Genomic DNA, 72,089 nt, shown 5'->3' with positions numbered 1-72,089 from the left:
TCCACAGGTTTGCAAATATGTTTCCAGGCCACCCATTTCTTTTTATCTCGCCCATCGGAGTCTCCCCAAAAGAAAGAACTCATCAACCTATGGATCTTGGAGATAGTAATTTGAGGTACCTGTAAAACAACAAAGAGGTGAATTGTCATGTTGGATATAACATGCTGCAACAGAATGAGTTTTCTACCAGTAGATAGTAGTCTTATCTTCCAGTCACAGATTTTTTGCCTCACTTTATTCACCATGTCTTCTAAGTGAAATTGCTTAAGTCTCCCCAAAATTATCGGCACTCCCAAGTATTTGAAAGGAAAATCCGCTCCATAAACTCATACTACGTAAATGTCTCTGCTTTAGCCTAGAGGAAATTTTGTTCGAACAATATAATGTCGATTTTTGTATATTAATGGTCTGTCCCAACCACCTTTCATATTGGCCCAAAATTTGCTGTAGAACTCGAACCAACCTCTGACTTCCATTGGAAAATATCATTACATCATCAGCATACATCAAATGAGAAACAATAGGTGTACCTCGGGCCTGAGAAAAAGGCCCAAACTTGTGCTCTTGCACACTACCATGGATCAATCGGGATAGTACCTCTTGCTGAATGATGAACAAAGATGGTGACAACGGATCACCTTAACGAAGACCTCAACCTCCCAGGAAGAAACCCTTGACCGTACCATTCATCATAACCGAATAGCAAGGGTTAGAAATACAGAAATGCACCAAATCACATAATTGAGTAGAAAAGCCAAACCTGCGCAAGACCGTAGTTAGAAAGCCCAATCCATGTGATCATATGCTTTCGCCATATCCACTTTCAACATAAGATTGCCCCCATGAATGCTTTTATTAATGGATTGAACCATTTCCTGGGTGAGACTAATGTTCTCAAAGATACTTCTTCTAGGAATAAAGGCACCTTGCTTAGGAGAAATCAGATGAGGCAATAGACCTGTTAATCGAGTAACAATAATCTTGGAGCAATTTTTATAAAAAACAGAACAAAGGCTAACGTGATGAAACTTATCAAAACCTGTAGGCGCCTCCACCTTTGGTATTAACACCAAATATGAGGCTGTAAAGAACTTAGGAAGGAAAGAACTTAGGAAGGTGCTTGAATATAAAGAATTCCAATACTGCATTCCACACATCAGCTTTAACCACCTCCCAACATGTTTTATAGAAACCCAAATCAAACTCGTTGGGACCCGATGCACTATGAGATGGAATGGAGGACAAAGCCTAAAAAACTTCCTCGAGACTGGGAGGCCGAATGAGAGAGGCATTTTCCTCCTCTGAAATGATTGGCTCAATGTACTCGTCCAGGCTAGGTTGCTCTACCGATGGGTCCCCTTGAAGGAAAGAAGAGAAAAATTCTACTACCCTTTGGTGAATACTTTCCGGTGTCTTATAACTCACCGTATTCGATCACATTTCCAACACTCTTTTTCTTCTTTTGTTGGCAAGACAAGCATGAAAAAATTGGTATTACGATCACCATCCACCTGCCATTTTAGCTTGGCCATTTGTGCCAATCTCAATTCTTCCCGTCGCCTTCAATTGGCCAGATCCAAAACTGCCTCATGTAGTTCCCTCTCCAAGTTATCCTCCCAATTTAATTGAAGTCGTTGCTCAATCTCCTCAACCTATTTTTCAAGAGCATCAATACGACCCAAAGTATGACCAAAGACCCTTTTATTCCATTCTTGAAGTGCCACCTTTGTCTACTTTAGTTTTCTAGTCAAGATCTGAATAATTGACCTATCCACCCGAACATTCCAAGTTGTCCGAACACATTCCAAAAAATCATGGTGCTCCACCCACATTTGTTGGAAATGAAATGGGGCCAGGCCATAAGAGAAAGGATCTTTCTTGAATTCAATGAACATGGGAGCATGATTGAGTAGAATGCGACAAATATGAACAAAAAGCATTAGGAAACAAAGCAATAAAAGAACTGTCCATGAGATCATGATCAAGCCACGCCCATGAACGAGCAAGCCCTGATTGCCCATTACACCAAGAAAAAAACACTCTCTTTCGTAGTCATTTCCATAAGCCCCTTTGATGGATCCAATTATTAAAATCCTCCATAGCCATACTAGGCCGAGGCCTACCTCTCCTGATTTCTGAGTTATTCCGTATAATATTAAAATCACCCACAAAGACACAAGGGTCTGACCCCAAATTATTAATGCTGAGATCATCCCAAAGGAAGCGTCTCTCCGCTAAGGTACATTTGGCATATATTACTGTAAGCAAGAATTTTGTGTTTCCTTCACCAACTATAATATAAATAAATTGCATACCATCCAAACAAATTGCACCTCATAAGTACTATTATGAGTACTATTCTAGAAAATCCAGATTTTGCCCCCTTCAACCTCATTAGAAATAACATTATCAAAATTCAACCATCTTGCCAATTGACGAGCACCCTCTAAATTTTGAAAAGGCTCTACAAGAGCAACAATTTTTGGCTTCAATTTTCCAATCAATTTCTTTAATCTACTTTTAGAGGTTCCAACCCCTCTAATATTCCATACAAAAAGGGAATCAATCATTGAGCAAGGTTAGAAAGTCGGGCATGAACCTAAGAAGAGCTTCGCATTTTAACAAACATTTTTTTATTATACTTTTTTTTTTACCTTCATTGCCTCGGACTCCGTAAGATATTCTTTCTCCTATGGGAATACCTTTGATTGAATTTTTGGCTCTGGCTTTGAAACGATATTTTCCAGCACAAACATCTCCCCCCTAGTTCATCTGCATTTTCCTCTGCCACCATTGTCTTAGAGCATTGACATTGGATTGGCTATCCCAATCTTCAAAATTTGAAAAATATGTAAGTTTTTAACTTTTAGCTAATCACTCAACACTTAAAATCTATATTGGATTAGCCATTACATTCTCTATAATAATAAAATATTACTATTTTTTATTATTTGTATTTCTTTAATAAATTTTTATTTTTTAATTAATTTTTTATTTTATTTTCCTAATCTTCAATAACCTCCAACAATCATATTCATTTTCATTTTCACAATCTAACAATTTATAATATAATAATCTCATATATACATAGATGATAAAATCTCATATGTAAATAAAAATTCCATATGTACAATCCATAAAAATCTCACACGTACTATAATATAATAATCTCACATATACATAGATGATAAAATGTCATACGTAAAATAAAAATTCCATATGTACAATCTATAAAAATTCCACATCTATAATATAATAATCCCAAAATATAACAAAATAACATAAGAGAAAAAGATGAAATTAATAAACAATTGATATAGACTTGCTATAGGACTTTTCATCTTTGAAGAAAAAGATGAAATTACTGTAGCTCATATTTGGGATGAAAAGGGGTTGACTAATTCAATGTGGGCCAACTTTTGATAAAATGAGTTAAATTTAAAGATGAAAAGCAATTTAAAGAAGCCAATGTGGATGCTCTTAGATTGCACCTCAAATAGTTCCACTCCTGCACTGGCCATCGAAACAGCAAACGATTCCAAATTCTGAATCAGATTCGAGCAGCCAATCATTGATAGCCCCCCCTGAAAAATACCTGTAGCACTCCCATCGCACTTAGGAGCATTATAGTCCAACACTATATCCTTTGCACCCTTTGTTTCCGTAACTTTCACCAAGTCACCAACATGATCAAGCACCGATGGATTTTCCTTCTCAGGTATTAACAACGGTTCCACTAGCACCATTGGGTCTTCCACAGGTACTAGAACATCACCCATCGGCTCAGACAGAGGATTTAATTCATACGTGACCAGCACCAAATCCTCCACTGCCCCCTTTGTTTCCTTACCATTCATCATATTATTTTCTACACCAACAGCAGGCGTTAGATTTTCCGCAGTCTCATTTATACTTGGCTCTTCCCCATTGTCAACTACAGGTTTCCCAGTGTTAGTATTGCCTTTCTTCCCTTTCCGTCCATTCCCAACCTGCCCAGATTTTTCAGTTCTACATGTCCGAGAATAATGACCCTACATTTACACGCAGAGCAATATGCAGGGAGCCCTAGCGCCCCAATCCAGAAGTGGATCAGCGAAGGTTTTATAGCATCAACCTCCACACATAATCATGCTCCATTCGTTCTCATAGCACATCGAGTTGGATCATCACGTCGGATGAATGTCCCAATCGGTGCCATAAGGATATTCAGAAAAGCTTCAAGATAAAAGTTTAGAGGGAGACTCGGTAGAGAAATCCAGACCGGTACCCTCAAGGGCTCTTCTTCTTCGTTAAATTCTGAAGTCCAACAAAGCCCCTATCAGTTGTGAATGAACACACACACGGCGTCTAGAGAAGAACGCTGCTTCAGAAACTTAAGCACAACAGAGTAGTGGAATGGCTCCGCTGACTGTGCAATCTCCTCTTTGGAAAACTGGAAATAGACCTCACCTTCAACCATATTTGGAAGTTTGGGCGCTGGCACCATCTCAGGGATGGGCTAAGGGACATCAGCCACCAAGTCAGCAAAGGAGGGCTAACTGGTGACACCATTTGCCTCACTTAAATTCCAGTCCATGTGGCAGAATGCAAACCCTATTCACTAGAAAGAAAAAGGGTAGAAACGGAAAAATCCTCCAAAAATAGGAACCTTATCTCCTTTAATTGGTAATATATATGTTTCATAAATCCATCGGTGCTGCAAGATAATCCGCATTATCACTTGAAGTTTGAATTTCTTATTAAGTATTATATGTGTGTTTTCACGTCATGATTCATAACTGGTGAAATTGTATGAAGCATTATGTATGCATTCCAGTGTCAGCTTCACTTGCACGATAACGAAAAGTGTAGAGCAGTATCCAATGCAATTATGGATTGCACATGATGGCTTATATAGATCATGTTAATTTGTACCATCTAGGATGTCCTTTTGATGCTGCATGCACATTTTGCAAATTAGGATTTGAAAAAAAAGCATAATGGGCATAGGTTCACTAAGACTTGGATAGGAGAAAGACAGTACAATCCTTCTTCCTCCTTCATACATTTTATTCTACCAAAATTACTTTGAATGGGCCATGTAAAGTGGCTTTTATTAGAACCAAGAAATGTTATGGAATTTGTATAGAACTACAACTAATCCACGCAACTTCTTACTAGAAAGTTTATGCCTGCTCGAAGTAGTTGATGTGTTTCAAATAGAATCACCAACCTGTTGGTGTGGCTTGAAAGCGCTATTAAAGACCTCCCAAATTAGCAAAAATTCTAGAAGAAAATTTATGCCTGCCCGAAGTATAACACGATATAGCATATTTTTTTGTCATATTTTTGTATTAATTTTTAACTTTTCATATTTAACGCTTGAAATTGTCAAATTGCATGCAGGGAGAAGCAAGATGCCAATTCTTCATATGGGCTAATATATTTCAATTGGTAGAGGAGAAAATTGTAACAAGAGAGAATGCAGTTTGGAAAAGAGAGGATGGTTTATTGTTGCGCAGGTATAAAGTTAAGAAAAAGAAAGATAAACTAATTGAGAGAGAGAATGCTATTCATAAGCAAGATGATAAAATTAGAAAGAGGATTGTAGAGAATAGATGTGCATGTATATTATTGTGTATTTTCTTGGTGTTATTGATTGTAATAGTTTTTGGTTGGTTTTGATTGTAGATGTATTTATTACTGTTAATTGTAAATGGATGGTTCGGACTAAGTATCTTACGGATATTGCTAATTTGATTATGTGGTTGGTTTGGACTATAGATGTATTTCTCAGGTCATTATTTTTATATTGTTTTTCTTTTGTTTACTTGCAGAATCTATGTAAGAAAGTTTCTTATTCTGACCTTGTAAAAAGAAAAAATTCATTCTTATTCTGATCTCCCAATTAGCCAACTAATCCACACAACTTCTTGGTAGAAAGTTTCTTATTCGTTTCATGACATAATGACTAAGCTTTGGCAGATTTCCTTTAAAGATCAATAGACCCAAAAAGTATAAAAGAAAGTACAACCACAATTCTTCTCTTGAAGTTGCTAATCCGAAACACCAACATTTCTGAAAAGTCATTTCCCAACTATTTTCTCATTATAGACTTAAAAAATCCTGCATATTACACCAACATAAATTATAAGCTGTACGTTAAACAGTCTCACACTTACAACATATTTCATCACAACACTAAAAAATACTACAAACTATAACTTCGCAACAACATTCTTTACAACATTTCATCACAACAAGCAAAAACAAGTTACTAAATAAAAACCACGGCCTCACATGTCCTCATTGCCCAGTGGCATTAATGGTTCTATGATAGTATTACATTGTGTTCCAACAACATTAGCACCAAGTTGATCGATGTTAACACCAAGTTGAGCTTTCAATACCTCACCATGATGTGATTCATTATCAAATATTTTTTTGCAAGTCTAAATTTCAAACAAAGCATGATACACATATATTAGAAAGAAATATGAATGCAGTCCAATAAATATAGAATTAATATGAAAAAATATTTATTATCTATTTCTTCTTTCCCTTCATCATAGCCTTCTCCATAGGCGAAACTTTCCTTTTCACTAGAGGCCTCCCTTTCCCTCAGACAACTTGCGGGCTTAATATTTTCTTACCCTTGTCCACGACCACATTCTCTTTTACCTTGGTTGAACTAGACTCAAGTGTTAATCTTTTAAATTTATTCTCAAAGTCATCCAAATGAAGCATGAATGCATTAACATGGTCATCACTTGGGGATACACGAGTCGCTAATTTTAGATATCGTTTCACCACAAGCTCATACCTCCATGAGTCCACATTGCTTTGCAAGTCATCGTAGCTACTTTTGACCAGTGTGTATCTCCTCTTTAAGTCCTTCTTCCATCAATCCAAGACATACTTCTCTGGTAACACATGTCCGTTCTTCATTTGACAAACTTTCAATGCATGCCTACAGAGAATTCCCCTCATCTCAAACAACGCACATGTGCATTTCACTTCACACTCCTCCTCGTTATAGTAAACTGAGTACTGGACGCGTTTGACATGGTCATCATCCATGATAATTTCATCCAAGACATCAAAAGTGGAAATGCAAACTTGCTTGCTGATGGGTATGCAATTACATAAAATCATCCCTCACACCTCTTTTTGGACCTATTAAAACTTCGCATTTGTATACAACGCTTGAAACTGCTTCTCAATGCAGAATGAGAATGAACAAGGAATGGTTTTGTTGCATGAATTGAAATCAGCTGTGGTCTTGACCTCCACCTTTTTCCTCAAGCATTGTCCGACTGATCGATGAATTCTTTCAATGTCGTACCAGAATGCACAAACCCATTGAAGAAAGCGTCCATGCTCTCAGATAGTTGTGTAGTGCTTATACTAGCCCAAAATACATCCTTTAAGTAAGTTGGTACCCAGAACGACGTCTCGTTGTACAACACTTGCAACTATGCATTATCACCAAGGTCAAGCTTCTGAATAAGTTGCCTCCACTTCTCCTCAAATTCTTCGCATGTCTGTGAATCATATAGGGCACTCTGGATGGAAGCCTTCATTCTTACGTTGAATTGGGAGTGGGATCCTAATTTCTCAGGCAATTTTCGCATTATATGCCATAAACAATATCTATGTCGATTGTTTGGGAATACCAATGCAATAACACTCTTCATTGCTCGGTCTTGGTTTGTTATGATCGATTTTGAAGCCTGACCATCCATGCACTGCAACCACGCACAAAACAATCACACAAAAGTTCTTGTATCCTCGCTTGAAATCAAGTCAACCCCTAACAGTATAGACTGCCCATGATGGTTTACACTAACAAAGGAACAAATGGCATACTGTATCTATTTGTTAAGTATCTCATATCGAAAGTGATAATATCTCCGAAATACTCATTCGGTGCTCGACTTCATGCATTAGCCCAGAACACATTTCTGAGTCTCAACTCCTCATCCACATCAACCTCATAAACAAAATCACCATTCATCAACCTCATCCTCTTAAAGTACTAGGTAAGTGCTTCGCCACCTTCTTTATTCAACCTTAAGTGTCTAGTTTTATCAATAAAATTTCCACAATCTTTTTCTTGAAAATCAAGATTCTCAAACCCTCCCACATCAACAACAAGTGTGCCGAAATTCCTGTTTATTCGAATACCTGCTTTATCATTCAAATCAAGCATCCTTTGACTATATTCATCTAAACACTTGTGCAATCTAAAAAATCTAGACTTTTTGGGGCTGACAGTACTATGATTATGGCTATTCTCAACAGTGGTCACCACCCATACACCTTTCACCAAGTGAGCATTTATTCTTGCCTTACAATCCGTTTTAATTGTTGGTCGTGGCCTTGAGATATTACTATGGCTAGGATGGTACTTGCCACCTCACGCACACCCAATTGTCAAATACTTCACACTCTCATCTACCTCTCTCTTCGTCCTTAGTGTTATAACACCAGAACCTTGTTGCTTGGCATATCGCTTGTAATATGCCATAAGCTCTTGATCAGTGGCAAACTCCATACCGGGGGCTTCTCAACTTTGTCATCATTATCTGACACTTCATTAATCTCCTCGGCCTTTACCTCTACGTCCAATGAAGTTTCTGATAATGAAAATGTACTCTTAGGATTAGCATTTATATTATATACATATACTAGATGTTAAACTGATTGGGTTAAAAGTTAAATACTGGTACTCATATGAAAACTTTGATTAGTCATGCGTGAATTACCTCCAAAATTGTTTTCACTTTTAGATCTAAATGATGCAGAAAACTAAGTACTTGCAAGCTTAGGGGTCTTTTCAGATCTTATCAACTCCTCTAGAATACTTGATGGAGGGCACGACATTGATGGGGGCTGTAATTAGGCACAGTGTTAGAACGGCTCAAATGCACGTAAAGAAAAAAAATTTAAAAAGTTAGAAAATAATCTACTGGGATCGTTTGTTGAACTCGGCTCGACTCCTCCGTATTACTCTACGGAGGGTAAATGATTGTTGTTTCAAAAGGTGGCATTGATGGGGGTTGTAATTATGCACTATGTTAGAATGGCTCAAATGCATGTAAGAAAAGAAAATTTTAAAAGTTAGAAAATAATCTACCAGGATGGTTTGTTGAACTCGACTCGACTCCTCCGCATTACTCGACGGAGGGTATATGATTGTTGTTCCAAAATGTGGCATTGATGGGGGCTCTAATTAGGTATAGTATTAGAATGGCTCAAATGCAGGTAAGGAAAAAAATTTAAAAAGTTATAAAATAACCTATCAGGATGGTTTGTTGAACTCGGCTCGACTCCTTCGCATTACTCGACGGAGGGTATATTTGTTCCAAAAGGTGGCATTGATGGGGGCTGTAAATAGGCACTATGTTAGAATGGCTCAAATGTATGTAAGAATTTTTTTTTTTTTTAAAAGTTAGAAAATAACCTACCATGATGTTTTGTTGAACTTAGCTAAACTCCTCCGCATTACTCGACAGAGGGTATATGATCGTTGTTCCAAAATGTGGCATTGATGGGGGTTGTAATTAGGCACTATGTTAGAACGGCTCAAATGCACGTAAGAAAAAAAAATTTAAAAAGTTAGAAACTAACCTACTTGGCTACCTCATCTGTATGTATATGACTTTGGATATGGCTAGTACAAATTTTCTGGACTATAATATCCCTATAATATACAAATAAAAATACATTAACTAATTGAAAATTTCAGACACAACGACATTTATATTATTATTATTATTATTATTATTATTATTATTATTATTATTATTATTATTATTATTATTATGACCAATGTTTATTGTACATGAGTCATTGGAATTGATGTAGAAGGCCTGGGTGGCCTTTCATCTCCCTCTTTGTCCATCACGCTATTTCAATTGAGTTCACAAAATGAAGTTACTAAACAGAAATGCGTAAATCATTTCAACACTTTGCACTTCTAAATTATTGAACTAATTAAATTTTCATGTTTTAATGCAAAAAGAACAACCCCTTTTTTCGGTTCAATGCAATTATAGGCCTCTCTAATTTTGTAAAGTAAGACTCTCAGTTCAGGATACCCTCAATGTAATTATAGTTATAGAGTCCTAGTTTAGGATACCCTCTCTATTTTTGTAAGTTTTATGTAAATGGAGAGGCTGAGGTAGAAAATGTACCATTTATTCCAAAACATATAAACGAATAGTTAGCAAGCAGGTCTGAAACTGGTCTAACATAATCCAGTTCGGCCTGCAAGGTATCACGGTATTGTTTGTGTAGAGGCTTCACATGCAACTGAACATTGTACTACTGAAACTTACTTATTGGGCATGTAGAGATTGCCTGAACTATAGAGCCTTGGGTAAGCAAGAAATAAACACATAAAGTAGGCTTCATTACATATATATATTGGACATTTAATGCTTCTTAGCAAATTCACTCGAACCATAAAAACTGCAAAATCCACTTCATGCTTCCCTTCTTCTCACTTTAGAACCTAAAGTTTGGTCCAAATACTCAGCGGATACCCAAAAGTTTAGCAACTAAGTAGACTTGCAAATTTGCAAAGCAATAAGGTACATGAAACTTTTCTTGAAAATCAAATCCTTCTATATTGCAGAGGAAAAAAAATCAAATCTTTCTATATTGCAGAGGAAAAAAAATTTAATCCTTCTATATTGCAGAGAAAAAAAATCAAATCCTTCTATATTGCTGTGTTTTTTAGTACTGCTGTGGTTTTGGGTACTGCAAAGAAAAAAAAAAATTAAATCCTTCTATCTCAAACATTAACATTTTAATCCACCTCTCTACATTGTAGAGAAAAAAAAAATGATTCTTGGAATAAGTTCATCTGATCCAACAATTTATTCTCTATTATTCATCCCCTCCCAGATGTTCATATAGCTTTCCACCCATAAATTACTGCATGTTCATACAGAAAGTTCTAATTTTTTGATATGCCAAAAGCTCCCCAAGACCTACTTTCATTCTTTTCTAGGTATGCCGAAAGCTTCTAACCCAGTTGCAGTTTTGATGGTTTTGGTTTGATGTACGAAATTCAAGTTGGAGATTATAAAATACCTTTTGAATTGATATTCTGATAGCACACAAGAAAGGAAGTGAATATTGAACTAAAGAAAGAAGCAGAGCTTTATTCGTCCCCTCCAACTTGAAAAGAGAGGACCTTTAGAGAAGAGCTTCACAATAGCTTGCCAGATCCGTTGTTCTTTGATCGATCAGGGGTGGACGTACTGCAGCATGGCGGAAGGTGCGAATCCAAAGCGTGGAGGGAGAACTTGAGAAGGAAAAATTCGAATGGAGGTAAATGGAGAATGAGGAAAACGTGGGGAGGAGTCTAACACATGTTTGGGGGAAAAAAAAAAAACAAAGCCAACATTGCCTGGTGTGTGGTGTTGGAGAAATAAAAGCTTAAGAGTAGAATTCTATTGACAATTGACAATCAAGAATTAAAATATTAATATCCTTTTTATAATTAATTGTTCATTAGCAAGCTTGTAAGCATATAGATATTTTTTTTAATAAGAAAGGACAAGTTTTGAATCTAATTATTACTTGCAATGAAGAAAACAATTAGGTCTTGGATAAGAGAGGAAAGCATGCGAATGATAATTGAATCTGGAAAAAATGCAAATACAATATGTTGGAGAAGAGATGAAAGCACATTGGAAAAGACAGTAAGAAAGTTTGGATTGTGTTGATGTTGGGTTTCGTAGTTTGGGCAGTCTCAAAAAAGGCCCAACACAGCAACCTGCAACAAAGAAGAAGGATGGGCTCAGGTGTGGTCCGGGGTCCCTCCAATGCTAAAGTAAGATGAGTTCTTTTTGTATGCGATGTGGAGAATAAGAGAGTGAAGGAAGAAGAAGAAGAGATTAGAGAGCTCCCCCTTGGTGGGGCTAGGGTATTAATACTTGGCTTGGGTTCTGCCGTTGAGGGAGATCATGGGGTGTCAGGTCGTACTCGAGTTAGACCTTTCACTAGCATCCCTATCAGGCGGCAATGTGTTAGGCCAAGGTTGTGTCGTCCTACATCACCTCAGGCAGCATATCGTCACGTGTAACGCTTCCCTGACACGCATTAAATGCGACGTGGTCTCTGGCGGTGGTGTACCCTCCTCCACATTCCATTTAATGCAGCGTGCTCTAGGCTAGATGCACCCATTCTTGGACATGTCCAGCCACTTGGGCTCTTGGGCAGGTGTCTGTCTCATCCTTTCTCGCAGGACTTTGTTGGCCACTTGGGTCTCAGGTGGTACCCGTCCAGGGTGGGCTTCTCAACTGGGTTGAGCCTGGTGCTCTGGTCTCTCCAAATGGGTTGGCATGTCATGGGCTCAATGCTCGGGCTTCCTAACCTGGGCCTTGTGTGTGATTCGCCTCTGGGTATGCCTAATCGGTAGATTATTGATTTCCACAGGAACTTTGTGATGGCCTGGGTGGTGATGCTTGTCAAGGCCTTTGATTCAACCCATTTTGTGAAGTAGTCGACTGCCACAACTACGAATTTTGCCCTTCCTCTGGTCAATGGGAATGGACTGATCAAGTCCAGTCCCCACTGGGTGAAAGGCCATGGGGGAGGTGATCGAGGTTAGCTCCTTTGGTGGGCAGCGCGACACCAGTCTTTGCTCTTGACACCTCGAGCACTTCCTTGCGAAGTCTTCTATGTCCCTGAGGGAATAGGATTAGTAGTATCCGGCTTGAGTTACTCTTGCGGCCAACTCTCTTCCACCTAAGCAGCTCTAGCAGATTCCTTAGTGGATCTCTGCCAGCATGTATTATGTTTCATTCGGTGAGAGGCATTTGAGGAGTGGTTCACAGAAACTCCTTTTATACAAGACTCCTTCCAGTAAGGTGAACTGAGCCACCCTATTCTTGACATTGTGTGCTTCTTTCGAGTCGCTTGGTAGTTTGCCCTCTTGTACGAACTCCCTGATATCTGCTGCCTCCACATTCCATTTAATGTAGTGTACCCTGGGACAGATGCGCCCATTCTTGGACATGCCTAGTCGCTTGGGCTCTTGGGCAGGTTTTTGTCTCATCCTTTCTCGTAGGACTTTGTTGGTCACTTGGGTCTTAGGTGGTACTCGTCCAGGGCGAGCTTCTCAGTTGGGTTAGGCCTACCACTCGGGTCTCTCCAGATGGGTTGGCGTGTCATGGGCTCAATGCTTGAGCTTCCTGACTTAGGCCTCGGGTGCGATTTCCCTCAGGGTATGCTTAACTGGCAAACTATTGATTTCCATAGAAACTTTGTGATGGCCCGGGCGGTAATTCTTGTCAAGGCCTTTGCTTCAAGCCATTTTGTGAAGTAGTCGATTGCCACAACTAAGCATTTTGCCCTTCCTCTGGTCTCTGGGAACGAGCTGATCAAGTCCAGTCCCTACTGGGTGAAAGGCCATAGGGAGGTGATCGAGGTTAGCTCCTTTGGTGGGCAGTGCGGCACTGGTCCGTGCTCTTGACACCTCGAGAACTTCCTTGCGAAGTCTTCGTCCCAGACGAAATGGGGTTAATGGTATTCGGTTCAGGTTACTCTTGCGGCTAGCGCCCTTCCATTTGAGTGGCTCCAGCAGATTCCCTTATGGATCTTTGCCAGCATGTATTGTGTTTCATCCTGTGAGAGGCATCTAAGGAGTGGCCCTTATACAAGACTCCTTCTAGTAGGGTGAATTGAACCGCCGTATTCCTGACTTTGCGTGCTTCTTTCGAGTCACTCGGTAGTTTTCCCTCTTTCAGGAACTCCCTAATATCCGTTGCCTACTTGAGGGATGCCGGGGCGGTGACAGATACCTCACCATAGATGGATGGGGTGTCAACTATTCTGACCATAGTGTGCATGGGAAGGGGAAGCTCCTTCTATCCTAATGCGACCTTTGCCAGCCAATTTGCTTTCTAGTTCTCTCATTTTGGGACTTGCCTAATGTGAAAATAGTGGAAGAGGTCGCGCTCTTCGTAGAGTAGCTAGAGGTACTTCTTTAGCTTTCCTCCCTTTATGGCGAAATATCCTAACACCTAGTTGATGACTACTTGGGAGTCGGCCCTTAGCTTTACTTCCTTAGCTCCCCAGCAATCGAGCTGACATCCCTGCTAGCAGTGCCTTATACTCGGCCTCATTGTTGGTAGCTTTGAAGGCCAGTTTGACTGCATAGTTGTGCTCCTCTCCTTGTTTGGTCTCTATGTGCACCCTTATACCCCCCCAGCCCGGCAGGATGAGCTCTCTACATAGACCTGCCAGGACTTTCCTTGGGGTGCAATTGGGACTTTCTCTGGGAAGCTGGTGAATTCTGCGACAAAGTCCAACAACACTTGCCTTTTGATCACTATGTAGGGTAGGTACTCTATGTCGAATTCATTGAGCTCAATTTCCCACTTGTTGAGCCCGCTTGAAGTATCTGACTTTTGTAGGATCTTCTTGAGGGGAAGGTCGGTGAGCACTTTCATCGAGTGGGCTTGGAAGTATGACCTTGGTCTTCTTACAACAATGACTAGTGTGAACACCAACATTTTGGTTTGGGGTACTTAGCTTAAGCTCTAAGGATACTTAGCTTCGGCTCCGCGGAAAGCTCAGCTCATGTAGTAGATGGGCCGTTGCCCTTCCTTCGTTTCCCAGACCAGTATTGCCGATACAACGTGTGGGGACATGACTAGGTACACGATCAAATCCTCACTCAGCTTTGTTTGGCTGAGCAACGGGGCTGGGCCAAGTATTTCTTCAGGCCGGTGATGGATTCTTCATAATCTGCATCCATTTGTGGGTCTTCCTCAGAACCTTGAAGAAATGGAGACACCGGTCGATCGATTAAGTGATAAAGCGGTCAAAGCTGCCACCCATCCTGTGAATCTCTAGACCTCGTGAAGGTTATGGGGGGAAAGCATCCCTATTATTACTTCAATTTTTTTTGGGTTGGCCTTGATTCCTTGCTCGGAAACCATAAACCCTAGGAATTTCACCGACTCCACCCTGAATGCATACTTCGATGGGTTGAGCTTCATCTGGTACCGTTGGAGGACTGCGAAGGCTTCGCGAATGTCTGACAGTTGTTACTCAGGCTTTTTGCTCTTGACTAGCAGGTCTTCCAGATACACTTCTATGTTCCGTCCGATCTGTTGCTTGAACATCCGGTTTACCAGCCGCTGGTAAGCGGCGCCAACATTCTTTAGACTAAACAACATAGCCTTGTAGCAGTAGAGCTCTCGGTCCATGATGAAAGCCGTCTTCTCTTCTTCGTTCGGCCTCATCCTGATCTAGTTGTATCCAGAATATGCATCCATAAAGTTGAGGAGGGGGTGCCCTTTTGTCAAATCCATAATTAGGTCGATGCGCATCAACATAAAATTGTCTTTTGGGCAAGCTTTGTTTAGGTCGGTGAAGTTGACGCACATATGCCATTTTCTATTTGCCTTCTTCACCATAATTACATTGGAGAGCTACTCTGGGTAGTGGGCTTCTCAGATGAACCTCGCTGCCAGGAGACAATCTACCTCCTTGGCTATGGCTGCATACTTCTAGGCACTGAAGCTTTGGCCTTTTTGTTTGACTTTTCTGGCCTTCGAATCCACACAGAGTTGGTGCTCGATGATGGAGTTGTCTAACCTTGGCATATTCTCATAACTCCAAGTGAACACGTCCTGGCGATCGATGAGGAGATGATTCAAAGCCTGCCTTAATTCGGGGTCTAGCTTGGTCGTGACTCGAATTGTTCGATCGGGCTTCTGTTAGTCAACTGAAACCAACTCCAAGGGCTCGCTTGGCTCAACTTGCCAAAGGGCCTGTTCGTCTCGCACCTCTTCGTCCCAATCAGCTAGTTCTCATGGCGAAGGTAGCCTAGATGTCTCCCCTGCCTTCCCAATCATTGCGATTACCTTGACCTTATGCCTCCCTCAAATTATTCAAGGTTGGACACCCCAGTATTGCATTGAATGAAGAGGGGGCCTTAACCACCAGGAAATTGGCCATAGTTGTTGTGGTCTTGGGGGCCTTCTCACATAAAATGGACAAGTTGATGTCTTCTATGAAACCTTTGAGCGGCATAAGGGCCGGGTGCAGTCGGTCCGGGCTAATCTCTATTTTGATGAAAGCTTCCCATAATAGAATGTCCACTGAACTGCTGTTGTCGACCAAGATTCTTTGAGTATTAAAGTTCGTAATTTGCATCGTCACCACCAACCCATCATCGTGCGGATGGAGGATACCCTCGTAGCCCTTTTCGCCAAAGGTTACTGTGGTGCTCCGAGACTACCTCAGGGCCTCGGCAGAGACTCTCCCGATCGTGAACACCTCCCCATACCGCACTCTTTGGGTGTGTGCCCTCTGAGTCGATGAGGTGGTTCCTCCTCCTGCGTATCCCCCTGCGATTGTGTGGATCTCCCTGATCAGGCCGTTTGTTTTGGCAAGGCTCCTGCGCAACGGGTTCCTTCGAGCCTCCCTCTCAATTCTTGCCTCATCTGACTCATACCTTGTCGATGCCCTAGTCGGTCGGTCTCGTGCTTCCTTGTCAGTCCTCGACTGTCGCCTCTAGTTCTGTAGGTCTTCTTGGACTTCCCTTCTCCTCTTCAGAGTATAGTAGTCCTCGGTGCTGTGTCGGTCCGTTATATGGCAGTCGCAATATTGGTAGCTCACTTTTCCTCGCCTCGACTCCCCTCATGGGCTTGGTGCTCGGTCCCCCTCTACAACCAAGTTTGAGTGGGCATGAGGCCCGTCAGGTGGCTAGGCTGGCACTTCTCCCTTTCGTTTTGCCTTCGGTGCTCATCGCTTACCTCCTTCGTGGCCAAGCCCTCGTCTTTGGACCATCGCAGAGGTGTCAGGGTCTTGAGGGTGTCCTCCGCATTGATGAACCCGTCTACCCAGTCCATGAACTCCCTCAAAGTCATGGGGGTCCTTCACGCTATCTCAGCCATGATTCCTCCCAACAAGGCTGCCAAGGTGATCTTCTCATCCTGGTTGTCTGTAGTCATGCATTCCTGATTGAATCGGGAGAGGTACGACTTCAAACTCTCCCTGTCTTGTTGTTTCATCATTAGGAGGTAAGCAGCCAAGCGTCTCCTCTTTTGGCTTGCCATAAATTGTGTCATGAAAAGGTGGGCCAATTCATCAAAGTTGTCCATGGTCCCTGGCTGCAGGGACCTGTACCAGGCTTGTGAGGCTCTTTCAGGGTTAGTGGAAAGGCTCGGCAGGCGATCTCTCTCGGGAAGCTGTGCAAGGTCATGTGGGCCTTGAATGTCCCCGGGTGCTCTAGTGGGTCCTTGGATCAGTCATATGCCTCCATCTAAGGGACTTTGAACTTGGGCAGGAGTGGTACTGCCATAACTTCTGAGCTGTACAACAGGTCAGTATTGACAAGTAGTTGATCTATCGTGGATGGTGTACCCATCTACTTAGCCATCTTCGCATACTTGTCCCCGAGCTCTCGGAGCTCAAGGTGCATCTTGCTCCTCTCTTTGTCGGTTGCGGCGTTCTTGGGGGCTCATCGTGACTCGACATGCTCGTTGTCCCTGAGTTCTCCTCCTCCTGTTAGTTCTTCGTTGGTCCACCTGAGTGCGGTGTTCTCCTGGCGAAGCGCTCCCATTTCCTCCATCAGCTTCTTTATTGTATCCATTGCTTCATCCTGCTCCCTTTCTCTCGATGTGGTTTGGGATGGTGTTGCTACCAGCATGCGAAGTACACGCTTCTATAATAAAAACCCCGCAGACGGAGCCACTTCTGATGTCATGTTTCGCAGCTTGGGTAGTCCCACGGATGCCCAACATAGCAGCTTGCAACAAAGAAGAAGGATGGGCTCTGGTGTGGTACGGAGTCCCTCGATGCCAAAGTTAGATGAGTTTTTTCTGTATGTGATGTGGAGAATGAGAGAGTGAAGAAAGAAGAAGAAGAAGAGATAAAAAAAAATTTCCCCTTGGTGGGACTGGGGTATTTATACTTGATTTGGGCTTGATCGTCGAGAGAGATAGTGGGGTGTCAGGTCGTGCTCGGGTTAGACCTGCCACCAGCGTCGCTATCAGGCGGCAATGTGTCAGGCAGAGGTTGTGTCGTCCTACGTCACCTCAGGCAACACATCATTGCTTGTAACACTTCCCTGACACGCATTGAATGCGACATGGTGTTTGGTGGTCGTGTACCCTCCTCCACATTCTATTTAATGCGGCGTGCCCCGGGCCAGGTGTGCCCATTCTTGGATATGCCCAGCCTTTTGGGCTCTTAGGCAGGTGTCTGTCTCATCCTTTCTCGCAGGACTTTGTAGGCCACTTGGGTCTCAGGGGGTCCCTGTCTAGGGTAGGCTTCTCAGCCTGGTTGGGCCTGGCGCTTGGGTCTCCCCATATGGGTTGGCGTGTTAGGGGCTCGGTGCTCGGGCTTCTTGGCCTTCGATGGTGGCCTACCTATATCTCGTACAACATGAGGACTGAGTAATTTTGTTAAGCTCACACTTGTGGGATCTGTGGGATCATTACCTCTAGAAGGTGTGGTCTGAAGTCTTGAAGAAAGATAATTGGCATCCACGACATCTAGCTATTGCAGCATATCATTACAATTTTCCTCCATTTTAGAGGCATTTGTTGCTAGTTTACAACATCTCTTCGTAATTCGATCATATCTCCATGCCTCAGGCTCTTCACTCAAGCCCTTGTAACTACCCTTAAAATGGGTATACATTCGTTTTAAAGTAAATTGAAAATGCAACTAATTTGAAAAATTCATCAGCATTAATTTTATAATCAACCTAATATGTTGAAATTGCACATTATGTTTCCTAGCATTGCAGTAGATTGTTCCCATTATTTCCTGCTGCATTTCCTTAAACCTTGCATTTGTGTACACATGTTAAGATTTCTTCTCAAATGGTAAACGAGATATGCACGGAATTATGCAATTAAAAGAGTAGAAGTTTGCTGCATTCTCATTCTTAACCTTCTTCCTAAAGGCATTGTCAAATTGAGCAACAAACTCTTTTAGAATATTGTCCAAGTGAACAAAACCATAAAAAAAATGCATTGATGCTTTTCACTACGTGTGCGGTGCTCATTTTTTTTTTTTTTTCCAAAATGCATCTTTTAAACACACTGATATCTAATACATCCTCTCATTGTATAGATTTTATAGCTATGCATAATCATGCAAGTTGTAGGTGTCAAGACATAAGTCCCAATGCTTCTTGAACTCCTCTATAGCTTGATAGTCATACACATAATGTTGAAGTGTACTTTTCAGCCCACTATTGTGCTGAGCATTGGAAGCCAACTTCTTTGGCAATTTCTTCATAATGATACAAGAAATATTTATAACAAGTTTGGGAAAAAACAATTGAAATTGCATTTTTCATTGTCCTGTCTTGGTCCGTTATTATAGTTTTTTTAGTTTTTCCATTCATATAATACAACCATGTTTGGAATAACCAAACAAATGTAGTTGTGTCTTCGGATGATATTGATTCTGCCTCTAATAACATTGGTTGGTAAAGATTATTCATACCCACGAATGGTGTGAATGACATACCATACTTATTAGTGAGGTATGTAGTATCAAAAGTCACAATAAATCCAAAATACTCATACTCAAAGCATTGTCTAAATCTATCAAAGTGAAAAACTCATTATTCATGATTTGCATTCTCATAAAATATTCATAGAGTGCCTTAGCACCTCCTTTGCCCAAGCGAATTAGGTGTCTAGCCTTATCAATAAAATTACGATAATCCTTCCTTAGAAATAAATGATAATAATTAAAAATATATGTAGAAAAGAAAGTAAGAACAAATATTCTCTTTCGACAAAAGATTGAATAATAGAAAATGCTTCTTAAAGAAGACTTGAATCGTCGACTTGGAGCCACGGCTGAATAGGAAGGCACATGCACCACAATCACCGGCGGAAATAGAGATTTGGGAATTAGGGGTGAAGTGTGGTGGTCATGTATACATTTTTATATGAACTTTCAATTATATTATAATAATTTTTTAGCATGAATATATATAGATATATATATTTTTATATATAAAGTGACTATCTAACAGAATTTTGTTGGTTTAACGGTTTTTGTTGTTTTACCGTTAAATTAACGCCGTTAGTTGCATGAATAAATTAAAGTAGCTCTCTCTTCTTAAAAGTTCTTATTTTTTTAATTTCTCTCTCCCCAATCACTTATGAATAAATTCATAGTTATCAAAGTTCATGCAGCATGCATCGATCCTAGAATCCATGCATTGATGATCATTTATTTAGGAGGTATATTAGATATATATATATATATATATTCTATTATATATATTTATATATAAATTATATAAATAAATATTATATATTCTTCTGCACTGCACAGTTTTGGTTCAATTTTTTTTTTCACGTATTTGTTATTTCCAGCCGTACCCAAGAGCACATGCAGTAGTAAATAATAAGATTTTAATTCTAAATTCTTTAAAACTGATTTAAGTCTATCTTATTATTTGATGTTAGAAATTATATTTTTTTTTCTAAAAGTATTACATTATTAATCAAAATTTTTTCCTTAATAAAAATAATATTAATTCATAAAAATAATATTTCTATACACTGGGTGAACGTCCCTCGGACGATGCCCAACTACTAGTGTGTGTGTGTATATATATATATATATATATATAGTACAACACAAGGCATGCTTTTGTAAAGGAATCCGGTGATATTAGTGGTATCGATCTCTATATTTTTTTTGGGGTTCATTTTTGTTTAATATAATATTTTAAACCCATCATTAACAATCAGTTTAGCACCATTTTTTTTTTCTTTCATTTCCAATTTATATATTACAATTTTTGCTCAATTTTCTGTGCTTAACCAGCATAAAACAAAGTTGTATCTCATAATATTCTTTCTTTAACTGTTGACTCATTTAAGTTTTTTTTGATAAGTGACCTTTTCTCATTGACTAATTTGCGAGTTCTTAAAAAGAGATAAAAAAATGGACAAAAAATGAGGAGACTGGCGGTGGCCGCCGGCACAGTGGTCGCTGGCATAGTGTTGTATACTACATATATACTGGTGTTTAATATGCGGACGGTTTCTATATATATCAATAATATATAATAAACAAGCTTGCAAATAGATATTTTCTTGCAGTACTAAAACAGTGGGAAATTTTTTGTCTAATGTCCACAAGTGATGCGCATATCCGGGAGAAGATAGGAGAGTATAAGAACTATTACATCACATTTGCATGCTGAGCTGAGTTAAAATATATTGAATTCTTTATAAATGGTAATGAGTTGAGATGGTGAAGTGAATGTTGTGAGATCCACCTAAAATAATTTTAGATGTATTTAGATGTTAAGATGAGTTTAGATGTATTTATAAGAAGTTAAAAAAGATTATGACCGTCTTGCATATAAATAGGTGTTGAGTTAAGATGAGTTTAGTGATTTTAGATTTTGATGTTTGGATATTAGATTCAGTTTAAAATTAGAATCAATTGATCAGTTGATCTCAATTCAGTCTAAATTCCAAACATGACCAAAGAGGATGACAGAAAAATATGTATTCTAATATGCAAATATAATGCACAGTTCGAGAAAGAAGAAATTGTGTGTTGCATAAGAGAATTAACGATTGCATCTAATATACAAATATTATATATTCGCAAATTTGAAAACAAAAATTGATATTTTTAAGAACAATTATTAATAAAAAGTGCACTATATGGACATTAAAAGTTAAATCTAACCACATAAGTTTATAGAGAAACATTAACAAAAAATTTAAATAATTTCTACAAGTCCTTTTATCCAAAGCAATATGCATGACATGTTCTTATCCAACCTTTCTTTCATTATAAATAAAAAATCGTGGTCAACTACACGTAAATAATTGCCTCTTTTTCATCATGAATTATATATGTCAAACTGAATACAAATTATGGTGGAGTTGAATATGGTGTTTTCTTGATCATGAAAGCTTGGAATAAGCTGTAGTGTTTCCTCGTCATCAAAAGGATAAAGAATTTTCTGAGAACATCTTGAGCTTATCTCTTTCAATCTGTCACACAAGCATGTGATCACCCCATGAAAATTACATAGAGAGTGTAATTAGAACTTATTCATGTAACTAAACATGGATGACAATATCCAGTATAGTTTTAGTTGAATTGAGTTGGCCAAAATACTTTCCACTTTGAGGTGGCATGTTAGAGGAGATCAACATCAATAATGCGTCCATCACTAAAAATTTTAGGACGTTCCATGCTAAAAGATTAACTGTTATGAGTTCGAGTCTCCTTATATACAATGTAAAGGAAATGATATTAATGTCCAATATTTATACGTACATGCTTGTATTAGCGTATAGCTCAAATTCAACTTAAAAAATTGAATTGTAAGATGCTAAAAAAATGTACAAAATACAAACCCTAATCTTCTTCACCTTACCGTTTTATCAAAATAGATAAACAATGCATCAAGTCACATGCCCCATAGTTTTTTGGATTCTTATAATAATTGTTTCTTGTTCTTGAGATAGGACTCATGACATTGAGGTGGCAATTTGATGAGTGAGACAATTAAATAAAGGCTTACCAATCTCAGTTGGGTACCAAACTTGTAGTAATTAAATTCTTAATCAAGTTGGACATCTTAGAAGGATTACTTTTTTTAATAAGCCATTTCTATTATTATTTTTATTATTTAATAAAAACTTCTTAAATATGTAATATAAATATAAAATTAAAGGGCCCATGAGTGTCATATTCGATGGATGGGCACCGGAAGAGACGCAAGATGTTGGCCTTTTACCTTGCGTTTGACATTTCTATGGATCTACGAAGGCATGTTCCGTGTTTTGCATTCGCAGCATCGCTGTGTCAAGCTTGCTTGGATGAAATACTTGTCTATGAGAGTGTTTTAGAACTCCACTTTTTATTTTATTTTATTTTATTTTTTAAATAAAAGTTTGTTTCTTTTTTCATTCTCTTCTCAAAAGTATATATATATATATATATATATATATATATATATATTTATCTTTTAACATATTTTAATTTTTAAAAGATTCTATTATTAAGCAAATATGTAGAGCATAAGGCTTTATTTAGATGTTGAACTGAGTTGAGTTCTTTATAAATAGTAAGTAATTGAAATAATGGAGTTGATTTTTTTGGGACCTGTCTAAGATGAGTTTAAATGTGTTTGGATCTTAAAATGAATTTAGATATATTTATGAAAAGTTGAAAAATGTTATGGGTCCCACGTATAAAAAGGTTTTGAGTTGAGATAAGTTTAGTGATTTAAGAGTTGAGTATTTACATGTTAGACTTAACTTAAAATTAAACTGAACTGAGTTAATCTTAATTGAGTCTAAATTCCAAACAGGTGTTTATATATTATAATATGTTTTGAAAAATAAATTTTAAAATTTGAATGTTACAGTATAAATCTTACTATTTAAATAATATAAATTATATACTCTATATACTGGCTTGATAATAGAATAATTTTTTACAAAAAATTCTACATACTACACTCTTATCTCACTTTTATCTGCTTACTTTAATAAGATGGCATTATCCATTAAAATTAAAGATGGATCTAAAAATAATAAAAAATGTATGTAATATGAGAATGTAGCATACAACACTTCTCATTATTTAAACATATTTTTAAAATTGGGCTCACATTTTATTAAACTTTCCTCTCAATTTTGTTTCTTCAATGTTCATAAAAAACTTCGAACCTTTTCCTCTCTCCCTCTCTCATTATTAATACCGACCACCCCCCAATCTCATTCTTAACCGATCAAAGAGTTATTCCAAAACACATCTTCCTTCCCATCTACCATCTTTTCCACACACCTTTCCGCCTATTTGGTTGCTGCTTTTCTTTTGATCTTTACCATTTTACATTAATAATCTTGGGCAACCATGGTGGCCATTGTCGCACTGTTGTTTGTTACTTCTGCTATATTCTTCAACGCTGCCGCCGCAGATCCTGACTTGCTTCAAGATGTCTGTGTTGCCGATCTCGCTTCTGGTACTATTCCTTGCCTAATACTTCTTTTTCATTTTTCTTCTTCCATTTAATGTGCTATCATTTTCTTATTTCTTCTTCTTCCTTTGATTTTTCTGGTATTCCTACTTTATTTTCATCTTCTGATCAAGAGCAGCTCAAAACCAGTCCTAGTTTATCAAGAGGCTAATTCCTCCTTTCTTTTGGCTTCCTCTCTTATTTATTTATTTATTTTTTTAACTTCGGTGCTAATGATAGTGAACTTAGGAAAAACTTCGATGCTAATCGTATAGGTTCCTATGCCACCAACGTGGGCCAACCATGCATATATATATATATATATTCTTGGCGTCTATGATTACTTACGTCATTTCGAAGTAAAACATTATTAGTTCTGAGAATGTGAGACAGTAATTAAAGGTTAAGTAAATGAAACTTGGAAATATTGGTAGAAACAAATCTTGATTCATGAATATGAGCTGTGATATACAAACAGGTGTGAAAGTCAATGGGTTCACGTGCAAGGACATTGCGAACGTATCTGCAGCAGACTTCTTCTTTGAGGGCTTGGCCAAACCAGGCCTAACCAACAACACTTTAGGCTCTCTGGTCACTGCAGCCAATGTTCAAAAAATCCCAGGCCTTAACACCCTCGGTGTCTCGCTCTCCCGCATTGACTATGCCCCCGGCGGCCTTAACCCACCTCACACGCACCCCCGAGCCACCGAAATAGTTTTTGTACTCTACGGTGAACTGGACGTGGGATTCATAACCACAGCAAATGTGCTCATATCCAAGTCCATCAAAAAGGGTGAGGTTTTTACGTTCCCAAAGGGTTTGGTGCATTTTCAGAAGAACAATGGGAAGGTGCCTGCAGCTGTGATAGCTGCGTTTAACAGCCAATTGCCAGGCACACAGTCCATTGCTGCCACCTTGTTTGCAGCCACACCTCCGGTGCCTGACAATGTCTTGACTAAGGCATTCCAGGTGGGTACCAAGGAGGTTGAAAAAATCAAGTCTAGGTTAGCTCCCAAGAAGTAGAGGAGTACTGAACCATATACATGGGCTTTCTTCTATATTGTTGTAACTTAAAATAATTGTTGGGATTTTGATAATTATTGTGGGACATGGTCTTCTAAATTTCTTTTAATTTTGGAATCGAAAGACAATTCGATTGCTGGCTAACCGTTCGTTGTGCATAATCGATTCCTCCCTTGATGGCTCAAACAATTGGACTGATAAAAAGAACCATCAATCTTCATCTGCTTTTGTAGATGTCTTTTATTCAAAACACTTCAATAAGTTGCGCCGCATGCAGTCCAAGAGTTGTCTGCTGCCATTTATGGTCCGTGACAGATATTAGTTGACAGATAAATAGATACAAAACATTAATTCAAGCTGCCATTAATAGACTCCTTTTACAGGTTTTGCTCACTTCTCATTATACATTATTCATGTGCATTTTTCAGTTTGGTTATCAAATTGGTGTAACATCTGAAGCACTTTGAAAATGTACATAGTTATCAAATATTGTTGGAACGCCTTGGTGGTTACAAATGCGAATGAAACAAGTCCCACTGCAATCAAAAAACACAATACATGAAATAACATCAAGGTAAAAATTAAAGACCAGAGAACATGCTTTATTAGCAAAGATTCAAGACAGAAAGTTCTTCAGTTTCAACCACTAAGATAAAAGATGCAAGAGTAGTCCCATAAAAATACAAAATAGAGAGAGAACACCACCAATTCTCATCGAATAAAATTACGTTAAACAGTGATGCTAATGTTGATAAATCCCAGAAAACTGAATAATTCAGATTTATGTGGTTTACTTCAAACCAGTTTGCTGCCTGCCATCTGGAATCGCATACAAAACTATAGGCTTTGAAGGCCTAATAAAGGGAACATCACATCTGAAATATCCTTTCCGCTCCAGCTGCAATATCTCTCCCCGATGCAAATTCCGCAGGTTGGAATCTCCTAAAGCTGCAGTCTCCTTTTTCGTGCATGGGTTGACCACATCAAGGAAATCCTCTCCTTCTTCAAGCTGCAATCATAAGTTACAAACTTACGTGTATCGTACTTTCCCATATGGAAACCATGAGTGGAAACTTTTTTATGGAAAATTATTACTAGATACTCTCAGAATATGCATGAACTCCAACCCTATCACAACTTGCCATATAATTAAAATTGTATATATAACACTAAGTTTGACATAGCATCCCATGATAGGATGATAGTAAGGCATGTCCGTACTCTAGGACTAGCAAACAATTACTCCTTTTTCACATGTTAACCAAGTCAAACATTTAGCATTCTTTAGATACCACACAAAGCCAGTCTAATTTCTAAAACATGGAAGGAATATGTGTATACACAGAACTTATTCAATGGTTCATGATTCAAAATGCACTTTTGCTCAAGACATGTTACACAGCCAATGTTTTTCACCTTTTTTTCTTTTGGGTAAAAAGGGTTATGAAGGGCAAGGGTGGAAACCAAGATTTGCAACTCTATCTATGTGCAACTGTATCAAGCTTTACGCATTGAAAATCTATCAGGAGAAACCTAAACACGCCAGTAACAAGCCCTTTACATGGGGTCAGAGATAAAGAGAGCCATAGGTTGATCTCCTACCAACTTCAGAACGGTTAGAATCTGGTGGCTGGGTATAATAAGCATGAGTTTATTCCCTTAGCATTGAGTCCGTTGGGACTGGATCTCATGACCTCTCATCAGATAAACCCACGGGAGTAAACATTGCAACTAAGGCAACCTTTACGGTGATCAATGTTTATATGAATTAATTATAGTGAAAAAGGCTTTAAATTTTGCCACATGCACATGCCATAAGTGAGGGCTTTTTTAATAAAAATTGAGATTCCGTCCCCTTTTCAAAACCAAAAAAAAAAAAGTTTTAATGAAAACATCCTGAAAACCATGGGACACAAATATGACAGACTGGCATCTTTGTTCAAACAGCATATTAAAACCAAGAAATGTCTCGGTGCAGGATATTGTCAGGAACGAGATTACCAACAATTCAATGGTCAACCAGGTTGTAAACTGAACTTCTCCACCCTACTGTTTAATATTTCAATTGAACATAAAGCATATAATTGACACTAGACAATTTAGCACTGCATGAAATGCACATATCTGATGGAAAAAAGCATACTTTATCAGTTGACTAGCACGTACCTTTTTCTTTGTAATTAAATAGTCGAACTCCACCAGTGTGAGGTTAACTAGTTCACTTGTTTCAGGTAGCCAAGTAAGCTTCAACTTTGTGGTCTTTACAGATCCTTCCAGATGCAAAACTCCTGTCAACTGGGTGATGTTTCCATCTTGGTCCTTCTCTATTCCCTTCACTATGGCATTTCCCCAATCCATTAATGTTATCTCCTCATCTACCGAGATGGATTCAGCATCAGAATGGTCAATCAATATCCTCTTTGAGTAAGTTGTACACTTCTCCCCAGCGCCTTCATATTTCTTATGCCTAGGTATGATGCGAGTAAATGGTTCCTCAGGGCCATCTAACAGAATCAAGAGAACACACCGTTCTTCAACGACAGCAGTATGTCTGGGGCACACAGGATCGATGATCTTCTTATTAATGGTCCAGAGTTTATCCCATTCCATCAGATTGAGATTTTTTGATGCTCCCTGAAGCATAATAAAACAGAGATAATCAAGAACATTTCCATGATGATGACAATCCAAGAATGACTATCTTGTACAATATATGAACAACCAGTTCCACAGCGCAGAACTAATAACAGTTATAAGAAGCGTGGATCAGATAAATGCTTGAAATTACCTGTTCAAGAATAAATTGTACCAATGCTTCAACTTTTAAACCCCTACGAACAATTCCCTGAACAGTAGGAAAACGTGCATCATCCCATCCATCAACCTTTCCATTTTCAACAAACCACAAAAGCTTACGCTTACTGAGAAGCGTATACACCATATTCAGGCGGCTAAATTCATAAATGTGAACCTTTCTTACCCCCATATCCTCTTGAATTCGTTGATACTGAGCATTACGATCATGGTACTCACTAGATCTTAATGCATGTGTTATACCTTCAATTGCATCAACAAACGGACATGCAAAATCATAGGTTGGGTATATCTTATAATTGGAACCAATCCTATGGTGGGGAACTGGATTGCAACGGTAATAGACTGGATCACGAAGTGATTTGTTTGGGTCTTGCATATCCAGCTTCCCACGGAGACAGCACTGTAAACCCCTTTCAGATCCAGCAATCATTTCCTTCCATAATTTCATATTCTCCTCCAAGCTGTTGTTTCTACATCTTGATTCAATGCCATCCATTCTTTCTTTCTGCAATTGCTCACGTGGTGTATCATCAACATATGCTTTACCCTGGCAAATCAACTTCTCAGCCATCTCCATCAATTGGGGGAAGTAATCTGAGGTGTATGTAACAGAATCATGCTCAATACCTAGAGTCTGAATATCCTTCAAAATATTTTCCACAAATTCATTGCTCTCTTTGGCAGGATTTGTGTCATCAAAGCGTATGATAAGTTGACCTTGGTACCGCTGAGCAAAATACCGGTTCAACAGAGCCGCTTTGGAGTGCCCAATGTGAAGATAACCACTAGGTTCGGGTGCGAATCGCAGTCGCACCTTCCCTAACTCAGCATCTGGAAGATCTACTTCAAAGGAGCTTTTTGATTGGTTATTCTCACCCTGTTGCTCTTTTGATTTGGCTGCAACCAGCTTTTTTTTGCCAACATATATTGCTGTGACTTCATTCAAGGCATCACTATATTCCAAGAATATAGAATTGAACCACCGCACAAGATTTTGGTACTTCTTTGACTTCCTCAAACTTTCCCATCTCTGCCCAGTTCCTGAAAAGCATACAATACGAAAGGTCTGTAGAATGCACTCAATGCCAAAGGTTTGACCCTATTAGCTATTATGGAAAAATTAAGATCAAGTAAAGAGTAAAAGTCTAATAAGAATAAACTAGGACCAAAAAAACCCTGACCCTGCATAACAATTCAATCTCATATAATAAATACGAATAACATTATGTTACTAAATGAAAATAAAATCTATGCAATTAAGTTGAAGTTGCTAAACAAAAAAAATAAATTTGTAATACCTAAATGAAAAATAACATATCCAAATGAGTGTTAGAATATAACTAAGATAATTAAATTTACCTCTTTCCATCAATTTAAGCTTTTAAGACAAGTGCGGAATTAACATAGTATCAGAGTAGAAGTCCTAAGTTCAAACTATGACCCTACACTTTTCTTTTTTTGGTATCAAGGAACCTCTCCAAGGCAGTGCCCTTCAGACCTACCCCTATAGAATAAACCTTGGTCCCGTGCACCGCACCCTCGAAAGTTTCCCTACAAGGAATTGGTTAAATCGCTGGCTTTTTACCAGGGGTTTAAATGATTGTTTGCACCCATGAGATGTTGAATCTTGGATCTCGAGGGGAGTGATCCCCCAAGACCAAAGCCTTCACCAAATGGGCCAATCCCTTGCTGTTAACTACGACCCTACACTTCACTCCCTTAATTATATATTCCACTACTTCCCATCAGTTTAGGTTTCTTTAGGCATGTCTTTATAGTTTTTTCAAGTCATATTTCTCTCATTCACTATTAATTTTCACTTAAATTTAGTTGTCTCTTGGCTTGTTTGGATTAAAATATACTCTCATCTCATCTCATCTCATCCAATCATTACAACTTTCCAAACTTTTAAACAAAATATAATAAACAATTTCAACTTTTTCAAATTTAAAAATAAAAATAATATTCTAACAATATTTTATTCAACTTTCATCTCATCTCATCTCAACTCAACTCAAATCAACTCACTATCCAAATCTCCCTTTGTTTTATTTAGCCATGCCTTTTTAGTTTTCTCAACTCATGCTTTCTCCTCTAATAGTAATTCACATTCAAATTTAGTATACTTTTGTTGTTTTCTCAAGTCTTAACTCATGCATTTTGAGTTTTGTAACCAATAGATTCATAAAATTATTAGACTCCAGAAAACTTTTATAGAGGTTGTTTTGATAGCATCTTAAAAAAGTGGTGCGGCCCGTTGAAAATATACTTGAATGTAAAAATCTCTAGAGGACATTTTGATGATAGAATAAATTATTTTTATAAAAAAGCCATCCCAAGCTGCCAATGGTGTCCAAAGACTCTGGACCATGAGGTGGCCAAGAAAAGTGGCCACATAACTTTAGTCACCATGACGGCCAAATTGCGCCACCCATGGTGGCCAAAGGAGCCACCACAGGCTGCCCGATCTGGTCCACCTTGTGGTGGTGGCTGTAGCCTGTTGTCATTTTTTCAATTTCTTAATTTTTTTAAACAATTATTATTTGAAAGATGGTTCTTTGAGCTTTTGGTGTCTTTGAAAAGATTGGAGTTCTACATTATAGATGTTGTATGTTCGAGAATGAAAACATCTTTGACTGAAAAATCATCGCTGACTTTAGAGATGATTTTGGTATAAACATGCCCTTATTGGCCAGAGTTACTTTGACACACTATTCATAGACTACATATACTTTGGTTTGTAGTGTATCCAAGGAGACAACTCCTTGCCTGATGGTTTAGCTAATTTAGGACTAGGAGCAGCTGGTCATGATGCTACCATTTCTAATTCTTCACATGTAACGTTCCAATGGAAGGCCCAAACGACATGACCTATATTCCAAAAGGACTAGTCAATGATACAATTGGAACTCCATTGAAACCTTACAAAGAGCAAGAAACTTTCATTTCCAAGCAATGTGGGAAGGCTTGGATACCATTTGTAACGCTTCAATGGAAGGCCCAAACCACATGGCCTATACTCCAAAAGGACTAGTCAATGATACAATTGAAGCCCCATTAAAACCTTGTAAAGAGTAAGAACTTCTCATTCCCAAGCAATGTGGGATCCCATTCACCACCTACTCTTATCCTTATCATATGGGGTATCACATCACAGCTTCCTAAACACTTGGTTGGAATTTTAGCAATGGATCGAATTGGCCTACCAACATTTAGATAGGTAGATCTTTATATTTTGTTAACTTCTTGTTATACCACAGGTTAGACAGTTTTAATACTCTTAGCTTCCTTTTTCTTCTTGTATTTAATATAGCATTCTTTAGGCTTTTACAAGATTTTTGTAACCCCTAAAACTCTTCATCTTGTATAAGGTATTCATCCACCATAAGTAAGGGTTATTAATAAAATTTGGGGTTTGGCTTTTTTTGATAAGTAATAAGAAACTTTATTCCTATGAATAGACAAAGCCCAAGTACACAAGGCATATACAAAGGAAAAAACTACATCTTTCTAATAACAAAAGAAAATCTAAAAGAAGTTCTGAAAGTTATCTTCCATTTTTGGGGTTTGGCTTCTTTAAAAACAATACACACTACATATAGATCTATGACTAGCTTATAGTATAGTACTGTGGATACTTGGCTACCTAGACAACTTGCAGCTGGCCATTCTTTATCAACACTTGGTTTATTCACATACTATATAGTTTCATTTTCTACTGCAATTTGTAATTTTCATTACTAATCAACATATGCTAGTGTCCAACATTTTCAGAAAGGGATATCAACATTTGTACAGGTGACACTTGGAAAGAAGCGCAGATACCTCTACAATTGGTCCATTTGCACAAAATTCATTGCGTAAAATATAGTACCTTGATAAATGACTCTCTCTATGTATGTGTGCATGCATGTATATCAGGAACTGCTTAGAGTATAAAAGAGTGCCATGCATAAAAAAATCCAATAATGCAATTTTGCCAAAACAGGGTCATCCTAAAAATTACTCCCATATAAGCAATAAGGTGGTCCTTCTAGAGGGATGAGAGAGAAAACTTTTGTTAGGCTGTCCTTAGAAAGGAATTCAAGGAGAATCAGATTCACTTATAAAATATGGGGAACATACACATTTAATTGACCAATTCACAAAGCATAAAACAACATAAGAAGATATAAATAGGTATCCTCAGAAGCTTCTACCTGCAAGACCTGACCAAATTGCTATGTCTGCAATTGATAAATAGTTACCAACCAAAACGGTATGACTCTGCAAAAACTCATCCACATATTTGCATGCATTCTCAAATGCAGAACCCAATGAAAAGACGGGAGCATATTCAAGCCATTGATCAATCTGAGAAGTGCAAGGAAAAACAAAACCATGCAAACCAAGTATTAACCAAACAGCCCAAAACAAAATGTGGAACGACATCAGTAACATTCTTTAATTGCAAAAATCAAATAAATCACCTGGCCAGATTCATATGCGTTCTGCCCATAGAAATTGGGAAGGGCGGCAACCCGACCAATATAACGAAGAAGCACATATGTTCCATGCAATGTCATCCTAGAGTGAATACAGGTTGAGTTTTAGTGTACCGGATCACTTGTACCAATTAAAACAAAATGCTACCGTATCATACAGCAAAATGTAAACATCGATAAAGAGCAGTTTTTTGGTTGTAGCTTCATAAGTGATTGACGGGATCCAAAAAAGGGCTACATGCAAAAAAGAAAAGAACTTCCACATGGGTCTCCCAACATGTAACAATTCCAAGAAGCGGGAATTTACCATAAGATAATAAAGAAAAAATAGGAGACTTAAAAGCCAATATATGAATTCAACGCCCATGGTGACATAATAAAGATAATCGAATAATACCCATTTGAGAAGAGAAGGGTGGGAGCAGAGTCAGGAGGGAGGGACGTGTCCGTTGGAAGAGCAAAGCCGGAAAGCTTGGCGGCTACTATTACCGATAGTGGAGGGCTATCAGCTGGGAACGACAAAACCTTAATCTCCATTTTCAACAGCTAATCAGGAGTCCAGAGATAAAGAGAGCGCGCTTTTATCGAAATCTTCACTCACGGCTGTTTGGGACGCAATCAACACGAGTACCACCGTTCCATACCTTATCGTGTTTTGATGAATAGTGGCCTAAGCTCTTGATGCTTGTCGTCAAGAGCTGCAGAGTCGCAAAAGTAGAACTGCAGAGCAAAAATTTACCTTGGGGAGTCGTGGATATGGACAATGGTCCGGTCTACGGTGGTCCTCTTGTTGAACGACGGTGGCAATAGCGGCTGGATCTTGCAAGGGCGAAGCAGCGACGGTGGTGGGAGCAGCAGCTGGCTGCAAGCAAAGGAACTTAGGGTTTTTTTTTTTTGACCTTTTTTTTTTTTCTTGTTTACTCGATGGAAAATACCCTTTACCCATCATAGCGCTAGACTTTTGGGTGGGTTTTTTTTTTTTTTTTTTTTTTTTTTTTTTTTTTTTTAATCTTAGGTATTTCATTCAAAATTTAATCCCATTATTCAATCATTTAAATCTATTTGGCAATAAAATACTCTTTTTTGAATTCAGGGCATCACCTTCGACCACCATTCAAATAACAGTTAATAATATAATATAATTAATTAAAAGAAATGCTAATTTTATATATTCTCATAATAAAAACTCCCAATCCAAATCTTAAGGCCAATTTAAAATTTAGATTGAGCTGAAATTAATTTAATTTAGTCTAATTGTAAACTTTGTTTAATATTTAAATACTAAACTCTCAAATTATTAAATTTATTTCAATTTAAAATTACCTTTTTATATGCAGGTCCTTTTTTCAACTCAACACTCTTTACGCGCATGATCCAAAACTTTTTTTTAACTTTTTATAAATATATCTAAACTCATCTTAAAATCTAAACTCATTTGAGGTGGGTACCACAAAACTTACTCTACCATCTCAACTCACTACTATTCATAAAGAACTCAATTCTGCTCAACATCTAAACGAAGCCTAACACTATATTTTATCAAACTAGAAGACATACAAAAAGTACTAAAGAATATAATTGAAACAAAATCTCAAATGAATTTGTGAAAAGCAAAAGGTATTATTAACATAAACTCAAGAGAATTTATGCTCGCAATAGGGTTCTTCAAGGATGACATAAAACTATAAAGAGTCAGAGGAGAATCTATTCCTTTTGCTGCTTTCTTTTGACATCAGAATCAAATACTATACCACGTCAGTGGCAGTGCAAGAAATGGACAAACCACATACAAAGCAGTTCATACCAACAAATTGTTCGTTAGGCTTCTTAGTTGTTAGTAGCATGCACGGTAGGACATGTTCAAATTAAAGGTGATAATATATGACAAGATCCGTGACCTTAATATAAACACAACTCCAAATTAATAGGTTTGCATTTGATATTAACGAATTCAGATAAAAGAGAATTAACTTGTCAAGACACTACTTATAAATAGGTCAATAACAAGTTCAAACCCATGCATAGGTTCAATATATATACTTTCTACCTAAACAATGGCAACAAAAACTTAACAATGGCAATGGCAATGCAAACCGATATATACAAATTAACTAAAAAACATTCCAGTGCATTTTTTTTTTTTTTCCTTTAAACTAAACCGTCAAGAGTCATTAATATATTTGGAAGTGTACCATGCGGCCTCTGGTATAGTCTTTCCATGCTAAAAAAAATGATAGGAAAAAGTGTTCAACTCAAAGATGTACCATAGCATGAGCTTACAATTATGAAAACATGGCAGCAGTTAATCTTAACTACAGAGAAGAAGGCAATATTCACATAGCCAAGTGCCAACTACAACTTAATAGGAAATATTAGACCACATAAAAAGCATGTGCCAAAGCTGTTAGAAATATTTTTTAAATAATTATATATTATATAATTTATTATTAACAATATTTTAGAATTTAATTACATAGAGCATTCAAACCTTCGGTAGTGGGCACTTTTTGAAGACTTGTAAACGTAGGCCTTGGTGTCAAATCAAGTAATTCCGTGTGTGTGGAATCTTGAATTGAAGAAGCATGACATTTGTAGTTTTTTTAAGGTCCTAAATGAGATAGTCATGATAAGCCAAAAATTATGTAGGAAATATTGCAAGGAATGAATTAGTCTATTGATTGAAATGAAGTTAAAAAATGAAATAAAGAACACAAAGAACATCAGTCAATACAAAGTATTTACTTATCCTTACAATTCTAATATATATGATCGAGTGATTGAATTAAGTAACCTAATAGAGTATTTACTAATCTTTACAATTCTAATATGAGTGATTGAATTTAGTAACCTAACAGAGGGCGCTTCAGTGATTGAAGTAATGTTGGTTAAGTAGGAAAGGGAATACACACTATGTTCAGTGGCTCTAGTGTCTATAATCGGCCTGCATGAATCAAAATCATGTTTTGTTGGGTTTTGAATAAAATTTGAAAACAACAAGATCTCTTATCAAATCTATGTAGAAATATAATAAAGAAAGCATACTTGTAGCTATTGGATAGAAGAGCATAGTGGTATGATCTTCCACGTCCAATATTCACTCTATAGTAAAAACTCACAGTAATAGGATGTGTGGAGTAGAAAGTGAATCTGGAGTGAGGATTATGACCTTATATAACACTCAGAATTTCAGTTTTGCCCATCATAAAATAATGGAATTACATAGGTTCTTAATGGGTCTCTACACATTAATTGGGCCTGTACCAGTACTTTATGCTTATGACTTGACCAAAATTATGGCCTTCTAGAGATGTGTTTGGCCCGGTTATGTCACTTTATTAATCATAGTTATTGGGCCTTACAAACATTATCTAAATTTTATATCAGGCAATTATACAATATGAAATTTCTAGTCTATGTAAGTTCATTAATTTAAATAATGCTAACATGTTTATGATTCGTTAATTTGTGAGAAAAAAATTAAATGTTCAGCCAGCGCATATTTGCATTGGGTAGTCGAAACTCCAAAGAGTTGTTCTTGCTGAAAATCATGTCATTTGTAAGTCAATTATTTATATTTTCTTTGTGAACTAAACATTTCACTTTAGTAAATATGATGACTATTGCCTTGAGAAAATCTTCCCTTAAGGGCAAGGTTAGGTTTCTGAGTTGAATTCATTTATATCGCTCAGCAATTTAATTCTTTAGACATAGAATTGAGGATCCAAGAAAGGAACATGTTGTTGCACTAATTATCAGGCATTGTAACACTAATGAGTGACAAATTATATGCATGATCATTGATTTGCACCCGAGTTTTGTAATTATCACCTGTGTGAGAGATTAATTGACTGGCAGTGATCCATTACTGTTGTCATTTTGAAGAAAATAGGGATTGGATGAGTCTTCTGGAGAGTGAGAAGAATCAATTGACCCAACAGAAGTAGACGTACGTGATGGACATTGGACACCATTGAAGAGCACGATATGTTTGACAAGATTTAGTACTATCACTCTGATACCATGATAAGAACCAAATACTAAAGAGAATTTTCTAATTCATTCATCTTAAAAAATGTACTGTACTACTTAAACTTTAGGCTTCTTACATACAGAGTTGGCTAATTACTTCTTGATATTAAAATCAACCCAAGTGTGAGTGTGAAATGAGTTTGGGTTTGCAGCCACCAACTCATGCTCACCCACCACCACCCACCACCACCTACCATTGTTAGGCATCCCACCCTCTCCCAAGTCAGAAGAAGCTACAACAGGTGGGCTGCTCTCTTCTATAAATAGAAGAGAGCTCAGATGCAATAGAGAGCAGTGGGTGAAGAGAGAAAGAGGGACGTGAGAGAGAGAAATAGAATTTTGTAGATTGTTTTGTAAATCTCATACAAATTCTATAAAAGAGGCTCCAGTGGACGTAAGCAATTTGCTGAACCACTTTAAAATTGTTTTGTGTGATTTTTAGACTCAAAATTTCAAAATTCTAACCGTATGGATCTGGAAGAGACAGGAGTTCTGAACATGCCAGTAGCTCGGGACGTCAGTCCACTGTGTCAAATGCCAAGTTTGAAATTGAAAAATTCGATGGAACAAGCAACTTCGGTATGTGGCAATGTGAAGTCATGGATGTGTTGATCCAACAAGAGTTGGATATTGCGTTGAGAGGAAAGCCAAATGATATGACTGATCAAGGTTGGAAGAAGCTTAATACTCAAGCTTGTAGTACAATCCGATTATGCATTACCAAAGAACAAAAGGATTTTGTCATGAGAGAGACAGATGCTAGGGTACTTTGGCAAAAATTGGAGGATAAATTCATGAAGAAGAGCATTGAGAGCCGTTTGCACTTGAAGAAGAAGCTCTTCAGATTCTAATTTCATGAAGGTATTTCAATGTTTGAACATTTGAATAATTATAATCAAATTCTTGCTGATTTGTTAAACTTGGATGTTAAAATCGAAGATGAAGATAAGGCTATACTACTGTTGAATTCCTTGCCTGATACATATGAGCATTTAATTACTACTCTATTGTATGGGAAGGGAAATATTAGTTTTGAAGATGTATCTAACTCTTTAATTAGCAATGAGTACCGGAGAAAAGATAAACAGGTATAACAAGATACATTAAGTAAAGCGCTAACAGCAAGAGGGAGACCACAGTCAAGGTATCCCGGAAGGAGGAAAGGTTTTCATTCGAAAACTCGAGCCACATCACGTGGTTCATCAGTCGGCAGAAAACTCGCTAGAGACGAGTGTTCTTTTTATCACAACAAAGGACACTGGAGGAAGGATTGTCCCAACCGGAAGGGACAACAGCAGAATCAACCAACCACAGCCAATGTCATGGACAGAGATGACGAGTCAGATTTTGCCTTGGCAAGTTCATCATCCATTTGTCGTTCCGATGAATGGATTATGGATTCCGGATGTACCTATCATATGTGTCCCAATCGGGACTGGTTTACTGACTTCACAAAAATTGATGGTGGAGCAGTACTTATGGGCAATGATAGTGCCTGTAAGACTCAGGGAATAGGTAGCATTCGGTTAAAGCTGTATGATGGCAGCGTCAAGACTTTGACAAAAGTTCGGTATGTTCCGGACTTGCGGAAGAATCTCATCTCACTGGGATCTCTGGATTCAAAGGGATTCAGAATCGCCATTGAAGACGGAACTCTCAAAGTACTAATGGGAGTTCAGGTGGCAATGAGGGGTTTGAGGCGAGGAAACTTGTACTTCTTGCAAGGAAGTATTGTTGATGGAAGAGCTTCCACAGGCTGTGAGAAGCTAGATGAGACTGATGCCGACACCACCAGTCTTTGGCATATGCGTATGGACACGCAGGAGAAAAAGTTTTGCAAACACTGGTGAAGTAAGGCTTACTTAAAGGTGCCAAGACAGGTAAACTGTCTTTCTGTGAGCACTGTGTATTGAGGAAGCAGAGGCGGATCAAGTTTGGAACCGCAGTACACAATACATAGGGAATTCTTGACTATGTGCATTCCGATGTTTGGGGACCTACCCAAAATGCATCTTTGGGAGGTAAACATTGGTTTGTAACTTTTGTTGATGATTATTCTCGTCGTGTGTGGGTGTATACGATGAAAAATAAAGATGAAGTGCTGAAAATCTTCCTTGATTGGAAGAAAATGGTTGAGACACAGACCGGCAGGAAGATCAAGCGGCTCAGATCTGATAATGGAGGTGAGTACACTTCAGACCCCTTCATGGAAGTATGCCGGAGAGGGAATTGTCAGACACTTCACGGTACGAGGTACACCGTAGCAGAACGGTGTGGCAGAACGAATGAATCGTACTTTATTAGAGAAAGTGCGATGTATGTTGCTGAATGCTGGATTCAGTAAACAATTTTGGGCTGAAGCTGTGACATATGCCTATCACCTCATCAACCGACTACCAGCAGCTGCCAATAATGGGAAGACACCCATTGAAATGTGGAGAGGTAAACATGCTACTGATTATGACTTTTTACACATTTTTGGATGTCCTGCTTACTATCATGCTAAAGAAAGTAAGCTTGATCCTAGAGCCAAGAAAGCAAAATTCTTGGGCTTTAGTACGGGTGTAAAAGGGTATAGACTCTGGTGTATAGAGTCTAAAAAGGTAATCATCAGTAGAGATGTTACATTCAACGAATCTGATATGCTTAAGTCACATAAGCATAAAGATTCCAGTGAAGGCAGCAGTGATGGCGAAACATCAGATGATTCATAGAGTGTGAAGTTTATTTCAAAGAAGTTGGGAAAGCATGGACAAGATGAGGTTGATAATCCAGTCACAGTACCTCCAAGTCAACATGAGTCAATAGCAACCAACAGACCGAGACGAGAGAAACGTGTACCGATACATTATGCAGACTATGTGACATATGCATTACCAGCTGAAGGGGGTGAGATCCCAAACACTTACAGAGAAGCCGTACAGTCCAGTGAACAAGTTGAATGGACAAAGGTGATGAATGAAGAGATGCAGTCTCTTCACCAGAACCAGACTTGGGAGTTTGTGCCGCTTCCAAAAGAAAAGAAGACAATTGGTTGTAAGTGGATCTTCAATCAGAAAGATGATCAAGCTGCTAAAAATGGAGTGCGATACAAAGCTAGGTTGGTAGCCAAGGGCTATGCTCAGACAGAGGGAATTGACTACAGTGAAGTATTCTCTCCTGTTGTGAAGCATTCATCCATTCGGATATTGTTAGCTTTGGTTGCACAATATGATCTTGAGTTAGCATAGCTTGATGTAAAAACAGCTTTCTTACATGGTGATCTGGAAGAGGAGATTTATCTGTCTCAACCAGAAGGATTCAAAGAAGCTGGCAAAGAGAATTGGGTATGCAGTCTGAAGAAGTCTCTCTATGGCTTGAAGCAGTCACCTCGGCAATGGTACAAGCGTTTCGACCGCTTTATGATGGATCTGAAATACACTCATTACCAATACGATCATTGTGTATATTTCAGAAAACTTGCAGATGGATCTTTCATTTATTTGCTTTTATATGTAGATGATATGTTAATTGCATGTAAAAGTAAGGGGGAGATAGATCGCTTAAAAATTCAGTTAAGTAATGAGTTTGAAATGAAAGATCTAGGAGAAGCACGAAGAATACTGGGGATGGAGATCAGTAGAGATAGGGTGAAAGGTACAGTTCACCTTACTCAGAAGCAGTATTTGAAGAGAATATTGCAATGATTCAACATCGACTCGAAGACGAAGCCGGTGAGTACTCCTATGGCCCCATATTTCAAGCTCAGTGCATTGCAGTCTCCTAAAACCGATGAAGAGCGGGACTACATGAGGAATGTCCCATATGCAAGTGTTGTTGGAAGCTTAATGTATGCCATGGTGTGTACACGACCTGATACCTCCCAGGCCGTTAGCTTAGTTAGTCACTATATGCATAATCCTGGAAAGGTTCATTGGCATGCGGCTAAGTGGATTCTACGGTATATTGCGGGGATCATAGATGTTGGTTTGAGGTTCGAGAAGAGTGAAGATAGTCTAGTAACTGGATATGTTGACTCAGACTATGCAGGTGATCTTGACAAACATCGATCGACAACTGGTTATGTGTTCACTATGGCTGGAGGACCAGTTACTTGGCGATCAACTTTGCAGTCAATAATTGCACTATCATCAACTGAGGCTGAATACATGGCTATAACAGAAGCCGTGAAAGAAGCTATTTGGTTACAGGGATTGGTAACAGATTTGGACTTTAAACAGCAAGAGGTTACCATTTACTGTGACAGTCAGAGTGCAATTCATTTAGCCAAGAATCAAGTATATCATTCTCGAATAAAACATATAGATGCCAGATTTCACTTTGTACGTGAAATATTAGAAGAAGATGACATCAAACTTCAGAAGATTGACACTGAAGATAATCCAGCAGATATGTTGACGAAGGTCGTCATAGAGATCAAGTTCCAACACTGTTTGGACTTGATCAGTATTGAACACTGTTGAGCACCCTCGGGTGCATTGGAGCGTATTCGATAGCAGAAGTCTCTCATGTCAAAGAAAGAGGTGCATTCATTTGAAGAATGAATCAGTTTGTAAGCATCCTGGTATGGCACACTTGGGTGGAGGGGGTGATTGTTGAAATCAACCCAAGTGTGAGTGTGAAATGAGTTTGGGTTTGCAGCCACCAACTCATGCTTACCCACCACCACCTACCATTGTTAGGCCACCCACCCTCTCCCAAGTCAGAAGAAGCTGCAACATGTGGGCTGCTCTCTTCTATAAATAGAAGAGAGATCAGATGCAATAGAGAGCACTGGGTGAAGAGAGAAAGAGGGACGTGAGAGAGAGAAATAGAATTTTGTAGAGTGTTTTGTAAATCTCGTACAAATTCTATAAAAGAGGCTCCAGTGGACGTAAGTAATTTGCTGAACTACTTTAAAATTGTTTTGTGTGATTTTTGGACAGGCCGGAGGCACAACACTTGAGTTATAACTAAACTGAATGATTTGTATGATCTGTACAATATGGCCATGCAACTATATATGAATGCATATATAATTCCTAGCATTGGTGCCATCGATGTGGTCATTTTCCAACAAACATGTCCTATCTGTCTTACGTACGTGAGTCCATGTACACAACCTGATCATTGAGCAAAACAATACTGAAAAGTCACAACAACTTTGACAAAACTTAAATATACAATACATTGGATTTTTATAATTGGAAAAGTACTCACATGGCTTACAGACTAATGTTCCAATTATCACTTAACCCGTGCATATGGTAGCTAGCTAGAATATATACTCTATGATAGTTGTTTTTTGAAGTGTGTCTGGCGGGTGCTAATGAAAGTAAAGGTCATATTATTAATTAATAATACAAAATCTAGGGTAAATGTGATCATAGCTGAATGCATATATTTGATGTTTGTGCTTGTTTGCTAAAGAGATCGTGTTGTCTTTGGAAAGTTTCATTTCTGACGCAGGACAAAATTAAGATCATTAATATGACATTTCAATGAGCGAAGTCGTCTCTATGACGTTGATTTAATTTTGTGTGAAACCTTATCCATCCCCCGATAGAGCCATGCAAAATGGTCCCTGGCCATTGTATACATACAGCTTCTGTGGGTGCGGGGTTCATGGCTGATGCTAATTACGTTACACCACACACAAGTGGAGATCGATAGAGAGATATCAATAGAGCCATGCATAGAGATGGGCAAGAGTAAATGAATTAACTCTAGTTCTGAAAGCCTTTTTGGAAACCCTCAGTACAAGCTGTCTCCATGTGGTGGCGCCGCAGGCCTGCCTGCCTTCGTGACAAAATATTCAATTTGCTAATTCCTTAGGGACCACATGCATGCATGATCCTTTTGTTTTTGTTTGCTAATTTTATGTATCATCCCCTCATTTCCTTTTGGATTTCAGCCCAAATGAAAGTTATAAAATCAACAAAATCACTCAAAAATAGCCCTACATTCATCTCAGGAATTTTTCATATTCCATTACATGAGTAATTTGCCACAGCTTACGTCTCCAGATCAAGTAATATATATGGTACTGAAAGCATCGTCATGAGTACTTGATCATTTTATTCCAAGGTTTAATTTCAGATAAATAATAAAATGTTATTCTCCTAACCCACCTTTGGATTTATGATGCATACTTAGACGTCTTGGGATATATACCAAAACAGGAATTAACCCAAATTCTACTTTTACACACACACACAGAATATAAATATTATCATGATTTTTATCGCTACTAATTGTTATTATTATTGACGAAAGGTAATTATCTTGACTATTTAAATGATCAGATACATTCTATTTTGTTGAATTATTAATTGTATTCATATGAGACAAAAGTTACAGGCTGTTTGGAACTAGCAAGACTGTCGTGAAGATGGTAGAAGTACTGGCACTCCTTCATAATTTCTGTCTATATATATCCTCTCTTCGTTTCATATCTACAGACTCTTCAACCAAAAGCAGAAGAAGAAGAAGAAGAAGAAAAGGGTGGAGAAGATGATAATTAAGAGGAGTCGAATCGTGCACCACTTGCAGTTGAAGCTGCCAGCATGATCTGAGCTTTCTTCAGCAACCTAAATATATATGCTCGAAAGCATAGATCATATGGCAGTTTCACCTGTTGATGGAAGCATGAGAATAGTTCCCATATACAGAACCCTAATTCCATCTTCTTATTCATATGATTCAAGCAACCCATTAGGGTTTTTTTAATTTCGCTTAGAAACCCCCCAGAGAAAGGTATCTTATCGTCTTCCATCATATTTTCACTCGTTTGGCTACAATATTCCATTTTACATCTGCAGACTTCGTTTTTTTTGGCTTTTTTTTGATACATATGAAATTTGGGTTTCTTGTTTGGGAGATCTCATAAGCTGGAAAGAGATGTCAGTGTCTTGATTGACAATTTTTCTTTGTATAACTATGTATCGTTGTAATTCCAGATAATTATTTTGAATATATAAGCAATGTTTCTGCACATATGCTCTTATCCATTATATTTACAGCCGTCTTCATGTATTTGATTCTTTTCGCGGATGATCTTTAGCCAACTATATATATCGATGTTAACCCAGCTTGGATGTGAATTTATTTCCCCTCTGAAAAACTACTGACATGAAATCTTAGCCCTACTAATTACTTTATTTATTTTCAGAATTTTTGGAGTTTAATTATCAATATGAAGAGATTCGTCAGATCTGAATAGTTGGTATGCATGAATTCTGTATTGGAGTAAATCCCCGGGCCTTTTGAAATTTTGTAGCGATTTCTTTAAGGAAGACACCTCCCCCCCTCTCCCTTTTTTTTTGGAATTATTCATGTATAGTACTAGTGTATATACAGAAGTTCAAAAGCTCATACATAAATTTCACCAATATAAATATATATATATTTATATGTAGAAGGAAATTGATGGCTTTACCCTAGCTTTCTCAAAAGCTGACCGAGCTCGTGAAGTTCTCATGCATAAAGGCAGTTTTACATATTAATTTCTGGTTTTCATCGATTGCTCTATCTCGTATCGGTGTTGATCAAAATTAAAGCCAACATGATATTACTAGGTTGGAGTCTGGGACCAACTTTTAGTTTCTCTGTGTACGTGCAAGTAGTAGATGACAATATTTGACTCTCTCTCTCTCTCTCTCTCTCTCTCTCTTTCTCTCTCTCTCTGTCTCTCTCACAGGTTCATTTATTTTCTTGGCATGCGTAATGTGAAGTTCTAAGCCGATTGTAGTGTAACATTAATTATATATACAATGACTGATCAAGATTCCCTCAAAATTCTTATATATTACATTTGGCAGTTTAAAGTGGGAGATATATAAACATATAAATAATATTTAATACTGTTCAAAAATCACATAAATAATAAGAAATATTGTGTGAACCTAATTGACGTGCCTTTCTCCCTCTGATCTCTTTTTCCTTGTTAATTATTACTGGGCATAAATTTCCAAGTAAAGGCGGTCAACTTTCTACGCCATGAATGCAACTTCACCATGCCTTGTTTGTTCTTCCTTTTCTATGCGTGCAATGTGTCACTGCCTAACTTTTTTCTCCTTCAAAGAACTTTACCTTCTTTCTCTCTCTGATCTCTCTGTCATCTTCAAACGCATCTGTGTCATGTTGGTGCATAGGTCTGTACGCAATAGATAAGGTTAGTCAGGGGGACTGCATTTAAGTACTAGAGCAACATAAAACTCAATGTACCCAATTTATAAGGTGTTGGAGGTTGCCAAACCAGCTTTTGTTTGGAAGCTGCATCCAGCTAAAATCCACTAAATCTTTTCAGATTCTCATACATATGTATACGAAGACACGTAGCAGAAACGTCACGAATTCTCACAAAATCTCTGACAAGTTTTTTTCATTTGTCTTGATCTTCCTCAAGAGAGCAAATAAATGGCTGATGGGTAATTGCTAGCTTGCTGGAGTGGAGTTTGTTACATGCCATTAATGGGACTTTCCACTGAAGTGAAGCAAAGCCATGAATGGAACTTAAAGCCATTTATTTTGAAGGTGTATATGTATAGCTACTGTTATTATAATGGCTATAATATTTGTCAATTTATGGCGGGTGTGATTAAATTGATCGAAAGCGCGACCAGCTTTGAAAATTCACAATAAGATTAAGAATTTAATCATTTTGGGAGAATTATTATGATCTCAAGTAAGGGACAACTTTCTGTAGATTTTGGGAAATTTAGGATGTCGATTAGTTAACCCAGTAATTATCACACGTGGATTGATGAATAATATTGGTTGGTGGTCTTTGCCGACGTACTTTTGACACATGAGATGCATGCCGTCGACTTTTGATGAATCGATGATTCTTAATTTCAACAATAACAGATGGCATGGAATGATTAATGGATAGTCTAAGGTTAATTGTTCCTTATAGGTGACTTCGAGTCATTAATTTTTGCTCTCTTTGGGCTTTGGTTGGAAGATAAATCCCGTCAAATAATCTTATATATTCATAATTCGTACATGATATACTATTTGAAATCAAGAACTTTGAAACCATGTATTCGTAAGTGCTTGATTTTCTTTTGATTTTAAAACAGTTATGTATTTAGTATATCCTTTTTTCCGAGGATATGAAGATTTGTTAAGTATCATTAATATAGGTAGCATATTTTTGCAGTATGACAACCAATGACATATGACATGGCCACCATGAGTGATTGGAAGCTTAATTCAAAAGGATTCATGCATGTCAGAGTAGAAGAAAGAAAGAAAACGAAATGAAAATTATAAAGAAAAACTAAAAACCAAAAAAGAAGAAGTCTTGAGAAAATTAATCTTCAAGCGCTCAATTTATTGGTCAAAATTTATTATTATTATTATTTGAAATAGATTTCAATTCAATTCATGAATGAAGAAAGTTACAGCTGTGACCAATAAGTCCGAGTAACAAGCCCCGATTACAAGCCAATTACTTATCGGTTATAAGCTCCCTTGCACACAACTTTCATTGTGCCGAACAATGTCTAAAAACTTAACAAACTCTTTAATGACACAGCTCTTCTGAAATGCAAGACTCTATAAAAATAGAGGTGTCCATCTCGGCTTGTCTGTGAGAAACAACTCATTTCATCCCCACCCTCCAAAGGGAGATTTTCCACCCTCACACTATAAAGAAGGATAGGGACTCACTACCCTCCTCCTCCAAAAGAGGAAAGGGAATTGTATGTTTCAATTTATTCTCATTAACCTAACAAACATAACAAAAAAAATAAAACACCACTAACATAACCCTAACTGAATAACAAAAAAGAAAAAAGTACTATGCTCTCCACTGTCTGCCCACACCATAAGCCCACTCTAGTGAGAGAAAAAGGCTCACTCTCTCAGAAACTCTAGTGAGAGAAACTCTCCCTTCTTTCTAGGTAAAAGATTAGAAAATACCATTTGAGGGAGGTGGGAGCCTCGGCTTCTCCCTCCCTTCTCCCCCTTTTTCTTTTTCCCGTTATTTACGTTTTGTTTTGGTGTTGCGTTCTTTTTTTTTTTTTTTTTTTGGTAATAAAAGCCGTTTGGCTGCGATTTTGGTGGGTTGAAAGGCCATCACCAGGCTTGGTCTTGAGTCCTCTACCATAACAAACAACCAGCTGGGTGGAGAGATATTGCATGTTGGAGGTGGAGGATCTCGACTTCGTATGGCCGGTGTTCCTGACTGTTTTGTATGGTCTTCTGAAGGGACATATCAGAGGGTTTACGTTGTGAGCGGGTCAGGGCTTCTTGCTCTTGGAGACAGAGGATTGCATGCTGGTTTGGGGTGCTCTCTCGTGGGGTTAAGGAACTCTATTTTATCCATGGAAAACAGAGGGGGTTTTTCGAGATACATGCCGAGCTGCATGGAGGGGATTAAGGCGTTTTCTGGGGTAGAGCCCGACCGTAGCTCATGGCAGATATTCCCATGGATGGTGGTCGGAGTACGGGTGATGCAATGTTTGACGGTTTCTTGGTTGTTTTTTAATTTTTGCTAACTCTGTTTTTTTGGTTATGGGTGTCTATAAATAAGCCTCTCGGTGGCTGTGTGCTTGGTTGTTTAAAGAATAGAGGTCCTCAGTGGCCCTTGGTTCGTCTCTGGTTTTTGTCTTTGCTAGCCCAAAGAGGGGGATGTCTCGCTTGGAGGTTATTGGAAATGGGAGACAATGTCTATGGCTTATCAGGAATGGGAGAGGCTGACAGTGATGGAGCTAGACCTTTGTTCTTGGTCAAGGGCTGGGTAAAGTGTTAGGAATCTGGTGTAGTTGTGAAATTGTGAAACTGTGAATTGTGTGCTATGTTGTGTTGTATGCCAAACTATGATGTGCCATGTCATCCCATATATGCTTGTTGCATACTTGCATTTTATGTATTGCATGTCATTAAATAATATTAATTGTATTTTATCTTGTATTGTACTGTAAACTTGGAAAACCATGGTTTTCGTGTCAAAAGTCTAAAAATCGTGTTTTTGTGGGTGGGTGCATATCATAACCCAAAGCCGAGATAGGGCATTTTCTTGATGGAACTCCTCTGATCACTTGGAAGCTTGTAAAACTAAGTGACGTTCTTTGGGTTGTCGTAGGGTGACAACTGACTCAGACAAAACAGTAACGCTCTCATGCTGACTTCGTGGCCTCTCAGTTAGTAGAGACTAGAGGATGCCTAGTAATGTATGCGCTAGGCACTGAGTTAGGCATTACTCATTACGAAATCACACTTACTGTCGTTACGCGTGGTGTGACAAAGGGAGTCAAAGTGTGTGGATGGTCCCTAAGGGAGACCATGGTGCATATTGTAACTAAATGAATATTTTGCTGCGTATAAAATGGGATTTTAGTAAATTTTTCTGGTAAAGGGAAAGGAAAAGTAAATTTTAAGAATATCCTTTATGCTTTTCTTTTGCGTGTGGTTGTCTATTTTCCATTGTTTATATTTCTTAGTGGTTGATATGTGGATTTATTTGCTAAGATTGTGAAATCTCATTGTAGTATTCTCACTTGCATTTTCGATTCATGGAGCTATAGATTTTGATGCAGAGGATGTTTATGAGCATGGAGGATCAACCCCACCTAAGGAGTGATAACCGGGGGTTTATCCCTATTGTAGCTGATTGGGTTCATATCTTATCTTTTTGTCGGATGACTACAATAATCTTTTGAGAACTTTGTTGGATTGTATATTAGATTTTCAAGTACTTAGTCTGGACTACCTTATTATTTTCCGCTGTGTTTATAACTATACATATATAGCATGTGCACACACACTTGCACACTGTGTTGGAGGGTGTGTGATCTATGTCGTCAGCATATCGGCGTCGTGACTCCCTCCAAATCACACAGGGAGGTGGTGGGGGGGGGGGGGGGGGGCACCACATTCCAATTAATGTAGTTTGTGTTCAAAAGCTGAAGAGTCAGATATGCATGTGTTTAGCTCTTGCTGTTTTGCATCATCAATTTTTGGCTCACTTTGACAAGATTTTTATTTTGGAAAAATCTAGTTGCAAGCATAATTGTGCACTAATCTGCGTACCAATTTAATGTGATTGGTCAAAAAATAGATTTTATTGAAAACAGTGTTAATTTAAATTTTAAGTATGAAGAAATCAGTATTGATATGCAGATTAGTACGTGACTTTATTTGCATATAGCAAAACTCTTTTATTTTTTGGAGTCTCTGGATGTATAACTTTGGACTGGGGGGACAAGTTTGGTACAATATGATATTGTTCTTTCTTTAACAATGGCAGTTTGGTTTCTATTCTTGCTCATCTTCTTCGTATTTAATTCATTGGGAGCTGTAGTTGGCTCGAAATTTTGCAAGGCACGATGATATCATTAAGCCTTCTTCAGTCATTATTTGGAAAGTTTTTCATTACTAAATAGCTGCTTGAGATAACTTTTTCATTAAGTCCACAAAACTCTACCTAGAATAATGAATATTGTTGTTGACTTTTCTACACATCTCGAAAATTGCAACAAAAGTAAGAAAACTATTGCTGTTTTGATAGATATTTTCCCCTTCTGGGAAGATAGAATTAAACATTGATGGCGCCTCAAAGGGATATTCCGGGCTTACTGGCTATGATGGTTTTATTAAAGACCATCTTGGAAATTACGATTTTAAGAGACATGGCTTGTTACTATGCTAGCAGCTTAATTGGTATCCATGGTCTAATAGTTGGAACTAATTCCTTGCTTGTGGTCAATTGCTTCCAACACGGAAGGTAGCCATTATTATAGTTTTTTGAGCCTTTGGCATGATATTATCTCGTTCCACAATTTAATACCCTTTCAAGATGTCTGTCATGTTTCAGAGAGGGAAATAGTATAGTAGATAGATTTCCAAATTTAGATTATGCTGGATATTATGTATTCTTTTCTATAGTTTCTCAACTAATTCCAAAGCATCTTTTTTATATCTTCTTTCTTGCTTGATAAATCATGATTTGCGATATTTCAGAGTGGAAAAAATTATACTCATCATCTCACACCACACACTACACATGATTTTTTTTTCTTAATTTTACTAAATGTGTGGTGTATGGATGATGAGTATAAGAACTCAATTAGTTTAAGAAGAATAAAACTAAAAAATTAAAAAATAAAAATAAATATGGTATGTGGGGATGATAAGTTACAAAACTCTTTAGAATGAGATGACTTTTTTCATATTTTATAATGTGGTATAGTCTAACTTTTGCTTAGGTTAGATTGAATACTTGTGTAGATGATAGTTGAGTTTAATACAATTTTCTCATAAGAGTTTGGTTTTGGGATTTTATAACTCCCAACCTTTCTTTCTTATATGGTACTCCTCCGCAAAAAATGAAAGCAATGAATAAAATCTTGATCATGAGTATCATCTCTCTTCCTTAAAAAAAATATTTTCAACCATTTTGTATTACTCCTTCCATTTTGAAGGAGAATAATTCTTTATGTAGTCCCAAATAGGGCCTGGTGCACGCCAGACATGGGTAGGCTATGTAATATGTGAAATTCTTCGTTTCATTTAAGTGGAAAAGGGTATATCAGTAAAATGCATAGTTTCATTTGGCTACCGTTTCAAGCTCCTTCTCCTAGGCCCTAACCTTCTTTTCCTTAACTAAATGTGCCCTAACCTTCTTCTCCTTCATGCATCGTCCCCTTCTTGAGCAACATAAGTCCCTGTACACATCAGAACTCCCTCAGCATTTCACGAGTTGTCCTATTTGGTAGCTATGAGATGTCCCAAAAAATCTTTATCATCGAGTTCTTAGATTTTTCACCCTAATGTAATAATCATTTCAAGCAAAAGACACTAGCTCTTTCACTCCAACCAATAGTTAATTGGGTTCATCTCTCAATAGTGGGATGTGAGATGCTGTGTTTGGGTAGCAGAAGATGTTAGAGACAATAGTTGTCCATTAGGGCTAAAAAAAAAAGGAACAAATATTTTATCCAGACTAATGCTAATGGTTGAGATGCAATTGTTGTGATTTAGGGGCCTATAAGGATCTAAATCATGTCTTGATGAATGGAGATTTTGTTGAAATGATTTGGGAAAAAGTTTTTGATTGTGTGTGTTTGCAATCTATGAGAGGAAGGCGATGGCATGATAGAGTGAATTGTTAGTTTCAAAAAGCAAAAAGCTCCTCCAAGCTTGGTTCTTTGTTTGGCATAATTTCATGTATTGTTCTATGGTGTTTATGGAATAGAAGATGTAAAGCTAGAATGAAAGAGGTACTCAAACCAGTGTAGTCGGCTTGGGCGAGACTTAAAGTCTCCATTCACTGGTTTGCTACTAAACTCAGAGATAAAGTTGTGTTGTCAAGCCATGATGAAGATATCCTGAGATCACTAGCTATGCCATTTCAACATAGAATTTCGAAGAGGCCAATGCTTGTCTAATGGCGTTCGCCAACTGCAGGGAGAGTTAAATTAAATATTGATGGTAGTTGTATCGGCAACCCAGGTATCATGGGCACTTGTAGAGTCTTTCGAGATCACCATGGCAAATTTCTAGTTGCTTTTTCGAATCATTTTGGTGAAGTACAAATAATAAAGCTGAATTATTAGGATTGTTGAATGGTTTGTGATTTGCAAAATCATTTGGTTTCCTAAATATTGATTTTGAGATGGACTCCATGCTTGATAAAAGATGCTCTGTTTGGTATTTGGAAGATTTTTTTGGATGAAATTCAAGTCTTGTTGAGAGAGATGAATGTAAATTTTCAACATATTTTTTAGGGAGGGAACTCTTTGGCGGATTATCTTGCAAAAATTGGAGTGGAAGGCTTGTCAGATCACTAGGTGTTTTATGAGGATATTCCTAAAAGGGTTTTAAAAAATTGAAATTGGGTCTTCTTCAGTTACAGATTTAGTTGAGGTTTTGTATAGTTTTATTTTTCATGTTGAATGATGTTTATTGTTTGATTTTTGACAAGTGGGTTTAAGATGTAACTATGTTTTTCCTTCGCTAAAAGTGAAGATTTTAATAAAGTTTTGAAGGTACCGTCCTCCTTATCCAAACAAAGAAAAAGAAAAAGAAAAGATAACATAGTAATTGTTTACCAAATAATAATTATAGCAACAGTGCAATAATTGCAAGTTTAGGGAAAAAACACAGTAGTTGCAAAGGACAGAACATAAATGTGAAGTAAAGGAAAAATAAAAAAGAAAAAATACAACCAACATGGTTGTTGGATAGGCCAAAATCTGCTCTAGACCTTGAGGCCCACCTATGTGGCTTTAAGAACCTGGGCCCAAAGGAAAGAACCCATGACAAGCAGAATTGTGTGGGTCATCCACTCAGGATCCACATGTCACCAGCAGAAAGGGGCCTAATAGATTTTGCATTAGTAGGGTAAATTCAAATACATTCTCAACGATCAAATAAGAAGGGAGATTCAAATCACTAACCTAATTTAAATAAGAGATAAGGTTATTATGGAGACGAGGGTAGACCCTTCCCGACCTCTACTTATACAAGAATAGATGAACTAGCCAAGCAAGTAAACAGAACAATTCCTTTGACTTATACACCGGAGGCGTTTCAACACCCTTCAAGCTTTTCTCGATTAGAGTATTGTAGGTTCACAGCGGGCTGCGAAACAAGTCCAAAACAATTAGGTTCCCCTAACTGTTTATTCTTATTTTATTCTCATATATCCTACTTTTTTATTCTTCTATTTTAGTTTCCTTGTTTCTTTTTTTTTCTTGGTTGTCGTACGCTGGATACGTTTCTTTTTAAGTTTTTATCCACAATTACCATGCAAGACTCCTCTTCAATTGAGCTGTAGCTCTCAATCCCACCAAGCCACTCCACCAAGGACAGAACTGCGTAATGTTGCAACTCATATGCCACGCTTCTAGTGGCTTTTACGAGCCTTTAGAGCGTCGCACCTGTTCAACTCTTTTGTATGAGTTTAGATGCCTCTTTTTTAAGGAATAATTACTTCTTTTACCCATGGTTACTAAAGAGAGATCCTCATCAAATGCCTTAAATAGTTCCAATGCTTATCTTAATGTTTAAGGGTCCTCATTCAATAGATTTCAAGGTGGTTTTTTTATGAACAAGAAGATGACAAATATGGGAATGGAACCGTTAGGTTCAAGTTGTCAGTTTTTTTTTTTTTTTTTTTTTTTTTTTTTTTTCATTTCATTCATTGTAACATTAATTTTGAAAAAAGAAATAAAAAAAAAATTAAAAAATCCATAAAAAACGAATCCGCGTACCTTTTTTTGTTTTTTGTTTTTTTTTTTTTCTCTTTTTGAATTCATATTCTATTAGGTTTTAGGCATTCATGAAAAGAGAGAATTAAGTGCTTGTTAACATCATCAATAGCATACAATATATAGCATGTTCAGTTAAGTGTGTGATTGGGTAGTGAGATCACTTCACTATTATTCATTATTTTACTTATTTTTTTACTAATTTGTATTTATATTTACTATTATTTAATATTTTATTATTATTTTATCATTACTATTCGCATATCATCTGAGATCATCTTACTATCTAAACGCAACCTAAATCAATGGGATTGGGGGATAGAGGCTCAATCGACCCCTTTTGAAAAACTTTCATAAAGAATTAAAAAGAATTAAGCCTGATTTGGTTTGGTAGATAATCTCCTCTCATTTAATCAATACAAATTTTCTAAATTTTCTTATAAAATATAATAAATAATTCCACTTTTTCAAATTTTAAAATAAAAATAATATTAAAAAACTTATATTCTATCAATATTTTATTCAACTATTAACTTTCATCTCATCTTATCTGTGTAACCAAATTAAGTCTTAGAAACTTTTATGGACTACAAATCAATACTATATAGAACGGTTTCTAGCCAGTCGAAGGTGTCAAAATACTTGAGGACTAATTTCGTATTTTAGCTTGGTGGAACGTAAAGTATTGCATATAGAATAAGGAGCCGTGCGCTGGATACAAAATGAGTTGATTGGATTTTTTTTTTTTTTTTGAAAATAACCTCATAAGAATTTCATTCATCAAATCTCAAGCATTACATTGTCTATCAGCAGCAATAAAAGAATAAATACATTCCGGAACCTCTTCCATCCACACTATTTCATCTTCAACATACTTTAAAGCAAACTTTCCTAAATGGTGAGCAGCTTGATTACTTTTTCTGGACACATACTGTACTCTCCACGAAGATTTGTCCATAAGAATGCTTTTAACATCTTCCAAAATCTGTCCATACCATTTGCAGTTTTCATCTGAGCTATTAATCTCCTTGATTGAACTCTGGGCATCCCCTTCAAACACTACAGCTGTGAGTCCAAGTTCCAAACAGAAAGTTACAGCTCTCCACAAAGCTAACAACTCTGCTAAAACTGGTTGAAATACTGACTCCTGAACCTTTGCCATAACAGCAATCACCTCACCCGTCGAATCCCTAACCAGAATACTTGCACCCATTCGGCCAGCTTCCACCTCTATACCAGCATCCCAATTAAGCTTCAACGTGCCAACTACAGGTACCCTCCAAGAGTTAATCCTTACAACTGGATTGGTGAAACTATCATCTTCTTTAGGAGACTCTGTGCCTGCTGAAATTCCTCTCTCTCCCTCAAACCGCTACTATAAACAGTCTTGGGGTCAGCAAACTTTCCTTCAAAAATAAACTGATTTTGCCTAAGCCAAATCCTCCTCATCACACATGCAACCTGTTCAAGTTGTTTTAGACATAAGCCTGTAGTTAACAGCTCCCACAAACTGCAGAAATTCATATCTCTACTATCCCACTTCTGAACCACGCTGAACTGATCTGCCCATACATCAGAGGCAGCCATACAACTCCATACCACATGACAAGTAGTCTCTTCAACCTGTTTGCAGATGGGACACAAAGCTGAATCGACAACCCCACGCCTAGCCAAATTCTTCCTTGTAGGTAGCCCTTCATGAATAGCTTTCCAGATAAAAGTCTTCACAGTTACAGGGACTTCCATCTTCCATATATGATGAAAACCCCCTTTAATCCCATCTTTACCTGAATGCTCCCCCGCTAAACTGCCACTTCTGTTGAACAACGAGAAAATAAGCACTTTTGACACTAAATTTACCATCTCTACTCATACCCTAAATCACCTTATCCTCTTTTCCCAGCTTACTCAAAGGAAGACTGCAAATAACTCTTGCCTCTTCCTCACTCATAATCTGGCCAACTAAATCTCTTTTCCACCGCTTTTCTTCAGCATCAATCAGTGCACACACTAAAGAATCTTGCCTCAACAATTTAACAGGAGACTGCACTCTAAAAGTAGTCCGAGTGGGCAACCAATTATCCTTCTATATATGCACTTTTTCCCCATTTCCAATCCTCCATCTCAACCCATCTCTCACCAAAGATACTACCCCCCTAAAACTCCTTATATATGAAGGAGACTGTCCCATTTTTGCAGACAAAAGATCCCCCTCCCGATAGTATTTTTCCTTTAATATAGTAGCAGTCAGAGAACTAGGATTATGAATTAACCTCCACACTTGATTAGCTAACAAGGCTTTGTTAAAACATAAAAAATCCCTGAAACCCAAACCCCCCATACTTTTGGCCTCCCCCACCTTATTTCATCTAACCCATTGCATTCTTTTACCCTGTTCCGCACTACTCCACCAGAAATTAGCAACTAAAGAAGATATCTCAGCACATAACTTCTTGGGAAAACAGTTAACACTCATAGCATAAGGGGGAATAGATTGCAAAACAACCTTAATGGGTACCTCTTTCCTAGTTTGGGAAAGAAAAACATTTTTTCAATTTTGAATCTTATTCCAAATCCTTTCTTTTATGCCTCGAAAAGAATTGTACTTAGATCTCCCAACCATAGTGGGCAAACCCAAATACTTCTCCAAATCCCCACAAGCTCTAGCGCCTGACACTCTCAGCAACAGTTCTCTAGTTTCAATCCTAGTATTCCCACTAAAAACAATAGAAGTTTTTTGAATATTTAATTTCTGCCCAGAGGCCCCTTCATAAATATTAAACAAACTTCTCAAACAAATCTAATCTTCCAAAGTGGCCCTAGAAAGAAAAATACAATCATCTGCAAAAAGCAAATGATTCAAACTGGTAACACCCCTTGCTATAGCTGCCCCTTTAATCCACCCCTTCCTTTTTGCGTTATTATTAATAAGTGCATTAAAGCCTTCAACACATAAGACAAATAAATAGGGGGAGAGTGGATCCCCTTGCCTTAAACCCCTAGAAGGAATAATAGGCTCTCGTGGCTGTCCATTAATCAAAATGGAATACTTGACAGAACAAACACACTCCATTATTAAATTAACCCACCTCTCAAAATCCAATTTCTCCATAATTCTTCTAAAAAAAATCCACTCAATCCAATCATAAGCTTTAGTCATATATAATTTTACGGCCATATATCCCACCCTCCACTTCTTTCTTATCTTCATAGAATGTAACACCTCATATGCAGCAACTATATTATCAATGATAAGCCTTCCTTGAATAAAAGTGCTCTAATTTGGAGAAATCACCCCAGGCAACACACACTTCAACCTATTAGCTAAAGTTTTTACAATAATTTTATACAAAACATTACATAATCTAATAGGTCGATAATCACCCACCTCCTTAGGATTCTTATTTTTTGGGATTATTATTTTTTGGGATTAAAACAATATAAGTCTCATTTAAAGAACTGTTAAAGATCCCAAAATTTAAGAAATCCAATGCTACTTTACTAACCTCATCTTCCACTTTACCCCAATAATTATGGTAGAAGCACGCTCCAAACCCATCTGATCTTGGAGATTTAAGAGGCCCCATCTCATTTAAAGCTTCCTCAACCTCACATCTAGTAAACGATCTCATCTGACACCTTAGGAATAACTTCTTTTAAACATTCTTCAATCTCCCCTTGGATCTAAAGAGCTATAAACCTGTTGGTAATTGGATTTGAAAATATTGGAAGCTCTTGTGTGTGCATATCTAAATCACTATGTTTGAATCAAAAGTATTTTGATAGAATTGTACATATAGATTGTTATCAGTTAGACTTGGATAATATTACAAAAAAGTTGGTTTCTACTAGTTATTTTATTTTCTCTTTTCGTTTTGTGATACTACTAAGTTCATTTCTAACTTTCCTATCGCATTTGACCAGCAATATTGTAAGAATATTGTATGATGAGTACTGAGGTATCTAAGTCAAGATTTTCATTTTTTTTTCTAAGGAAAGTTACACTTCATGCAATTTTCAATTTTTCTTCTCGGCAATCCTTGTCCCAATCCTTGACCAAACCCCCATTCGCCTACCCTTGTTAACCGGATGGGTAGACTTCAATGCCACTCTTCTTGAGCTACAAGGTTGGCTCGGATCACTAGCTAGGGGGTCGCCCTCGAGTAGTGCTTGACCAACTTAGCACCCTGGTTTTTCCTGAATAGACCTTGTGGGAACACTCGCTCGGGTATGCTGGATTTTCATTATCACCAAAGCGGGATTGTCCTTAAGCCTCACTTGAACATCTCAATCCCTCGCCACACTCTAGTGAAATGACTCAGGTTTGCAATTCTCGAACTTTGATTTGATGATTTGCACTAATCAATTTGATTTTTGGAGAAAACTTCGTGGGATAGCTGGTGATCCTAGAGTCAAGCACTAGCAACAACACGGTTTAGCGACATCTGCCACTAGCTTACAAAGTCAAGTGTTAGCAACGTGCACCCGATTGAGGCCAATACTCGCAACCCCCTCGGGTGATGATGGTTAACAATGCATATGCGATCAGGGTTAGCCTAGCCTAATGAGCAGTCAAGCATCTCCTTCAACAAAAGCCAAGTGTTGGCAACACACATGCAATTATGGGCAACATTTGTATCCCTTCGGGCGATGATGGCTAACAACATGCATACAGTCGGGGTTAGCGATGAGTGGTTGAGCATTTCCTTGAGCAAAATTCGAGCATTGGCAACATACATGCAATTGAGGCTAATACTCACACTCTGGGCGACGACAACTAAAATTGCGCATGTGATCGGGGTTAGCCTAACCTAATGAGTGGTTGAGCAAATCTCTCTTGCCTCAACAAAGCTGGGTGTGCATGCGATTGGGGTTAGCCTAACCTAATGAGTAGTTGAGCATCTACTTTAACAAAAGCTAAGGTTAGCAACACTCATCTAATTGGGGCTACACTCGCACCACAGTAATGTGGTTGAGCAAAGCCTCCTACCACCTTAGCAAGAAATGTTAGTAATGTGCATGCGATCAGGGTCGATACTCTTACCATAACAGCCACCAGTAGGTTACCTTTGGGAACGAACGTTTAGGCCACACAATCAGCTCCCGCAAGTTACCTTTGGAAATGACTCAACCATTTAAGTGCGGGTTACAATAAAAACACTCTAACCGTTAAGTCATAAATCACCTCAACAAGGAAAAAATCCACTAGTGCCAGCAGTAATAAGAATAGAAATATGCATATCCCACAAGGATAGCTGAACGTTCACACACAACTACAACCTTACTTAGTTATCCTACATATGTTCAGACAGGCAAGCATCCTAGAGGGCAATCCTTATTGGCCCTACTGAGATTTACATATCTCCTCGAGATCCACCCTCAAAGATCTTCATTACCTCATGCCATGTGGTAAAACCAAGGACAAGTTCCCAATGTTCATTTGCATGTAGTTTCCAGGGATAATCTCAATTTTGTTAATTGGAAGATTTCCAAGGCTCTCTTGTTGGACAAGTCAGTCTTAAGAATCGCAGGTATTTGTTAATAACCAAATTGACCAGACTTAGACCATTAGGAAATGATTATTTAAAGCTAAAGGAAGTCAAGAAAAGACAAGATAAAGGTTAAGGAAGTAATAAAGCACAAAAAGTTAGGTTAGACATGCAAAGGTGAAAATTAATTACATAAAGTTGGCAGGAGATCAACCATTCCCAAGGCCATAATAAAAACAGACCTCCTTACAGACACCATTGACTCCTAGATGACTTCTATAAGACTTCTCGGGGGGTTGAGGGGGTCCCGTTACCTTTATCTTGGGGAATCTAGAGACATCATCTTCTTCATCTAGGCAAGGGGGTGCTCATACTCTATAGTACTATCCATATTGTGCTGAGAAATATGTGAAACTATAAGAGACTACACAAATCACAAAATATAGTGGATTTGCCTCCAAACACCCTGTGGACATAGGCTTTATGTTGAACCACATAAATCTGTATGTGTAACACCTAGACCCCAGCCCAAGCCCAGGCTCAAATTGTAGAGGAAAAGCCCAATTTGCCAATTAAATGGCATCGTTTTGGTAAATATTTTTTCTTCTATTCTTGCTTTTCTTCCCTTCTTCCCCGACGGCTTCTCCCCCTTCTTTAGTTCCTTTTTTTCTATGATTCTCTTTCCCTTTCCACTAGTTACATTTTCATCCTCCCCAATCCACACCCATCATACGCCTCATTGCCATAACTGTTCCTTTCGTTTGGTTCATATTGATTTATGGTTGCCGAAAACCTCTTTGCCAGATTTCTTTTGAGCAATGGTAAGCCTTATTTCCCTTTGTTCCTCCATGCCCCACCCTTTACAAGTTTTCTTTTTCTCTCTCTTGATTGTCTTTTGTAGTAGGTTTCAATTCTTGTTAAGACTTACGTTTTCTTCATTAGATTACCAGTACGTTGAGGCCTCTACGTATGGTGTTTGTCGCTAAAACTTGTGTCTTGGTTCCACACTACCGTGGTTACCACACCAGTAAGGCTCCTTGGCTATCTCTCTCTCTCATACTCTTTTTTTGTGTGAATTTACCCTACCCCGAGATTGATATTTTCATGGAATACCCAGTACATTGCCACCTCTGTTTGTGGGCTCTATTGCCAACACTATCATGGAATACCAAGATTGTCAACTTTGTTAGTGCTACCATCATGAATAGTGGAAGTAGTGGTATTGCATAGCCGCTATTCGAAGTGCCGCCAAGGTAATGCTTTTGTCCAATTTTAGCCCCACTGCCATGTAATAGCCCACAGTGCGAACTCAGTTTTTGATGTCATTGTGGTAGTTCACAAGGTAGTATTTATGTCCTTGGACAGTGTTGCTTCTCTCTAGAATTCCATAGGCCATCACACGAGATTAGGTATGAAATCAGATTATTAGGCCCATTTTGTACCATTACATGTGTGATATGAATAATTGGTTGTTGGATTTTTTTATGAATTATGTTTGAATGGTTGAACTTGAAGGTTGTGTGAATTGTTGGGAGTTGCTGTTTGGAAAATCTTGTGACTGTAATATTGGGGAGTGGGAAGGGATGAACACAAATTGTGGTGGTTTGGGTTGCCATTTGGATTGTGTGCTACGTGGGGAGTCACTATTAGTCTGTGAGATGTTTATTGCTTGACATGTCGGGAGTTGCTAGTTGTAGTGTTATGGGTGGAGATGAAGCGATAGTGTGGTTGTTTGGATTGATATTGTGGGTTGTTTGTGCTTATTTGACATGTTGGGAGTAATTAAGTTGGATAGTTTGAAAATGCAATTGCTTTGTTTGACAGGTACATGATGAAGTAATTACTAATTATGGGCTTGCATTAATCTACTATTAGAATTGTGTAATTGCTGTTAGTTGGATTGATTTTGTGATTGAGTTGGTTGTTAATATGTCAATGAATATTTTCTAGTTTAGGTGTTGATATTATTATAGTTCAAGCTCAAGATTTAGCAATACACCAAGAGAGGTTGGTATACGGTGCTCTTATGTTAGACTTTGCCTGAACCTTGACTGAGTTTTATTTTTGTGAAAACTTGCATACTTTGTTATGGAATGTTGGGAAACAATCTCAATTATCTTTTCATGTATTTCATGTTATCTGCACATGTACTGTAAGATTTTTTGTCATGACTAATGTAGACATGAGCATTTTTGGCACTTCATTCTTAACTGTATAAAAGGAGCGAATCCGAAATCTAAAATTTTGTATACAAGTATGTGATTTGTATCTGTTCAGCACTTTGTTCTGATATGAAATGTTGCATATTAAAACCTCTGGCATGACTCTCTGTTTCTGCTTCTGTCACGACCTTACCATGGGTGTAAAAATGTAGTCTCTGTTTTATTGTTGTGAATAATTGTTTTCTAAAGTTTGCTATGAAAATTTGACAATCTGTTTTGTTTTGCATTATGTATTAGCTCATGGTTACATACTAGTATATGTTCACTACTATTGAGTTGTTGATAACTTACCCAATTACATTCAATATTTTTAAATGATTTTAATGGTTTAGCCGAAAATCAGGGATAGGAAGCATCGATAGGATCAGTTGAGGATAGTAGATTTATTACCTAAGGGTACTATGATTACTGGAGGATTTTATTCAATAGATTGGATCTTATTCTATGGATTGGTTTATTGGGATGTTGGTATTTTATTGAGACTTTGTGGATTTGTTGATTTACTTCATTGGAACATTTTTGATTTATTAGATGCCTTAAAGTCTCTAGTACTTCGAAACTTTGCCGATGTTGTTGGACTTTGTGAAGTTCGTTAAAATTTTAATGTGTTGAAGGACTTCATTGATGTGAGTTTTGTGGAAATATGTATATTTTTATTAAAGGAGCTTTGGCGAGTTGTAGAGTTGTTGTCTTTATAATTCACGGAGTATATATATTGTATTGTTGGGAGATGAATTAACAAAAACTAACTCCCCAGACCTTCAGGTATGGGGCGTTACAGTCATGTCTCTCTTTCATTTACATTTAATTTTTTATTTATTGCCATGGATGAACGTAAGGCCTTGGTATCTATGCTTAAGCCACTATCGTGGGCTGATGATTGCTAGCTCCTTCTCCCTTTTAGGCTTGTACCAAAAAATGCATTAAAAACTACAATGCTCCATCTTCCCGTGGCAATATCCTCAACATAAGCTATCCATTTCAATTTCTAGGCCATCCATCAAATTGCGGAGACCAAAGGTACGAGCCCTCATGTGATGAGAAGAACCATACATCATTATCATTCTTTTGTCAAATATACTACGTACGTAAGCCAAATAAATTACCATAACCACACGATTCGAATTGTAGACTCATTCATTCAAGAGGATAATTACTCCTTCATCCATGCCTATTTTTTGAATTTCAATAATTTCAGTAGGTTGGGTCCTTATACCAGAGATGAGAAAAATTGGAATGCATCATGAATGAGAGATTCCCAATTCATACAACTATCAAAAGCCGTGATTATTGTCAACTGTGAAAAGCTAGTGATGAATTCTCCTTCCTAGATATTTGCATATATTTGGAAACTACTTCAACTTGCTCTTTATCCTAAGATTCCAAAGGCTAAATATATAATTGGCAGTTGGTGGCACCTGTGAGATTTCATCCCAAAAAATTATGAATTTAAGAAACCACTGCATATATTACTCATGATTGCGTTCTTATTACGTCAAAATAAAAATATTAGTATAGACCAATTATAAATTTTCGTGTGATCGAGATCAGGATCATGTTTGCGGTACTTTCCAAGCTTGTAACTTTTTAATATACCAACAAAAAGTACACAAGGCTCAGTCATTAACAGGAATGAATAGTGAATTTTGTTTGACATTTTTTTTCCATTTATGCCCTTGTGTGGCTGGGTCTTATTATGGTTTTGTCCTTGGCTATTGTATTTTACTTTCCACGTGCACTTTGTGAGCCACTATTATTACGATTTTGCCCTTGGTTCATGCGTTATTTGTTTTTTTGGTTACGTTAATGCCCTTGTTTGACTGAGTATTATTACATTTTTGCCCTTGGTTGGTGTGTAATGCCTAATCGACTTCTCCCATCTATTACATTTATGTAGGGCTAGGCTCCGACTCCGACGGAGTCGGAATCGCCGATTCCGACCTCCGACTCCGACTGGAGTCGGATACGGAAGTTCACTTCGACTCCGACTCCGATCGGAGTTCGGAACTCCGATCGGAGTTCCGATAGCTTCCGATCGGAGTTCGGAGTACGGGACTCCGATTGGAGTTCCGATGGCTTCTGATCGGAATCGGGCTCCGACGTCCGCCCGATTCCGATTCTGAGTTTTTTTTTTAAATGATATATATACATATAATACATATTACATGTTTAAGAAACTCTTATACAATTGTCCAAAACATTGATAATAGTTTAAATGCTATTCCGAACATCTTCCAATACCAAAATCAAAACATCTTCCAATACAGAGGTGCTCCAAAACATCTTTCAATACATCGTGGTTTGTCGTTGGTGATACCTGAAATTAAAATAAAAGTCACAATCAATAAAAAGAAAAAAAATGATTCAGAAAAAAATGATTATCATTTCTCACCTTCCATTTTTTAATCGTGAGTTTATCAACTTAGCCACTCCAAGTATCAGTCATCGGCAAGTATGCTAGAGTTCATAATTATTTCTATGAAATCATAAAAAGTATAAGGTTAATAGATTTATGAAATTATAAAAAGAATTAAATAAAAGAATTGAAATACTCGAACAAAGTTACCCGATTCAAGCTTATAGCTCTCAGCATCAAAGCCAATGGTATCTAGTCCAATGGGCGTATCACTCAACCAATTCTGTGTGCAAACGAGGGTCTCCACAGTTGATGGTGACAATGAACTCCGGTAAGAATCTAATACTCGACCTCCAGTGCTAAATGCTGACTCAGAGGCAACCGTAGTGATTGGAATGACCATCACATCTCGGGCAATACGAGAAAGGATCTGATGCTTGGTGGAATTAACCTTCCACCAAGTTAGAAGCTGAAATGACTCGCTAGGTGCCTCGACCTCTTCCATAAAATACCGTTCAATTTCAGAAGTACACTGCATAATATTCCTCGTTGCAATGAGCTGATGATACTGATTCACAATATTATAACCTCGACGAGGTGGATTTAATGAGTCATCTGAGCTACGGTCATCGAATAGAGGTGTCGGCCTCGAGTGTGAGGTGCCCGCTGCGGATGAAGGCTGACCAATATTGTTGTAGTGAGAATATAAGTCATCAAGATCCCTTTTAAGCGCTGTAATAAACTGTGCAGCCTTCACTACCCCCATTGTGGAATTTGTCCAAAATTCTATCAAGGCCAACTTATATCGGGGGTCAAGGATCACAGCCACAAAAAGTAATCTATTTATTTTCTCAACATCCCCCCAATATTTATCATATTTGGCCTGCATCCTCATAGCCATACCAGATAATAATCTACATGAACCCATACAACCTTCTTGCAAGTGGTAGTGAAGCTCTAAGAGCTCGCTGAAGAATAAGTTTGCAGTTGTATATGCGGATCCAGATATCCGCATAGTCATATCATAAAAAACTTGTAAAAATCTCACAAAGTGCCCCACACTAGTCCAATCATGTGTGTCTGGCGCATCAAGCCCCTTTCCTGCAGGTTCCAGCAAAGCATACTTAAGTGCCCCATCCTCGACCTCCATCCGCTCGAATGCAGCTTGGTACTTTTGTGCCACATCCAACATAAGATATGTTGAGTTCCATCGAGTCGGAACATCCAAACACAATGTCTTAGAACATGAAATTCCAAACTGGCTTGCTATTGCCTTGAACTTTGACAGCCTTTGAGGGGAAGCCCTCACATACAGCACAATGTTGCGGACTCTAGTAATGGAATCATCAACCTCTTTTAACCCCTCACTGACAATCAGGTTGAGGATATGAGTACAACATCGAACATGAATAAATTCGTGGTTGCGGATGACATCAGCTTTCATACTCGTATTCCGCTTGAACCATTCAATTGCGGTGTCATTGGCACTGGCATTGTCAACTGAAATACATAAAACCTTTTGAATTCCCCAATCCTTTAAACAATCATCCATCAGTGCCCCAATTGATGCTCCCTTATGATCAATAATTTTTTTGAACCCAATAATCCGTTTTCTCAAATTCCATTCACTATCAATGTAGTGCGCTGTGATACACATGTAGGAAATGTTCTGTATGGAAGTCCATGTGTCAGTCGTAAATGACACTCTCTGGCTAGTGGTAGTGAACATCTTCTTCATCTCCGCCTTCTCTTTTGCATGCTTCTTCATACAATCCCGCATCACCGTATACCGTGATGGCAATGGAAATCGTGGCTCAATAGTCTTGACAAACATTCGGAAGCCTCTTTTATTGACTGTGGTAAAAGGCATCTCATCTTCAATTATCATCTCTGCAAGCATATCCCTCACCAATTTCTCACTGTATTGAGGGATGACCATTTTCTTAATCTGTGTACCAGCAGTGGCCGTAGAAGCTTCATAACTGAGCTTGGTCTGATCAGTGGCTGCGCCTGCCTCTCCCTTCGACATTTTATATCGCTGGCAACCTTGGAGATGGGCTATTAAGACAGCGGTGCCTTGCTTCTTTGAATGGCATTTGCAGAGTTGCCCACAGTGGTGGCAGCTCGCCTGTGGGTTCTCAGGATTACCAGGAATCCTGGTAAAATGCTCCCATGTCCAAGACCTTTTTCAGTATTTCGTGGTTGAGATGGAGTTGTAGATGGAGGTGGTAGATCCCCAATACCCATCTCCTCATCCTCATTAAACTCATCCTCATCTTCTATGTCTACTGGCATTGGGAATCGGCTACTTGCACAAGAAGTAGCTGCTCTAGAAGTAGGTCTAGATCTCGGTGTCAGTGACGGGATTGTGGTGCTTGGATTCCCTTCTGACCTTCCATTAGGTGAAGCCTCCATATCTATCATAAATAAAATAAAATAGATCTAAAGCATACAATAAAATAAATGAACTTCTGACCTTCCACAAGCATACAATAGATCTAAAGCACTCAGTCGATTTTGTGGAGGTTGCAAGAGGTCTCAAATCTCAATCAACTATAACTTAGAAGTTCAAGTACTTTTCAGAGTTAAACTAAAAGATTATATCATATCTGTACTTATCAATAGTTTGTTTAAATTCCTATGTTAATTAAATTCCTATGGGAACTTAATCTGGGCTCTTAGATGGTTACAACTTCTGTTATTGCATGGGGGTTCAGAATGTATAAGGTTCACTTTTGATAGTAAGAGCCAAACTTTTTCCAATTTCAGAACAAGCTCTGAGAGTTCATTTAATGTATTTGCATGCCTTACTAACTTTTACTGATATTGATCTTTTGAAGCAATACATTCTTCTGTTAAAATGTATACAGCACGTGGTATGCTACTGTAAAGCAACTTGAAATTGACAACTATCATTACACAAGGATAAGAAAAGAAAACAATACAAAAGTCATCATACAGCAGCAACAATGCAAAGCTGTGGCGCTTAGATCACTCAATGGTGCACTTCAATCAATAGTGCATCAAACTGAAATAAAGTTCAACACATCACTATAGAGGGAACCCAACCTTGAGAGGAAAAAAAATAAATAAATAAGAAAAGAAAAAAGAAGACCAACGATATCTTTCCTCTTATTGCTAACCCTACAGTAAGGAGAAAAAAGTAGAAATTTTTTAATGATCAGGAACATAATAAAACCAAGATCAAATCTATGAATCAATTATATCTTTTGGCCTTAGATTTAATATATCAAGCATGTACCATCGCACACTGCTAGATCAAAAATAAGAATACTAAAAGGGATCCACTAACTGCACTGAGATCACGTGACCAGTACAAGAATGCTGGAAACAGATAGGTGAAGACAAGTTCCCACCCCATTAAGAGCTTACATATTGGAAACAATGGATGAGCCAGAGAACAAAGTTAGTCAAATCTTGGATGAATTGCTATCTGGTAATTTTGAAGATCTGGAAGGGGATGCAGCAGTCAGTCTTTTACAGAAGCACTTGCAGATCAAACCCATTGATCTAGAGAAGTTAACTCTCCCAGACTTGAGAGGTTTTCAAAAGATCAATGCGAAATCTTCAAGGAAAAACATGCCAAAGCCTCGGAATACTCTAATGGATATAGGTAATCTGTTAAAATGAATTAGCAGTGAAACACCTGTGAAGATGATACATGAGGCAGAAAGCTCTATTCATCACCTAGCTTCACCAACACCCTCAAGAAGTCCATTTGCTCCATTATCATTATTACAGAGACGACTTTTGCAGTCGAAGCCCTCAAGTGATCCATTTTCAGTTCCTGATTTTGGGGAAGTTGACATTGCAACTGCTAAAACAGGTTCACCTGAGGTGGCTAGTGGAGATTTTACTTGTACATCTCAAACAGTTGTGCAAGGTAAGTCAAGGAGACTTTCTGTTGGAGTTGATATCAGTTCAAGTGGAACTTGTGTTGGCAATTTGGATAACGTTGGAGGCACTAATATGGATAATGAAGTTATCGATGAGCAATTCAGTGAGCATGATGCTAATATTTATCCGCACTCAAATGGATCCAATAACTTGGAGGAAAAGGTAAATCTTTTTTGTTTTTATTTTTTTTTTCAATTGTGATTTTTTTTTTAATTTGAATGCCATGTATTTTTACCGTGACATAATTCAGGTGGAAGACATGCTAGGAACTGTGGAAGTAGTGGCTTCTCAAACGCCCAATCGTATCATGGCTGACTCAAGTGAGGAAAAACTCAAACTACATTCAGACTTCATTGTTTATGATTACATTTATCTGTTTTCGCGTTATGATAAATACTTGTGAGAGGCCGATGACTAAATTTTGGATTTTTGGGTTAAATTAGTACGGTTCATTCTAGTAATGGATGCAGGAGTTGATTTTGATCATTGTTTGGTTCTCTGTAGAAAAGAGGACAAAGCACTGTCTAGACTATTAGAAGCAATGCAATGAACCTCTAAGCTAGATTCTTAATCCATAGCATAATCAAGGAGGTCCTGAAGAGATAAACTTGACCATATGATATATTGTGACTTCCTAATCCTCTGATAGATGCGAGAGACTCAGATCATGATGGATTTCATGTGAACCATTTAGATTTTCAAAAGGTTGTTTGTCCCCTCCAAAGTGGGTGTTACAAATTCATGTTGATTATCTGTATCCATAATCAACTAGTTCAACCAAGACAAGGTAAATGGAACTGGCAAATAGGTACTTTAACACATTATCAATGAACTATTTTGTGTCATAAGCTTTTTTTTTTTCTTTTTTCTGTTTTTTTTTTTTTTCTGTGGCAAAGTTTCCATTCTTGATGAATTTGAATCCTAAATTTTGTAAGGCAGCTATAATTTCAGTTTCCTGTCCACTAGAATTCTATGTTTTGTGCTTTAGATGGTTTCAACTTATCTGTGCCTTTTGTCATCTTCTCTATCAAATCAATCAAGTCCTCTTGTCATTGAAGACTCTGCAGTACATGGACTCTACAGAGCCTCAAACAACATCCCAGAATAGCATAAAGAGGTTACCATTTTTCCCTATTCATTTTCTTTCATCCATTCTTTTATACAGACATGTATATATTCATATTCTAGCCAATCTATTTCGAAAACAAGAAGATTAAAAAAGAAGATTATATATATTCTATTCAAGTCAATCTATCTTCACTATCAAATATGCTTACTGGTATTTAGTACTGAGGAGTGACTCGAGTGAGGCGTGGCGCCGTGGGGCGTGGGCAGCGGCACAGTTAAGCTCGCTGAAGACGGCGCCGTGGGCAGTGGCAGCGGCACAGATTCGATTCTTTCGAAGGCAGCACGAAGAACAAATGAAGGGAAATTAGGAATTGGAAGACGAAATGAAGAAGAATGGGGAAGAAGAAAGGGGCGGCCAGTGGCTGAGTCGCTGAGCAAGGGATTGGGGATTGGAGATTCGGGATAGACGAAATGAAGAAGAAAGGGATGGCAGCATAGGTTTAAAATTAGGAACCAAACGACGTCGTTCCTATTTCAAGGAATGTCGTCGTTTAAGTTAAGGGGGGGGGGGAACAAAGATTCAAAACGACGTCGTTTTGAATCTTTGTTTTTTAATTTTTTTTAAAGTCGGAGTTCGGAGTTTGGAGTTTGGAGTAAACATGGGCTCCAACTCCAACTCCGACCTCCGACCCCATTTTCGGAGTGCCTCCAATTCCGACTCCGTGTTCCGAAAATTCCGACTCCGTCGGAGTCGGCGTCTGAACGGAATTCGGCCGGAGTCGGAATTTTCAAAAATTTGCACACCCCTACATTTATGTCCCTAGTTCTGTTCATTTCTTGTTCGCAAAATGCCATATCGTCCCTGTATGACTGAATATGAGTCTGTGTTTTTGGTGTCCCTCATTCCTTTCCATGATTTATATTGTTCTTTTAGTGACGATTTTGGTTCTTGTTCATTGGGTATCGTGCATCTGGTTGCTTCAGCTTTTCTCATGAGTAAACCCTTGGTTGATCCTTTTATCCCCTAGACATTTAACTTTCCAGCATTTATTTATTTATTATTTTCAAAATCTGTGGCATGAATGATTTTAATCGATATTTTAGTCTCTAATCATTGCTATGTATTAAGTTGTAAATAGACAAATTATAACCATTCTTATAATGTATCTCCATTTTTTTTTTGTCAAAATTTCTCATCCATCTCATTCTCTTTGCGGATACACAAATATTCTAAGCTTTCCTATTTCATATCTACAATATGGCCTCACATTCAAGTAAAACTTCTAAAAATATTTCAGATTGTATAATCCTTTCTATTGTGAGGGACCCTATCTAGGTTACATAATCCTCTTATGACCCAATTGCTCCTTCAAATTATAGATTGCTCCGCTTTATGTATTGACATGTGGCTATTATAAGACCCAAGTACTACATTTGTATTTGTTCACCATACTTTATATGTTCTATATTAATATGATCCTAAATCTTTGATAACCATGCTTCAACTCTAAATTCATTTAATGCAAGAACATTTACCCTATATCCAAAACATTGCAACATTGTGCTAAAAACAAAATGGATCATACAACTGGGTGCAAACATAGATCAACTTAGAAAGCAGCGCCACAAAAACTTCAGTGTTTTCTCCATAAATGCTGTGAACGAGGAGAACACACCACCTCTAAATGCATAACCCCCAAAACTTTTTAACCACCATTTCAATGGTGAAGAAAACAATTCGGTGATATTTAGTTGTTTAAGGAAGAAAATGTAATATGAATTGGCAAGATGATTCTTTATTTCCTGAACTTGCTTGGATCTATGGTTTGTTTAAACTTATTACTATTTGAATTAGTAGTTTCTAACTGGAATGAGCTATATTATCCTTGTTTACTTTATCATTAAGTTTTCTTCTTCACTACAATAGAAGTGGTTTCGTTGCAAAAAACTGTGATTTTATCATCTCAAGGTCATTCTAATAACAATGTCCCAAAAGATATTTAAGGACAAAAATACAATTTCGTCCAAAAAAATATCTTTTGGGACGAATTTGAGCAAAATTAATGTTCGATCACATTAGAACGTAATATTTTTTTTTGGACGCTTGAATTTAGTCCCAGAATCAAACAGTACAAAGTTGATGTTTGAAAGCCAAATATGTTTGAACACGCTCTTTGTGAGTGTTCAATCACCACTCCGTTCAACCAAATAGGCATGAGAAAACGTTTGAACAAACAATATAATATTCAAATAGTAAAGTATGTTTGAATGTATTGAGTAAGATGTTCGATTGGACCATGATACGATCGAATGATTTATTATGAGATGACGTTCGAACGCTTATTTAATGTTCGATGATTTTATTTGAACGATTTCAAGTACTATTCGAACGTTTAATACTGATTACATTTGAATGTTCTATATCAATGTTCTAATGGTTTTACTTATTTTGCTCGAATGGTTTTTGGTCGTTTGAACGATAATTATTTTATTTTATACAATAATGAAAAACCAAATAGACATACATAATATTTGAAAAAATATATTACAATTTATTCAATACCTACAAAATAGTCTAATAAGCATGAACTATATAAACAAAACAGTTGTACTAGTGTTCTCCATATAGAAATAGATTCCAAAATATGTACATATAATGTAAATTAGTTGCTTGGAGGCTTGAATCACTGCATAAGCATATGCAAATATTGCACCTCTCTCCTAAACTCTTCTTGTTGTTATTCTTATTATTTCATGCGCATCTCCATGTCTGCTTGTTTCATCAATTGAACCTTGATAAAGGGTTAGAATTGCATAATTAAGTTGCTTTCATGAGTGATTTATTTTATCAAATGAGAATTAAGCACTTAATTCTATATCAAATTCTAGTATTGGATGTCAAATTAATTGATGCCAGTACTTTATACACATAAAGTTCAATATTTGTCTTTAAAAGAAATACACTTTTAATGTAGTGCAGGGCATTATGAAAATACTAGAAGCAAAACCCGACTGGACGTGGAGCAGGATAGCAGAGGAAATCAAAACAAGATGCAGGTGCAGTTTCGGGTGGCATGGGATTTTATTCTGCATATTTATTTTGTATGTACCTGGGTGTCGAACAGAGTAGCAGACCTGAAGCACGAGCTCAATGTAGACATCTTTTTGGCTTTTATGGATTGGGTGTAGATGGCGTGGCGTGGAAAGGCTCCTTTCTCACTGGATATTTTTTTTACTCGTTTTTACATTTTAGTTTAGGGGGGACGGCGTGGAGCTGCTCTCTTAGTTTTAGTTCTATTTTTGTTTTCATTTCCTGGGTTTTGGGTAGCAGACTTTAGTGAGCTAGATGTGATGCCCCCAACTCCCACGTACGGACACATGGAAATCGAGGCGTCGGGATGATGACAACATGGGTCACACATCCCATCGCCAAGTGCCAAGTGTGTATACATGCAACAAGTGTACAATAAAATCACACAGCGGATAATAAAAGTCTTATAACTAAGTACTAGAATTTTTGTTTAAATACAAACTCGTTTAAATCACACACAATAAAATATTACAAGGCTCAAATATTGTTTCAAAACCAAATTACAAGACATAAAAACTAGTAGAGATAATTTTTAACATAAAAGACTCCAAGTCAATACTTTGGCGGAGTCGCCTCCTCGGGCTCAGCCTCCTCCTCCTCAATCTCTGCATCAAAATCTACGGTACCAAAATGGTGCCGCAGGTAAGTAAATCCAAATGCCATAAGATAAAAATATATTACATTCAACAATATGCATGAAAATATGCTGAATGCACAGGTCCCAAAATCTACATTTTTGCATGCACGCCAAAAGTCACATTTGGCCCAAAAATAATTCATTTTCAACTCATGCAAAAAGTCTCATTTGCCCAAAATCCAATTTATCCGAGTGCACCATGACCTCCCCTAGGGGTCATTTGCACACCCTGGCTCCCTTAGTCACACCACGGGTAACGACCATGCGTGTGACTTCGTAACGAGCGATGCCTAGTTCCGTGCCCAGCGCATACGTAGCCAAGCATCCTCTAGCCCCTGCCAGCAGAGGGGCCACAGAGTCGGTACGAGAGCGTTACCATCCTGCCCGCTCCCGTTGTCGCCAAGCGACAACCCAAGGGACGTCACTCAGTATATTGCGCTCCCGAGTGACCAGAGGAGCTCCACCGAGATAACACCCCATCTCGGCTTGGGGTCATGATATACACGCACCCAAAAATCTATTTACGCATGAAAACCCAGTATTCATTATTCAACACATGTACATGTATGCCACTATGCGAAAAAACTAATTTTTCCTTTTTTAAACATGAACATGCATGCTCCATGCAATGCACACCTTAAGACACAATTTATCCAACAAATCTCAACATCAACAAGAAACAAATAACTCCTTAAATCCATCCGACCCCCAACTCCTCGGAGTTAGTCCGAAATAACCAACCAGTCACAATTTATTGTAAAAGCAATAAT

General features: G+C 37.8%; 4 protein-coding genes across 4 annotated transcripts; 2 read left to right on the top strand and 2 right to left on the bottom strand.

Annotated features, from left to right (window-relative positions):
• The first annotated feature begins 23,646 nt into the window (after positions 1–23,646).
• Positions 23,647–25,153, top strand: LOC122318347 (germin-like protein subfamily 2 member 1). The gene is made up of 2 exons (XM_043135622.1): positions 23,647–23,992; positions 24,465–25,153. Exons 1-2 carry the CDS (start codon positions 23,884–23,886, stop codon positions 25,007–25,009), a joined length of 654 nt encoding a protein of 217 aa, XP_042991556.1. The 5' UTR covers positions 23,647–23,883; the 3' UTR covers positions 25,010–25,153.
• A 431-nt stretch (positions 25,154–25,584) lies between these two features.
• Positions 25,585–33,236, bottom strand: LOC122318346 (glutamate--tRNA ligase, cytoplasmic). Its single transcript, XM_043135620.1, has 6 exons — positions 32,708–33,236; positions 32,296–32,392; positions 32,026–32,179; positions 27,798–28,867; positions 27,176–27,643; positions 25,585–26,018 (listed from the first exon to the last, which is right to left on the bottom strand). The coding sequence occupies exons 1-6, from the start codon at positions 32,845–32,847 to the stop codon at positions 25,800–25,802; spliced, it is 2,148 nt and encodes a 715-aa protein (XP_042991554.1). The 5' UTR covers positions 32,848–33,236; the 3' UTR covers positions 25,585–25,799.
• A 20,089-nt stretch (positions 33,237–53,325) lies between these two features.
• On the bottom strand, positions 53,326–54,401 carry LOC122274538. Its single transcript, XM_043083572.1, has 2 exons — positions 53,909–54,401; positions 53,326–53,804 (listed from the first exon to the last, which is right to left on the bottom strand). The coding sequence occupies exons 1-2, from the start codon at positions 54,399–54,401 to the stop codon at positions 53,326–53,328; spliced, it is 972 nt and encodes a 323-aa protein (XP_042939506.1).
• Positions 54,402–66,010: 11,609 nt separating this feature from the next.
• Positions 66,011–66,926, top strand: LOC122274537. The gene is made up of 3 exons (XM_043083571.1): positions 66,011–66,239; positions 66,297–66,685; positions 66,774–66,926. The coding sequence occupies exons 1-3, from the start codon at positions 66,011–66,013 to the stop codon at positions 66,924–66,926; spliced, it is 771 nt and encodes a 256-aa protein (XP_042939505.1).
• Positions 66,927–72,089: the final 5,163 nt, after the last annotated feature.

The sequence above is a fragment of the Carya illinoinensis genome, chromosome 8, assembly GCF_018687715.1.
Source record: "Carya illinoinensis cultivar Pawnee chromosome 8, C.illinoinensisPawnee_v1, whole genome shotgun sequence".
Taxonomy (NCBI): domain Eukaryota; kingdom Viridiplantae; phylum Streptophyta; class Magnoliopsida; order Fagales; family Juglandaceae; genus Carya; species Carya illinoinensis.
This window is presented reverse-complemented; position numbering and strand designations above follow the sequence as displayed.

What these genes read in the sequence shown, in the direction of transcription:
- LOC122318347 (XM_043135622.1), top strand. Translation starts at nt 23,884, where the DNA reads ATGGTGGCCATTGTCGCACTGTTGTTTGTTACTTCTGCTATATTCTTC. An exon ending in TGTTGCCGATCTCGCTTCTG is followed by an intron (nt 23,993 to 24,464) that starts GTACTATTCCTT and finishes ATATACAAACAG; the next exon opens with GTGTGAAAGTCAATGGGTTC.
- LOC122318346 (XM_043135620.1), bottom strand. Translation starts at nt 32,847, where the DNA reads ATGGAGATTAAGGTTTTGTCGTTCCCAGCTGATAGCCCTCCACTATCG. An exon ending in ACCCTTCTCTTCTCAAATGG is followed by an intron (nt 32,393 to 32,707) that starts GTATTATTCGAT and finishes TATTCACTCTAG; the next exon opens with GATGACATTGCATGGAACAT. An exon ending in ATTTAATTACAAAGAAAAAG is followed by an intron (nt 26,019 to 27,175) that starts GTACGTGCTAGT and finishes TTATGATTGCAG; the next exon opens with CTTGAAGAAGGAGAGGATTT.
- LOC122274538 (XM_043083572.1), bottom strand. Translation starts at nt 54,401, where the DNA reads ATGGTAAATTTAGTGTCAAAAGTGCTTATTTTCTCGTTGTTCAACAGA. An exon ending in CAAGACTGTTTATAGTAGCG is followed by an intron (nt 53,805 to 53,908) that starts GTTTGAGGGAGA and finishes GGGTACCTGTAG; the next exon opens with TTGGCACGTTGAAGCTTAAT.
- LOC122274537 (XM_043083571.1), top strand. Translation starts at nt 66,011, where the DNA reads ATGGATGAGCCAGAGAACAAAGTTAGTCAAATCTTGGATGAATTGCTA. An exon ending in GAATACTCTAATGGATATAG is followed by an intron (nt 66,240 to 66,296) that starts GTAATCTGTTAA and finishes TACATGAGGCAG; the next exon opens with AAAGCTCTATTCATCACCTA. An exon ending in CCAATAACTTGGAGGAAAAG is followed by an intron (nt 66,686 to 66,773) that starts GTAAATCTTTTT and finishes GACATAATTCAG; the next exon opens with GTGGAAGACATGCTAGGAAC.